This window comes from Aegilops tauschii, chromosome 6, assembly GCF_002575655.3.
Source record: "Aegilops tauschii subsp. strangulata cultivar AL8/78 chromosome 6, Aet v6.0, whole genome shotgun sequence".
Classification (NCBI taxonomy): Eukaryota; Viridiplantae; Streptophyta; class Magnoliopsida; order Poales; family Poaceae; genus Aegilops; species Aegilops tauschii.
The window spans coordinates 112434967-112507055 of record NC_053040.3 but is presented as its reverse complement, the minus strand read 5'-3'; the positions used below and the strand labels follow the sequence as shown (position 1 = coordinate 112507055).

At 45.1% G+C, this 72089-nt stretch overlaps 1 protein-coding gene and 1 pseudogene across 1 annotated transcript; both read right to left on the bottom strand.

Annotated features, from left to right (window-relative positions):
• Positions 1-28860: 28860 nt before the first annotated feature.
• LOC109754324 (F-box protein At5g03100) lies at positions 28861-30962 on the bottom strand. Its single transcript, XM_020313233.4, has 3 exons — positions 29757-30962; positions 29510-29671; positions 28861-29402 (listed from the first exon to the last, which is right to left on the bottom strand). The coding sequence occupies exons 1-3, from the start codon at positions 30675-30677 to the stop codon at positions 29040-29042; spliced, it is 1446 nt and encodes a 481-aa protein (XP_020168822.1). The 5' UTR covers positions 30678-30962; the 3' UTR covers positions 28861-29039.
• A 14697-nt stretch (positions 30963-45659) lies between these two features.
• LOC109754323 (uncharacterized) lies at positions 45660-46596 on the bottom strand (annotated as a pseudogene).
• Between the last annotated feature and the right edge of the window lie 25493 nt (positions 46597-72089).

Sequence of the window (72089 nt, the reverse complement as noted above, 5' to 3'; positions counted from 1 at the left end):
GCTGCCCGTTTCTGTTGTTCTGTCTCATCGCAAATAGTTCATACAGATCAACCATATGCCCCTCATCGCACACGCAACTATAATCTGAACCGTGTTTGATGTATCATTCGTCGCAAACGTTTTGCATCATTTCTGACGATTTTCATACAGCATCGTTTGTGATTATTGCATCGCACACAGTTTCTCGAAGGGTCTCTGATCGTAGTGTCGCGTTAGCAGCATCCTGCAGTAGTGCTAGTCACTGGCGACTTTAATCAAATATACCATGCCAGAGAAAAGAATAGATCAAATGTCGATCGGAGCCGACTTGTCCACTTCCGTAATGCACCAAATACTTGTGAACTCAAAGAGATTCATTTGCAAAACAGAAAATTCACTTGGAGAAATGAGCGGAGCGACCCAACCTTAAGCAAGCTCGACTCTTTCTTTTGTAATGAAGATTGGGACCTCGATTTTGGCACTCACCTTCTCCACGTGCTCTTGTCATCACTGTCTGATCACTGCCCCCTCCTCCTTGCAAATGATAATGGCCCGAAGAGATCAAAGTCCTTCCGTTTTGAAACTTTTGGATTAAAATGCCTGGGTTCAAAGAGGTTGTCCAGGAAGCTTGGAATAAGGATATTAATCACACTGATCTTACCACATCCTTTTTGACAAGTTAAAAGAAACTAGTCAAAAATTGAGGAGATGGAGCAAGACGATCTTCGCGCACTCTAAGGTGCAAATCCACATGGATTTGGAAGTCATTCTTCGTTTGGACGTGGCTTAAGAACTTCGGCCCCTCAACACTGACGGGGGAGATCTACAGAAATGCCTCAAACAGAAGGTGGTGGTCCTGGCCATTATGGAGCATGCACGGAAGCGACAAAGCTCACGAATTACCAACCTAAAAGATGGAGACGCCAACACTCATTTTTTCACCTTTGGGTCAATTACAAAAGAAGGAAGAACTTCATCCACCGCCTCAAGCACAACAATGGATGGATTACTGACCATGGCCATAAGAAATCCATCATTTAAGATCATTTCACGAAGGTCACGAAACACAGTCTGCCGTGTCACACCGATTTCAACTAGGGCAATATCCCAGTCCCTGAGTGCGACCTCAGGGACCTTGGAGCGGCTTTCATGGAGGAAGAGGTGAAAAAGGCAATTTTTTATCTCCCCGACGATAAAGCTCCTGGGCCCGATGGCTCTTCTGGCCTTCTTCAAGGAATGTTGCGAAATCATAAAAGGTGACATCATGCTCGTGGTCAACCACTTCTCCAACTTACACTCTGAGAATTTACACTGGCTCAACTCGGCGAGCATTGCTCTCATTCCAAAGAAGGATGGGGCTGAATCCATCTCGGACTTTCGCCCCATTAGCCTCATCCAAACTATTGCGAAGATAATTGCAAGATGATGGCTACCCGGATGGCACCCCATATGCACGATCTTGTCTCAAATGCCAAAAGCACCTTCATAAAAAAGAGAAGTATCCACGACAACTTCATGTATGCCAGAAACTTGGTGAGAAAATTGCATCGAAAAAATAGCCCGACTCCTCTATTCAAGCTTGATATCAAGAAGGCCTTTGACTCTATGTGTTGGGACTTTCTCATGGATCTTCTCCAACATCTTTGCTTCCCGGTCAGATTCCGAGATTGGGTTGCGGCTCTGCTGTCCACCACCACCTCGAGAGTGTTGATTGATACGTCTCCAACGTATCTATAATTTTGATTGTTCCATGCTATTATATTATCAGTTTTGGATGTTTTATATGCATTAATATGATATTTTATATTATTTTTGGGACTAACCTATTAACATAGAGCCCAGTGCCAGTTTTCTGTTTTTTCCTTGTTTTTGAGTTTTATAGAAAAGGAATATCAAACGGAGTCCAAACGGAATAAAACTTTTGCGATGATTTCTCTTGGACCAGAAGACATCCGGAGGACTTGGAGAGGGGGGCCAGAAGGTTCCCGAGGAGGCCACAAGCCTGCTAGGGCTTGTGGGCCCCTCGGGAGTCCTCCAACCCTAATATTTGCACTATAAATTCCCAAATATTCCCAAACCATCAGAGGCACCCACCAAAATACTTTTCCGCCGCCGCAAGCCTCTGTTCCCATGAGATCCCATCTTGGGGCCTTTTCCAGCTATCTGTCGGAGGGGGTTTCAGTCACGGAGGGCCTCTGCATCAACCTTGCTGCCCTTCCGATGAAGCGTGAGTAGTTTACCATAGACCTATGGGTCCATAGCTAGATGGTTTCTTCTCTCTCTTTGATCTTCAATACAATATTCTCCTCGATGTTCTTGGAGTTCTATCCGATGTGATATTCGTTTGCGGTGTGTTTGTCGAGACCTGATGAATTGTTGGTTTCTGATCAGATTATCTATGAATATTATTTGAGTCTTTTCTGAACTCTTTTATGCATGATTATATGTATTTGTATTTCTCTTTGAATTATCGGTTTGGTTTGGCCAACTAGATTGGTTGTTCTTGCAATGGGAGAGGTGCTTAGTTTTGGGTTCAATCTTGCGTTGTCCTCGCCCAGTGACAAAGTAGGGGTAGCGAGGCACGTATTGTATTGTTGCCATCAAGGTAAAAAGATGGGGTTTTTGTCACATTGCTTGAGTTTATCCCTCTACATCATGTCATCTTACTTAAGGCGTTACTCCGTTCTTATAAACTTAATACTCTAGATGCATGCTGAATAGCGGTCGATGTGTGGAGTAATAGTAGTAGATGCAGGCAGGAGCCGGTCTACTTGACACGGACATGATGCCTATATTCATAATCATTGCCTTGGATATCGTCATAACTTTGTGATTTTCTATCAATTGCTCGATAGTAATTTGTTTACCCATCGTATGTTTTCCTTCAAGAGAGAAGCCTCTAGTGAAACCTATGGCCCCCGAGTCTATTTTCCATCATATATTTCCAGATCTATAAACCCAAAAACCCAAAAAATACCTTGCTGCAATTTATTTATATTTACTTTAGTTTGCTCTTTTATTTATCTTTTATACCTATCTCTGTTAGATCTCACTCTTGTTTGAGACCGTGAAGGGATTGACAACCCCTTTTTCGCGTTGAGTGCAAGTGTTTGTTAGTTTGTGCAGGTGCATAGATTGGAGACTTGCTTGTGCCTCCTACTGGGTTGATACCTTGGTTCTTAACTGAGGGAAATACTTATCTCTACTTTGATGCATCACCCTTTTCTCTTCAAGGGAAAAATCAACGCAAGCTCAAGAAGTAGCATTGATCAATGGGGGGTTGGGAGACCCACTGAAGCATGGATGTGGCCTTTGACAAGGCGACCCGTTGTCCCCCCTTCTTTTCATCCTTGTCATTGATCCACTCCATCATCTCCTCAGCAAGGCCACTACCCAAGGGCATCTCCACCCTCTGTGTGGTACAACTCCAACCGTTCGAGCTTCGCTTTATGCCGATGATGCTGCCTTCTTTGTCAAACCAATTAAGGAGGATGTACAATTCCCGGCAGCCATTCTGGATTCATTTGAAGATGTGACTGGTGTCGGTGTCAAAACCGGCGGATCTCGGGTAGGGGTCCCGAACTGTGCGTGTAGGATCGATGGTTACAGGAGACAGGGGACACGATGTTTACCCAGGTTCGGGCCCTCTCTATGGAGGTAATACCCTACTTCCTGCTTGATTGATCTTGATGAATATGAGTGTTACAAGAGTAGATCTATGGTACGTCTCTGTCGTATCTACTTTTCCAAACACTTGTGCCCCTGTTTTGGACTCTAACTTGCATGATTTGAATGGAACTAACCCGGACTGACGCTATTTTCAGCAGACTTTCCATGGTGTTATTTATGTGCAGAAACAAAAGTTCTCGGAATGACCTGAAACTCCACGGAACATCTATTTGGAAAATAAGAAAAATACCGGAAGAAAAATCCACGTCAGGGGGCCCACACCCTGTCCACGAGGGTGGAGGGCGCGCCCCCCTACCTCGTGGGCCCCCTGATACTTCACCGACCTCAACTCCAACTCCATATATTCACTTTCGAGGAGAAAAAATCAGAGAGAAGGATGCATCGCGTTTTACAATACGGAGCCGCCGCCAAGCCCTAAAACCTCTCGGGAGGGCTGATCTGGAGTCCGTTCGGGGCTCCGGAGAGGGGAATCCGTCGCCGTCGTCATCATCAACCATCCTCCATCACCAATTTCATGATGCTCACCGCCGTGCGTGAATAATTCCATCGTAGGCTTGCTGGACGGTGATGGGTTGGATGAGATCTATCATGTAATCGAGTTAGTTTGTTAGGGTTTGATCCCTAGTATCCACTATGTTCTGAGATTGATGTTGCTATGACTTTGCTATGCTTAATGCTTGTAACTAGGGCCCGAGTGCCATGATTTCAGATCTGAACCTATTATGTTTTCATGAATATATGTGAGTTCTTGATCCTATCTTGCAAGTCTATAGTCACCTACTATGTGTTATGATCCGGAACCCCGAAGTGACAATAATCGGGACCACTCCCGGTGATGACCATAGTTTGAGGAGTTCATGTATTCACTATGTGCTAATGCTTTGTTCCGGTACTCTATTAAAAGGAGGCCTTAATATCCCTTAGTTTCCATTAGGACCCCGCTGCCACGGGAGGGTAGGACAAAAGATGTCATGCAAGTTCTTTTCCATAAGCACGTATGACTATATTCGAAATACATGCCTACATTACATTGATGAATTGGAGCTAGTTCTGTGTCACCCTATGTTATGACTGTTACATGATGAACCGCATCCGGCATAATTCTCCATCACCGATCCAATGCCTACGAGCTTTTCACATATTGTTCTTCGCTTATTTACTTTTCCGTTGCTACTGTTACCTTTGTTACCGTTACCACTACTATCATACTACTTTGCTACTAAATACTTTGCTGCAGATGCTAAGTTATCCAGGTGTGGTTGAATTGACAACTCAACTGCTAATACTTGATAATATTCTTTGGCTCCCCTTGTGTCGAATCAATAAATTTGGGTTGAATACTCTACCCTCGAAAACTGTTGCGATCCCCTATACTTGTGGGTTATCAATCTACCACGAGATCGTAATGGCTAAACCCTAGAAGTCTAGCCTGTATGACTATGGTAATGAATATATCCTTTCCGGACTACACCCTCCGGTTTATATAGACACCGGGGGGATCTAGGTTTACATAGAGTCGGTTAGATAGGAAGGAATCTTCATAGTTGATCGCCAAGCTTGCCTTCCACGCCAAGGAGAGTCCTATCCGGACACGGGTACAGTCTTCGGCCTTCATGTCTTCACAGCCCATCAGTCTAGCCCATGGATAACAGGTCGGACGCCCGAGGACCCCTTAGTCCAGGACTCCCTCAGTAGCCCCTGAACCTGGCTTCAATGACGAGCAGTCCGGCGTGCAGATTGTCTTCGGTGTTGCAAGGCGGGTTCCCTTCTTTCCGAACTCCAAGATAGTCTTCGGACGCAATGATAGTATCCGGACCTGTCACACACAACATACACAACCATAGAGAAAATATAGTTTTACACGAATCCAATCCGCTGACAAATTTTTGTAGCATGACATCACGTCCGATCGGTCATAATTCCGAACCATTTCTGTGTCCGCCGCCCCACGTCCCAAGACGCGGTTGCCATTGGCACGTCTTGTCAAAGCAAAGATCGTGTCCCCTTATCGTGGGATTTTCATCAATGCGGGTATGGGTAACCCAACCGTGCCATTTACACACGCCTTGGGAATAGGCGAGCTTTCAGGGCGAGTGGGGAGGCGCTTGATATTCATGGCCTTTATAAGGGGATAAGGATTCCCTTCCTTCACCCACACTCTTTCTCTCCTTCAGTCCTTCCGTCCTTGAGCTCTAGCGCCCAAGCTTTAGCTTTTACTCGTTCGAGAAAGCACTCCAAACATGTCCGGATCCGGAGCTGGGGGCAAGTGGATGGCCTCCTCCGTTAAGAAGAAGGACATCACGGAGCTCCAGGAGGCCGGATATTTGGCCAAGAAGATTGCTCACCGACTCCCGACCAAAGGGCAAATCATACTCACTCCCGAGCCCCATGAGAGGGTTGTGTTTCTCACACACTTTGTCCGCGGGCTGGGATTCCCTCTCAACCCGTTCGTCCGCGAGCTGATGTTTTACTACGGGCTAGACTTTCATGACCTAGCCCCCAATTTCATTCTCAACATCACGGCATTCATTGTCGTGTGCGAGGCCTTCCTTCGCATCCCACCTCATTTCGGCCTTTGGCTGAAGACCTTTAATGTGAAGCCGAAAGTGGTGAGCGGCCAACAAGCAGAGTGCGGAGGCGCCATGGTGGGTAAGATGCCCAATGTTACCTGGCTCGAAGGCTCCTTTGCGGAAACGGTGAAGGGGTGGCAATCGGGGTGGTTCTACATCACCGAGCCGCGCGACACTGACTGGGCGGCGGCCCCCGAATTCCGATCTGGAATCCCGATGCGGCTCACCTCCTGGCAAGAGAGGGGCCTAACCTGGGGTCCCTCGAGCGAGCTGACCGGGCTCCAGACGTGCGTCCAGAACATGATAGACAGGAAAATCAAGCTCGTCAACGTGATCCAGGTCATGCTCATTCGTCGGGTTCTTCTGTGCCAACGCTGGACTTGCTATCTGTGGGAGTATGATCCGGCCAAGCACCAGACGCTACTAGAGCTCTTCGGCACGACGCACGAAGACATCTGGAAAGTGCTCTTCAAGGCCGGCGAGACACCACCGCCCATGACCGAGGATCGTGGGCTCAGCTTAAAACGTCAGGCTAATTCGGTAAGTTGTTTCATGTTTTCAAGGCATACCCTTTACCAGCATATTTTGAGGAAAAAGCCTAAGCCTTCCTATCCATGTTTTCAGGCCTGGATCGAGGTAGCAAGGGGATTAACTGTCCAGCTCCGCTGCCCGAAGACCCCGAATTTCCATTACTGACGAAAATGTTGTTTCCAGCACCTTATGAGGTGCCGCAGAAGACGGCCAAGAAAGCGGCCAAAGGGGCCCGGAGGGGCCCTCGCCGAAAAGGCGCTCCGGACATGATGTCCGAAGACGAAACTCGCTCTTCGTCCACCGAGGACGATGACGAGGAGGAGGAAAAGGAAGATGACTCCCCACTCGAGGTGGGGAGGATGAAGAGAACGGCCTCCACGAATCTGGAGGCGAAGGCACCCAAGAGGGGGAAAGGCTTCCCCGCGGATAACTCCGCGTGGATGTCGATAGCAGTCCGGAAAGGCCTTCCCGGGCCAAGCCTCGGGCCGCATCGTAAGTATCAAAAATCTTTATTCACGCCTGAACGTCCGTCCTTTCCGCCTTGCAATATTAATATGTTTGAATCGTGTTATTGCAGTCCGGCTCGAGACAGTTCTCCACGATCTTCATCAGAAGGTTTGCTGGACCCCAAGGAGAGGGCCAGCATGTCACCGCCGCCCGCTTGCTCCCCTTCGACCAAGGGTGATGACGAGGCAGCGTCCCAAAGGGCTTCCACGGACCGGGGGAAGGCTCCGGAGATCGTCAGGGTGGCGCCCCAGGATGACTCTCGGGCCGCCGGATATATGGGAGACAAAGCCCCTACGGAGACAGACGGTGCGGGCCGGGTTCTACTCGACCCTCAGCCGGATTCTATTCCGGACACCTATATAGCTCCGGAATCCAGCAAACGGCTTTTCCCAAAAAGAGGGGGTGTGCAACCGGCAACCTCTGTCCAACCGGAGGGGCCGGATCGTCTACTGGAAGCACTACAAGGCGCCTCCATTGTGGATGAGCACCGTGCTCATATGGGTACGGTGATTGAAAGGGTTCAGTCCGCCAAAAACGGACTGAACGAAGCCTACACTAGCCTTCTATCAAGCTTTGAGGTGAGTAATGTAATTGTAAAAAGAATATCACAGCGTAGACAGTAGCCCCTGATGTTCTGTTCGGTGTCCGGAAAGAAAAAGCCGAACAGAGGATCAAAAATAGTTGTCGCAGGAGTCTAACATAAGGTGTCTATGTGAATAAGCAGGCCTCGTTGCGGGCTGCTACCGCTCAAACCGCGGAGGTCTCTGGACTGAAGCAGAAACTGGGGCGGGCTGAGGAAGAGCTCGGCCTCGTGAAGAAGCAGCTGGAGGATAGCCAAGGTATGCAGTAACCTGCGTGTATATTGAAGAATAAATGGTTCAAGCTGACTAAAGTGTCATGAGCTTTAGTAGGGGCCACGACCGAGGTGGCGGCCCTCAAAAAGGCGTTGGCCGAGGCCGAGGAGAAAGCGGCCAAGGAACATGCCGCACGCGAGAAGCACGAGGCCAGGGTCAGCAAGAGCTCCAGGACGCCGTCAAAAAGTACGAGTCCTTGGAGCGTGACTCTAAGGCACAAGAATCCGAACTTGCTAAGGCCCGCAAGAGCACGCAAGATGCCCGAGATGAAGCCAGAGCGCCCTCCAGGAAATCCAGGCGGCCAAGAAGATTGCGGCGGGTAAGGTTGTCGCTATGTGATACGTCTCCAACGTATCCATAATTTTTGATTGCTCCATGCTATATTATCTACTATTTTGGACAATATTGGGCTTTATTATTCACTTTTATATTATTTTTGGGACTAACCTATTAACCGAAGGCCCAACCCAGAATTGTTGTTTTTTGCCTATTTCAGAGTTTCGCAGAAAAAGAATATCAAACGGAGTCCAAACGGAATGAAACCTTCGGGAGCGTGATTTTTGGAACGAACATGATCCGGGAGACTTGGACCCTACGTAAGAGAATCTTCCAGGAGGCCACGAGGTAGGGGGGCGCGCCCACCCCCCCAGGGCGCTCCCTCCACCCTCGTGGGCCCCCTGTTGCTCCACCGACGTACTTCTTCCTCCTATATATACCTACGTACCCCCGAACGATCAGATACGGAGCCAAAAACCTAATTCCACCGCCGCAACCTTTTGTACCCACGAGATCCCATCTTGGGGCCTGTTCCGGAGCTCCGCCGAAGGGGGCATCCATCACGGAGGGCTTCTACATCAACACCATAGCCTCTCCGATGAAGTGTGAGTAGTTTACCTCAGACCTTCGGGTCCAGTAGCTAAATGGCTTCTTCTCTCTTTTTGGATCTCAATACAATGTTCTCCCCCTCTCTCGTGGAGATCTATTCGATGTAATCTTCTTTTTGCGGTGTGTTTGTTGAGACCGATGAATTGTGGGTTTATGATCAAGATTATCTATGAACAATATTTGAATCTTCTCTGAATTCTTTTATGTATGATTGGTTATCTTTGCAAGTCTCTTCGAATTATCAGTTTGGTTTGGCCTACTAGATTGATCTTTCTTGCAATGGGAGAAGTGCTTAGCTTTGGGTTCAATCTTGCGGTGTCCTTTCCCAGTGATAGTAGGGGCAGCGAGGCACGTATTGTATTGTTGCCATCGAGGATAACAAGATGGGGTTTTTATCATATTGCATGAATTTATCCCTCTACATCATGTCATCTTGCTTAAGGCGTTACTCTATTTCCATGAACTTAATACTCTAGATGCATGCTGGATAGCGGTCGATGAGTGGAGTAATAGTAGTAGATGCAGGCAGGAGTCGGTCTACTTGTCTCGGACGTGATGCCTGTATACATGATCATACCTAGATACTCTCATAACTATGCTCAATTCTGTCAATTGCTCAACAGTAATTCGTTCACCCACTGTAAAATACTTATGCTCTTGAGAGAAGCCACTAGTGAAACCTATGGCCCCCGGGTCTATCTTCATCATATTAATCTTCCAACACTTAGTTATTTCCTTTGCTTTTTACTTTGCTTTTATTTTACTTTGCATCTTTATCATAAAAATACCAAAAATATTATCCTATCATATCTATCAGATCTCACTCTCGTAAGTGACCGTGAAGGGATTGACAACCCCTTATCGCGTTGGTTGCGAGGATTTATTTGTTTTGTGTAGGTACGAGGGACTCGCGCGTAGCCTCCTACTGGATTGATACCTTGGTTCTCAAAAACTAAGGGAAATACCTATGCTACTTTGCTGCATCACCCTTTCCTCTTCAAGGGAAAACCAACGCAGTGCTCAAGAGGTAGCAAGAAGGATTTCTGGCGCCGTTGCCGGGGAGGTCTACGCAAAAGTCAACATACCAAGTACCCATCACAATCCCTTATCTCCCGCATTACATTATTTGCCATTTGCCTCTCGTTTTCCTCTCCCCCACTTCACCCTTGCCGTTTTATTCGCCCTCTCTTCTTCGTTCGCCTCTTTTTCGCTTGCTTTTTGTTTGCTCGTGTGTTGGATTGCTTGTTTGTCACGATGGCTCAAGATAATACCAAATTATGTGACTTTACCAATACCAACAATAATGATTTCCTTAGCACTCCGATTGCTCCTCGTACCGATACTGAATCTTGTGAAATCAATGCTACTTTGTTGAATCTTGTCATGAAAGATCAATTCGCCAGCCTTCCTAGTGAAGATGCCGCTACTCATCTAAATAGCTTCGTTGATTTGTGTGATATGCAAAAGAAGAAAGATGTTGATAATGATATTGTTAAACTGAAGCTATTTCCTTTTTCGCTTAGAGATCGTGCTAAAGCTTGGTTTTCGTCTTTGCCTAAAAATAGTATTGATTCTTGGAACAAGTGCAAAGATGCTTTTATCTCTAAGTATTTTCCTCCCGCTAAGATCATCTCTCTAAGAAACGATATTATGAATTTTAAGCAACTTGATCATGAACATGTTGCACAAGCTTGGGAGAGGATGAAATTAATGATACGTAATTGCCCTACTCATGGTGTGAATTTGTGGATGATTATACAAAAATTTTATGCCGGATTGAATTTTGCTTCTAGAAATCTTTTAGATTCGGCCGCGGGAGGCACTTTTATGGAAATCACCTTAGGAGAAGCTACTAAACTCCTAGATAATATTATGGTTAATTATTCTCAATGGCACACTGAAAGATCTACTAATAAAAAAGTGCATGCGATAGAAGAAATTAATGTTTTGAGTGGGAAGATGGATGAACTTATGAAACTATTTTCTAGTAAGAGTGTTCCTTCCGATCCTAATGATATGCCTTTGTCCACTTTGATTGAGAATCATAATGAATCTATGGATGTGAATTTTGTTGGTAGGGATAATTTTGGTAACAACGCGAATAGAGGAAACTTTAATCCTAGGCCTTATCCTAGTAATTCCTCTAATAATTATGGTAATTCCTACAACAACTCTTATGGAAATTTTAATAAGATGCCCTATGAATTTGAGACTAGTGTTAACGATTTTATGAATTCGCAAAAGAATTTCAATGCTTTGCTTGAAGAGAAATTGCTTAAAGTTGATGAATTGGCTAGGAACGTTGATAGAATTTCTCTTGATGTTGATTCTTTAAAACTTAGATCTATTCCTCCTAAGCATGATATCAATGAGTCTCTCAAAGCCATGAGAATTTCCATTGATGAGTGCAAAGAAAGAACCGCTAGGATGCGTGCTAAGAAAGATTGCTTTATGAAAGCGTGTTCTTCGAATTTCTATGAAAATAAAGATGAAGATCTAAAAGTTATTGACGTGTCCTCTATTAAATCTTTGTTTTGCAATATGAATCTTGATAATGGTGGGACTGAATATGATCTACCTTTACCTAGAAGGCGTTCCAAAAATTCGGAGTTTTTAGATCTTGATGCTAAAATTGATAAGAGTGGGATTGAAGAAATCAAAACGTTAGATGTTGCTAAACCCACTATTTTGGATTTCAAGGAATTTAATTATGATAATTGCTCTTTGATTGATTGTATTTCCTTGTTGCAATCCGTGTAAATTCTCCTCATGCTTATAGTCAAAATAAAGTGTTTACTAAACATATCGTTGATGCCTTGATGCAATCTTATGAAGGAAAGCTCGAGTTGGAAGTTTCTATTCCTAGAAAACTTTATGCTGAGTGGGAACCAACTATTAAAATTAAGATTAAGGATCATGAGTTCTATGATTTATGTGATTTGGGTGCTAGTGTCTCCACTATTCCCAAAACTTTGTGCGATTTGCTAGATTTCCGTGATTTTGATGATTGCTCTCTAAACTTGCACCTTGCGGATTCCACTATTAAGAAACCTATGGGAAGAATTAATGATGTTCTTATTGTTGCAAATAGGAACTATGTGCCCGTAGATTTTATCGTCCTTGATATAGATTGCAATCCTTCATGTCCTATTATTCTTGGTAGACCTTTCCTTAGAATGATTGGTGCAATTATTGATATGAAGGAAGGGAATATTAGATTCCAATTTCCATTAAAGAAAGGCATGGAACACTTCCCTAGGAAGAAAATAAAATTACCATATGAATCTATCATGAGAGCCACTTATGGATTGCCTACCAAAGATGGCAATACCTAGATCTATCCTTGCTTTTATGCCTAGCTAGGGGCGTTAAACGATAGCGCTTGTTGGGAGGCAACCCAATTTTATTTTTAGTTTTTTTGCTTTTGCTTCTGTTTAGGAATAAATATTTGATCTAGCCTCTGGTTAGATGTGTTTTTATGTTTTAATTAGTGTTTGTGCCAAGTTAAACCTATAGGATCTTCTTGGATGATAGTTATTTGATCTTGCAGAAATTTCCAGAAACATTCTGTTCACGAAAACAATTGTTAAAAATCACAAGAACGTGATAAAATATTGATTCCAATTTCTTCTGATCAATAAACAAATTGCCTAGGTCTTCCTATTTTGGCTGATTTTTTGGAGTTCCAGAAGTTTGCGTTAGTTACAGATTACTACAGACTGTTCTGTTTTTGACAGATTCTGTTTTTCGTGTGTTGTTTGCTTATTTTGATGAATCTATGGCTAGTAAAATAGTTTATAAACCATAGATAAGTTGGAATACAGTAGGTTTAACACCATTATAAATAAAGAATGAGTTCATTACAGTACCTTGAAGTGGTCTTTTGTTTTCTTTCGCTAACGGAGCTCACGAGATTTCTGTTGAGTTTTGTGTTGTGAAGTTTTCAAGTTTTGGGTGAAAGATTTTGATGGATTATGGAACAAGGAGTGGCAAGAGCCTAAGCTTGGGGATGCCCATGGCACCCCCAAGATAATCTAAGGACACCAAAAAGCTAAAGCTTGGGGATGCCCCGGAAGGCATCCCCTCTTTCGTCTACTTCCATCGGTAACTTTACTTGGAGCTATATTTTTATTCACCACATGATATGTGTTTTTCTTGGAGCGTCTTGTATGATTTGAGTCTTTGCTTTTTTTTTACCACAATCATCCTTGCTGTACACACCTTTTGAGAGAGCCATACATGATTTGGAAATTATTAGAATACTCTATATGCTTCACTTATATCTTTTGAGTAATATAGTTTTGCTCTAGTACTTCACTTATATCTTTTAGAGCACGGTGGTGGATTTGTTTTATAGAAACTATTGATCTCTCATGCTTCACTTAGAATATTTTGAGAGTCTTAAATAGCACGGTAATTTGCTTAAATAATCCTAGTATGCTAGGTATTCAAGATTAGTAAAAACTTTCTTATGAGTGTGTTGAATACTAAGAGAAGTTTGATGCTTGATGATTGTTTTGAGATATGGAGGTAATAATATCAAAGTCGTGCTAGTTGAGTAGTTGTGAATTTGAGAAATGCTTGTGTTGAAGTTTGCAAGTCCCGTAGCATGCACGTATGGTAAACGTTATGTGACAAATTTGAAACATGAGGTGTTCTTTGATTGTCCTCCTTATGAGTGACGGTCGGGGACGAGCGATAGTCTTTTCCTACCAATCTATCCCCCTAGGAGCATGCGCGTAGTGCTTAGTTTTTGATGACTTGTAGATTTTTGCAATAAGTATGTGAGTTCTTTATGACTAATGTTGAGTCCATGGATTATACGCACTCTCACCCTTCCATCATTGCTAGCCTCTTCGGTACCGTGCATTGCCCTTTCTCACATTGAGAGTTGGTGCAAACTTCACCGGTGCATCCAAACCCCGTGATATGATACGCTCTTTCACACATAAACCTCCTTATATCTTCCTCAAAACAACCACCATACCTACCTATTATGGCATTTCCATAGCCATTCCGAGATATATTGCTGTGCAACTTTCCACCATCCAGTTTATCATGACACGTTCATCATTGTCATATTGCTTAGCATGATCATGTAGTTGACATAGTATTTGTGGCAAAGCCACCGTTCATAATTCTTTTATACATGTCACTCTTGATTCATTGCATATCCCGGTACACCTCCGGAGGCATTCCTATAGAGTCATACTTTGTTCTAGTATCAAGTTGTAATCATTGAGTTGTAAAAAATAGAAGTGTGATGATCATCATTTAATAGAGCATTGTCCCAAAAAAAGGCCAAATAAAAAAAAGGCCCAAAAAAGAAATAAAAAGGGGCAATGCTACTATCCTTTTTTTTCCACACTTGTGCTTCAAAGTAGCACCATAATCTTCATGATGGAGAGTCTCTTGTTTTGTCACTTTCATATACTAGTGGGAATTTTTCATTATAAAACTTGGCTTGTATATTCCAACAATGGGCCTCCTCAAGTGCCCTAGGTCTTCGTGAGCAAGCAAGTTGGATGCACACCCACTTAGTTTCTTTTGTTGAGCTTTCATACATTTATAGCTCTAGTGCATCCGTTGCATGGCAATCCCTACTCCTTGCATTAACATCAATCGATGGGCATCTCCATAGCTCATTGATTAGCCTCGTTGATGTGAGACTTTCTCCTTTTTTGTCTTCTCCACATAACCCCCATCATCATATTCTATTCCACCCATAGTGCTATGTCCATGGCTCGCGCTCATGTATTGCGTGAAGGTTTATAAAGTTTGAGATTACTAAAGTATGAAACAATTGCTTGGCTTGTCATTGGGGTTGTGCATGATGAGAGCATTCTTGTGTGACGAAAATGGAGCATGACTAAACTATATAATTTTGTAGGGATGAACTTTCTTTGGCCATGTTATTTTGAGAGGACATAATTGCTTAGTTAGTATACTTGAAGTATTATTATTTTTTATGTCAATATGAACTTTTATCTTGAATCTTTCGGATCTGAATATTCATACCATAATTAAGAAGAATTACATTGAAATTATGCCAAGTAGCACTCCGCATCAAAAATTATCTTTTTTATCATTTACCTACTCGAGGACGAGCAGGAATTAAGCTTGGGTATGCTTGATACGTCTCCAACGTATCTATAATTTTTGATTGATCCATGCTATATTATCTACTGTTTTGGATAATATTGGGCTTTATTATTCACTTTTATATTATTTTTGGGACTAACCTATTAACCGGAGGCCCAGCCCAGAATTGTTGTTTTTTGCCTATTTCAGAGTTTCGCAGAAAAAGAATATCAAACGGAGTCCAAACAGAATGAAACCTTCGGGAGCGTGATTTTTGGAACAAGCATGATCCAGGAGACTTGGACCCTACGTAAGAGAAGCTTCCAGGAGGCCACGAGGTAGGGAGGCGCGCCCACCCCCCAGGGCACGCCCTCCACCCTCGTGGGCCCCCTGTTGCTCCACCGACATACTTCTTCCTCCTATATATACCTACGTACCCCCAAACGATCAGATACGGAGCCAAAAACCTAATTCCACCACCGCAACCTTCTGTACCCACGAGATCCCATCTTGGGGCCTGTTCCGGAGCTCCGCCGGAGGGGGCATCCATCACGGAGGGCTTCTACATCAACACCATAGCCTCTCCGATGAAGTGTGAGTAGTTTACCTCAGACCTTCGGGTCCAGTAGCTAGATGGCTTCTTCTCTCTTTTTGGATCTCAATACAATGTTCTCCCCCTCTCTCGTGGAGATCTATTCGATGTAATCTTCTTTTTGCGGTGTGTTTGTTGAGACCGATGAATTGTGGGTTTATGATCAAGATTATCTATGAACAATATTTGAATCTTCTCTGAATTCTTTTATGTATGATTGGTTATCTTTGCAAGTCTCTTCGAATTATCAGTTTGGTTTGGCCTACTAGATTGATCTTTCTTGCAATGGGAGAAGTGCTTAGCTTTGGGTTCAATCTTGCGGTGTCCTTTCCCAGTGACAGTAGGGGCAGCAAGGCACGTATTGTATTGTTGCCATCGAGGATAACAAGATGGGGTTTTTATCATATTGCATGAATTTATCCCTCTACATCATGTCATCTTGCTTAAGGCATTACTCTGTTTCCATGAACTTAATACTCTAGATGCATGCTGGATAGCGGTCAATGAGTGGAGTAATAGTAGTAGATGCAGGCAGGAGTCGGTCTACTTGTCTCGGACATGATGCCTATATACATGATCATACCTAGATACTCTCATAACTATGCTCAATTCTTTCAATTGCTCAACAGTAATTCGTTCACCCACCGTAAAATACTTATGCTCTTGAGAGAAGCCACTAGTGAAACCTATGGCCCCCAGGTCTATCTTCATCATATTAATCTTCCAACACTTAGTTATTTCCTTTGCTTTTTACTTTGCTTTTATTTTACTTTGCATCTTTATCATAAAAATACCAAAAATATTATCCTATCATATCTATCAGATCTCACTCTCGTAAGTGACCGTGAAGGGATTGACAACCCCTTATCGCGTTGGTTGCGAGGATTTATTTGGTTTGTGTAGGTACGAGGGACTCGCGTGTAGCCTCCTACTGGATTGATACCTTGGTTCTCAAAAACTGAGGGAAATACTTACGCTACTTTGCTGCATCACCCTTTCCTCTTCAATGGAAAACCAACGCAGTGCTCAAGAGGTAGCACTATGCAAGGCAAGTATGCAAAGGAAACGATCCTTGAACTTACCCGAACTTGTGTTTTCCTGGGGCATTTACAGATCTGTCGCGCAGCGTATCGGTTGCCGCCGAGTTCTACCGGGCCGAAGAAGGGATGTCTACGGAGAAGCTGTTCTGGTCCCAATATCTTGGACCAGAACATCCGGTGCCCTTTAGCGACCAGTTGAAACAGTTGGTCGAGCTCCACAAGTTGGCCGAGTTAGCCATGAAGGACCTGATAGTCCGGCTGTGGCCTGCCGAGCCCGTGCCCGGCAGCTACTTTGGACTTGTAAATCGGCTTGTGAGTGCCTGTCCACGGCTTGAAGTCGTGAAGCGGTCGGTCTGCATTGAGGGTGCGCGGATGGCATTCGCGCGTGTCAAGACGCACTGGGCGAAGATGGATGCCAAGAAGTTGATGACCGAAGGGCCACCTGAGGGCAAGGAGCATCGGCGACCCGAGCTATATTTCGACGGTGTCCCGAAGGGATCCCGCCTTGTGGCAGAGCAATGTGCGAAGGACGTGATATTCTCATGAAAACATTCGGGTTGTCCTGTAATATGAAACAAGATTGGTATGTAATATGATGCTTGTGATTAAATTTTACCTCCTGTGCGGCCGTTTATTAACATCTGAGGGTTGACCAGTCCTCGGCTTCTGCCCCCACGTAGATTACGGGGGTGTTCGGGATAAATCTAAACACTCTTTACTCCACATTCTGGTCCTTAAAGGAGGTGTTTAGCGCAACGAACAAGGCAATCAGACTATACGGCCTTTATTACCCTCACTTAGCCATAGCAGTTTGACCATGAAAATTTCAGCAAAGCCCCTGGTGTTCAGAAGGCCGAACTGGGGGCGTTATATACGCCTAATCGGAAAAAACCGATTCCTCGCATAAAGCGGAAAAAATCTCTAGGGATTTGAGACCTCTTGAACAGCTGACCAGCTCTCGCCTCATCATGACAGTCAGTTTTTGACTTTCTCTACTGAGGTGCTCGTCCGGACGAACCGGGACACAATCGCAGTAGTTCTCCCTTTACTACCCTAGCCAATATAGCGGAACGTAAGGTAGCAAACACAGGAGCCAGGCAACCCAACTATTGACCAAAGACATGCTTCGGAGCCGATGCATATAATGCTATAAGTTCGGGGCGCCGAACAGTACTGTAAAAGTGTTCGGACTTTTGTTGCCACAATGCGGGGCGTGATGAAGCCCCTGGCGCAGTGATACGTACCAGAATATACGCGTGCAACGAGTAATAAATACAAAGGAAGAAAGGGGAAGATTGAGTAAAAACTGACGCCGCCCTTTATTTTTATAATGTGATTAATACGTCGAGGCGTATTTGTACGTGCAATATGATAAGCAAAAAAGTCTATTTAACATGCCAAGACCAAGTGCGAGCTGCGTGTGGGTATGTAAAACAGGTATAGCAATCGTTAACGGAGGCCACCTGGGGGTTCCCTTGTGCGTCAAAGCTCCTTGCCTCCTTGGTGTGTCCGACAGACGGGTTGTCAGAAGAAATCTCGAAAAGAGAGAATTGACCTGAAATGGAAAAGAAAAGGTACGCGAATCCTGGGGTCGGTCGAGCCGCACTGTGGATCGCGAGCTAGCTATGCCTCCGTCCATATTTTTTGGGCTCGTAGTTATGTACGCGTGGGACGGAGGCCGAATTGTTAATCAAGCTCTTTACGAGCCGAGCTGTCCTGTTGCAGTGTAGTCCGGACCCTCTTAACGATGTCCGGGGGCTCAACAGCCAGATTATAGTTCTGCTTGAGAAGGCCGTTTTGTACCTCTGCTGCTAGGGCGGCTGTGTGCTCCTCAGTACGGAGGGAGCGTTCCGTGTTTCCATTGACTGTTATGACGCCGCGTGGACCGGGCATCTTGAGCTTGAGATAAGCGTAGTGTGGCACTACGTTGAATCTAGCAAACGCGGTTCGTCCGAGCAGTGTGTGGTAGCCGCTGCGGAAGGGGACGCTGTCGAAGATTAACTCTTCGCTTCGGAAGTTGTCCGGAGAACCGAAGACCGCCTCCAGCGTGATTGAGCCCGTACAATGGGCCTCTACGCCTGGTATGACTCCTTTAAAGGTAGTCCTTGTGGGTTTGATTCGTGAGGGATTAATGCCCATCTTCCGCACTGTATCTTGATAGAGCAGGTTGAGGCTGCTACCACCGTCCATTAGGACTCGCGTTAGGTGAAATCCGTCGATGATTGGGTCAAGGACCAGTGCGGCCGATCCGCCATGACGGATACTAGTTGGATGATCTCGACGATCAAAGGTGATCGGAAACGACGACCACGGGTTGAATTTTGGGGCGACTGGCTCTGTCGCGTAGATGTCCCTGAGTGCGCGCTTGCGCTCCCTTTTGGGTATGTGTGTAGCATATATCATGTTCACCGTTTTGACTTGAGGGGGAAATTTCTTCTGCCGCCCAGTGTTCGGCTGCCGGGGCTCTTCGTCGTCGTCCTGGCTTTGCGATCCCGTTTCCTTGCTCTCGGTATTTAACTTGATGGCTTGCTTGAAAACCCGACAATCTCTGTTGGTATGATTGGCTTGTTTGCCTGGGGTGCCATGTATCTGGCACGGACGATCGAGTATGCGGTCCAAGCTGGATGGTCCCTCGCTGTTCCTTTTATAAGGTTTCTTTCGCTGGCCAGGCTTGGAGCCACTGAATCCGGCGTGAACTGCAGTGTCATCGGTGTTATCGCCATTACATCGCCGTTTGTGTCTATTGCGCCGGGTCTTGCCGGTGCTGTTTTTGGCCTCGGAGGGGCCTGCCTCGTTGGCTGTGTTTTTACTACGAGCCAGCCAATTATCTTCACCCACGCAAAAGCGGGTCATGAGTGCCGTGAGGGCTGCCATAGACTTCGGCTTTTCTTGGCCGAGGTGGCGGGCGAGCCATTCGTCACAGATGCTGTGTTTGAAGGCCACTAGGGCTTTGGCATCCGGACAGTCAACGATTTGGTTCTTTTTGGTTAGGAACCTAGTCCAGAAATTTCTGGCCGATTCTCCAGGTTGTTGAACTATATGATTTAAGTCATCGGCATCTGGTGGCCGGACATAAGTACCTTGGAAGTTGTCAAGAAAAGCTTCTTCCAAGTCCTCCCAGCTGCCGATGGAATTTTTAGGCAGGCTATTTAGCCAGTGTCTAGCTGGCCCTTTTAATTTTAATGGGAGGTATTTGATGGCGTGGAGGTCGTCTCCTCGGGCCATATGGATGTGGAGAATAAAATCTTCGATCCACACTGCGGGATCGGTTGTTCCATCGTATGACTCAATATTGACGGGCTTGAACCCCTCGGGGAATTTGTGATCTAGTACTTCATCTGTGAAGCAGAGAGGGTGTGCGGCGCCTCTGTATTGGGCCGCGTCGCGACGCACCTCCGATGGAGTCCGTCTGCGGTTATCGGCCCGGGCGTGACTAGGTTTGTCACGTCCGAATAGGTAGCCGTCATCCCGAGTCGAGAAGCGTCCTCGCGATCCGTAGATTGATCTGGTGTGTCCTGCTCGACTGTCCAGGTCCTGCCGAAGGTCGTATGTATGGTCCCGAGCTGTTTTGTCTCTGTTTTTATGAGGCGGTGGGGCGGGCTGTTGTTCGGCCTGAATTGCCGTTTTATCCCGACCGCATGGTGGTCGGTCCGCCGCACTATCCCGACCACGTGGTGGTCGTTCCGCATTGCGCGAGGGAGGTATGGGCTCCGGTGCCTCCTCATCGAACTGAGGTAGCAGTCTGCGCTTCGGGTAACTCTTGGCTGGGCGCTTGAGGCCGTATTCTTCGGCTGCCAGGACATCGGTCCATCTGTCAATGAGTAGGTCTTGATCGGCTTGAAGCTGCTGCTGCTTTTTCTTCAGGCTTCTTGCGGTAGCTATTAGCTGGCGCTTGAAGCGCTCCTGCTCGAGGGGTGCCTCAGGCACGATGAAATCCTTGTTGCCGAGGCTCTCCTCATCCTCGGGGAGTGGACGATAACTATCGTCATCCGGGTCACTAGGCATGGCCTGTTTATCAGGGTTAACTTGCCCGTTGCCTTGTTCCTCCTGTTCGGGTGCTACTCCAACAGGGTCTTCATTGTTTTCGGCGTCGTTCGGAGTACTATTTTCTCCAGTGCCAGTGTTGCCATCTTTTGAGCGACGTGGCTTAGAGCGGCGTTTAGGGCGCCGGCGCTTGGACTGTGTCTCACAAGGTGTATTTGCGACTGGATCTTCTTTGTCATCGTCGCTAGCTTTTTTAGGTGTGTCAACCATGTACACATCGTATGAAGAGGTGGCCGTCCAACGTCCAGTGAATGGAGGGTCTTGGCCTTGCTCCTTATCGGCATCGTCGTCCATACCGTCGATGTCTTCGGAGCCATAATCAACCACGTCGGTTAAGTCCTCGACAGTGGCTATGAAGTGGGTGGTGGGTGGGAAGCGAAATTCCCCATCATTAGCCTCTAGTTCGAACCAGACATAGTTCGGCTGTGAGTCCCCCGCCAAGGACAGGTTTTTTAATGAATTTAGCAAATCGCCCAAGGGCGAGTGTTGGAAGACGTCTGCGGCGCTGAACTCGAAGATCGAGGACCGATCCAGCTCGGTGTCTGCAGGCGTATGCGCTTCGGAATTTATAGCCGGAAACGAGTCCAGAATTCCGTTGATGCGGATATTCCCTGGTGTTGAGTCTGTGTGCGGCTCCAACGCCGCGGACTCTGTGGCTTCAGATGGTGCAATCTGCCCCAGATCTAAGGCCGTAGTAGGTACAGGAACCATCTCCTGAATCTGGTCCGATGACAGATTTAAGTCATGTTCATCGGAGTGAGGGGGAACGATCGCCGCGGTCTCAAATCCATTGAAGATCAAGTCTCCACGGCTATCCGCGACATAGTTCAAGCTTCCAAATCTGACCTGGTGGCCAGGGGCGTAGCTATCGATCTGCTCCAGATGGCCAAGCGAGTTGGCCCGCAGTATGAAGCCGCCGAATACGAAAATCTGTCCGGGGAGGAAGGTTCCTCCTTGGACAGCGTCGTTATAGACGATCGAAGGGACCATCGAACCTTTCGTCGACGGCATAGTGGAACTCTCAACGAAAGCACCAATGTCGGTGTCAAAACCGGCGGATCTCGGGTAGGGGGTCCCGAACTATGCGTCTAGGATCGATGGTTACAGGAGACAGGGGACACGATGTTTACCCAGGTTCGGGCCCTCTCTATGGAGGTAATACCCTACTTCCTGCTTGATTGATCTTGATGAATATGAGTGTTACAAGAGTTGATCTACCACGAGATCGTAATGGCTAAACCCTAGAAGTCTAGCATGTATGACTATTGTAATGAATATATCCTTTCCGGACTACACCCTCCGGTTTATATAGACACCGGGGGATCTAGGGTTACATAGAGTCGGTTACATAGGAAGGAATCTTCATAGTTGATCGCCAAGCTTGCCTTCCACGCCAAGGAGAGTCCTATCCGGACACGGGTACAGTCTTCGGCCTTCATGTCTTCACAGCCCATCAGTCCGGCCCATGGATAACAGGCCGGACGCCCGAGGACCCCTTAGTCCAGGACTCCCTCAACTAGTCTTGTCAATAACTATGCTAAAAGTCTTGTTGCTCCTATTCGATGTGATGGTATCAATCTGGACAACGTTCTTCATGCTTTTCCGGCGGTCCGTTCATCGTTTCCGACGCGTTATCTTGGCCTTCCTCTGTCTATTAAGCGTCTCAAGAGAATCCATTTCCAGCATCTTGAAGATAAGATCGCGGGCAAGCTACCCCCTTGGCAAGGAAGGCATGTGGCTGCTACAGGCCGAACGATCCTTGTCAAGGCTGTCCTAACGGCCATCACAATATATCATCTCACCCCTCTTGGCATCCCGGTGGAGGTCCTTCAAAAAATTGATAGCATCCACCGTGCATATCTTTGGGCGGGCACGAACAAGGTTTCTGGAGGGAAATGCAAGGTAAACTGGGACATCGTTTGCAAACCAAAGAACAAGGGTGGCTTGGGGGTGCTCAATCTGAACAAATTTGCGAAGGCCCTGAGACTTCGATGGTTATGGTTTGAGTGGAAAGATAAGAGCAAGCCATGGATTGGCATGGGAGTGCCATGCACGGAAGACGGCCGCCATTTCTTTGCGGCAGCCACCACGGTCACCGTGGGAAATGGAAGGACAGCGAGGTTCTGGACTTCATCTTGGCTAGGAGGATTGTGCCCTCGTGACATCGCTCCATGTCTCTACGATCTCTCTCGCAAGAAAAACTCCTCAGTTCAGCAAGCTATGGCCAACAACTAGTGAATTGCGAATATTGACAGTTCAAATGACCTCTCCCTTGAACACATCCAACAGTTTGCTAACCTTTGGGACAAACTAATAACATGGCTCTTGGTGACGACGTTGAAGACTCTATTATATGGAAGTTCACCAAAGATGGGGTATATTCTGCATCCTCGGTCTACGAGGCTCAGTTTGAAGGCCTCGCCATCTCGGACCTTGTCCATTCTGTGTGGACGGTGTGGGCGCCCCCTCGATGCAAGTTTTTTGCTTGGCTTGTTCTTCAAGATAGGATTTGGACTTCAGACCGCTTGACCCGCCACGGTTGGCCTAATTGCGGTCTATGCCCTCTTTGGAAGCAAACCCAAGAAACGACAACTCATCTTCTCTTCCAGTGCCCACTACACCATACACATTTGGAATGACGTCCCCCCCCCCCCCCCCGGCTCGGTATGCATCACATCACCACGTCTACTTGGGTGACAAGGGCTTCGGTCAGAGAATGGTGAAATGGTAACCTTTAGATCTGTCTTGGCTTGCCCTAGGCGCTTGCCTCCTTTACGATGCTCATCTCTTGGGAGGTTTGGTTGGAGCGCAATGCTAGAGTCTTCCGCAACTCGGTGACCCCTTGCATGGTCATCATCAACAAAATCAAATAGGAGGTGTTGCTTTGGGCTTTGGCCGGAGCGAAACATTTGGGTGTTGTAATGTCGCGGGAGTAGTCCTTTTATTCGCCGCTTTGCGGTTTCTGTCTAAACTTTCTCCTTAATCAATGAAATGTCTTTTGCCTTGTTTAAAAAAAAAGGTAAGAACTGCGAAATGCAAACGGTGAATGATGAGAGCAGCTATCAACCACGTTTTTCACATCAGTTGAGAAGTTAGTTAGAGGAGAAGAGATGGCGTCCATGCGAAGGTTAATAGGAAGCACGCACGTGATGGAAAAAGGGCCGTCCATTCGGTTGGTGCGAGAGCAGAAATGGACCATATGCTGATATGCAAGTGGGGACTGCGGTACCACCTATTAAAATTTGTTTAGTACTCTAGCAGTATCGGTAGCCCGGTGGCGCACCGCACACCACCACCCCATGTGATGTGATGATGTACCCTGCTCCTTGCTCCTGAACGGATAAGCTCGACAAGATGACATTCAATCCTGCAGAACGATAAGGGAATTCAGAGCTCAAGACAATACAGCTCCAGAATGGATAAGTTCTGACATAATGACATTTTAATCCTGCAGAACGATAAGAGAATTCAGAGCTTACAGCGTTTTTACTACCATCCTTCGACCCCAAGGAACCTCTGCACCAAGAACATGGAAAGAGAAGCAAGTAATGGTAACCATAGGTGACTGACTGCTAGCTAGACGGTTTGTAACCACGAATGAAGGAATGCGGAATCTCCTCTATTGTCCACAAAAAGAATTGGAAACAATGCAGCAGCTCCACCAAATGTAGAACTATGTTTTCTAGCTAAAAGAAACCCCAAGCACTGAAATTTGGGGCTAGAACTATGATTTAGTGAACAGACAGAAACTTCGTGCATTGCTATTCGGATATAATTCTTCGATGACTAATCTCTTTGAATGAGCAAATCAAATTGCGGCGTCCAGCGTACCTGCTACAGATTCATTTTGCTGCCCAAAGGAATAATAAGTACAGTATGCAAAACAAATGATGGATATGACCTATTTCAAAGATTTCATCAGTATGCCCCAGAGTTCATCGCAAATCACCCACTGAAGGAGACTGTAATAACAAGAATGTTCTTCACAAATCACCCATTTTGTTTTGGGACCAGGTTTGCTTTGAAGAGCAAGGAAAATAAATATGCCTAAAAGGTAAAGGGGCAACTGCGGGAGAATAGTTTAAAGAAATGGGTCACCAAGCGAGTAAAGAGAACATCAATATGATTAAAGACTGCAGGCAATTAGGTAGTCTTGTTTAATTTACAAGCTCACCCACAACTTTCTAGCCTACCTTTTCGAAGGAGGTTTTGCAACGCTACCTTACCTAGACACATCTTGTACACTCGACTTCGAGGAGACGAGGACTGATTGCTACTCTAAATCACCACTAACGATTTTTTGTTTGTCTATGTCCATACTGTTCTGATGCGTACGGAGAAAGCAGTCTGCAATCTGCACTCAGGCAACACACTGGACTCAGACACAGTCTGCAATCTGCTGTTCTGATGCAATGAACAAATATAATGCAATTAAACGACTAAGGAATAGCAAGTAGAACAGCGAACTGAAAAGGACAGAAACGTTTAAAAAATGGAAAATGAGCACTCCTACATTTAAAACTTGACATATAATTGGTTGCCCATAACTTTAGTACAGAAAAATAGAAGTGAAAAGATGCACTATGCATGGAAGGTTGGAAATAGAGAACTAGAGATGACCTGGGAAGTTGATGCGACCCAATGCATGCCCGTATCGGAACTCCAACAATGTACCTACTTGTCACGATGAAATCCAAAAATCAGAGAGTCCCAATACCAGCAGCCCAAAAGAAAAATAAAACCTTGGTAAAGATGTTTCACCAGCTATATCTGGTGAGTTCTTTTCACAGTTATTACATGCTAGTACTACAGCTTTATCACAATATTGCTTGCTCCTCAGGCTTACTTGAGTACACATAAGTACATTCAGCGAAATGTGAATCATCCATTCTTCAAGCATTTATGACTGCACCACAGGAAAATGAACACATTCAACTCATCCTGTAAATGGCAAAAGGACATAGGAGAGTTTTGCACAAGTACACCAGATAGTGCATATCCAGAAATGTATGTGTATGAGCGTATGCTCTTATATCTCAACTAGTTATCTGTAAACAGAATAACTAATATATGATGACTAACTACAACAAAATCACCGCCAAGAAAATGTCCAAAGTTTTAGTTTAGTGTAGCCTCAACTTATGTGCAAAGATATCTTATTAGCCAGGTGGGGTAAATTATACATCTTCGCAACACAGATTTCTTCATCAAGTCATACAGAAGTTAGCAAGCACAATGCACAAGAACTATTATCTAGTATTGCAAACAAGAGTGTCCATGTGTAAAGAGTCATGTGTAAATTCATGAAGAAAGGATCTACCTCGTGAATGATATCATTGCCAGAAAGGTTAACTTCCAGTCCTGCCTTTGTGAACAACTTTATAGTGATTGAAACGATCAGATGAATACAGATGCTTTTGGCTAAGCTGTGAACTCGTTATCTGTTAGTTTACCATTTTGCTACATGTTGGATAAGAATTAAGTTAAACTTGGTTTCATGAGCCAGTTGCCCACAAAAGGATACATGGTGCATAATGCTAGATAGCAGACCAACAAGTATGCTGCACTCAGACATCGACACAAACCAATGTAGTAATGTTTTAACACAAGAGTTGAAGAAGGTTATACCATAGATCCCAGACAGCTATATGAGCATGACAAGGTAACCATATAGCGACATCTTTGAACTGCCACAAAACAAAGACAGTTATTTCTAAGAACAAATTCAAATGTCTGATAGTTCATCAAAAATTTCTCCCCACAAGGTCACAACTAAATAACATACCCAAGTAATTCCTGTTCCAACATGTTGCAGCAATTTAACTGCTGCTCTTTTTAGGAGAACGCGGATACAATTATTTATTTCATCAACCTTGAAAACAATCAGTTTCTTAGAATGAAAAATAGCATCTAAAAAAGAGCAAGTATTATTCGACACCCACATGAGAGCAAGTATGATCAGCTGATTCCAGATAGCTGGGCGTCAGTACAAAGCCCAAGCAAAGCTCTATATCAACATTTGCCAAATTCAAGAGACATGATCCCATCCTAGAGAGTATTAAATATAGCAGAATCAAACAAATGTACAAGTATCACTGCTTTTAAGCATGCAAGTGCAGAAGATAGGTGTAAGATAGTGGATACCTTCACATCATTATCCACATCCTTTCACAAATCCCAATGTTGTGTGGCTCTACAGTTCCGCGTGGCATGCTTGCAGGATAAGGTGCAAAACCAAAGCACTGAGATGTGGTACGACTTTTCCACTTTCATATAAGAGCACCTTAGAATTTTCATAAAGATGTCCCACCCAGGTCTCCCAGGTTAGCCCCATAAACTACACCAACTTCTTGGGTGCACTATTAGATTATTTCAGGAAATCATCATTCGCTGAATATCTGAACACCGCCATGCCCGCAGCTCCCACCACTTTCAAGCCAAAAATAAGCTAGCTGAAAAAGTTGCACAATCAATCTCATTCCTCGGAGCCACTTACGATTTTGAATGACCTAAACATTAAAAGACAGACCTTGATACCACCAATAATCAATTATAACCCAGTCACACTTTTAACATTTTTTAGCATTCCTGCTAGATAGCCATTTCCTAGATATCGACTTGTTGCACAGATATCATCAGTGCACCGTCTCAAATCTACCATTATCAGGAAAGTAACTGTTGCCACTATAGAGCTAGCTCCCACCATCTGCAATTCTTCTTCCATGAAAAGACAACATCATTGTTTTATCTGTACAGACACACAGTATCTGTCTCACAAAAAACAGGATAACACGGGATCATGCAACTAAATATATTGGTTAGAAAAGCAAGAAGTAGGAGAATTAGCTAATTACCTCTACAGGCTCCACATTAGATAGAAAATTAGAAATGCATAAACATTGTACAAAATTTCCATGATCTCGAAGCCCAATAGGAGCAAGCATACATGAAATCAGCACCCAAGCTTCTATATGTCGGCATGAAGGGAAGATCTGCCACATTGCTGCCCTTAGCACCAGCTCAACTGAACAAAGAATCGGCATACTGATACAGTGAAAGCAAGGGTGTTCACAAAGTTCCATGTTGAAATACTTTCTATACCACTACTCCAGCCAAACTGCATACTGAAATATGTTCACCTATTACTACCATCAATCAAGACGGAACATACACACAGAATCTGACCATGAAGATAGTGGTTTCTGTAAAAATTAGTACCACTTACTTAAAAAAGCTCTTTCATAATCTAACATGCTATGCTGAGGAAAACAAGATAGCATTGCAAAGGGAGAACACATACTTGAAGGAAGATTCGCCAAACAAGAAAACATCATCTTCGAAAGATTGCACATACATCATTGCAACAGTCTGAAAGAGTGGCTATATTGTAATGAAGTTCGCATGACCACATGATTCATATCTTCATGATAGGAAAGTACATTTCGATGCTGCATGTAGTACTATCTAAGCCCAAAACATAAGTTTACTTATATGACCAATGCAAAAAACAGATAAGGTCCATGACAGCTGTAGTTTATACGACTTTATCTGCCATAACATAACTTTAATGGTAGGGCAATAGTAGATTATAGAGAACCTTGCTCCATCAGAATGCTCCTGTACAAACTATACCTATATAGTACTCCCTCCGTCCGGAATTACTTGTCGCAGAAATGGATGTATCTAGACGTATTTTTAGTTCTAGATACATTCATTTCTATCCATTTTTGCGAGTAATTTGGGGCGGAGGGAGTAGAAATCAAGAAACCTAGACGAGATAAGGCAATAGTGATTTTGAGACTAACCAAGGGAGCTCACCTCAAGCGGACAACACCAAGGTATCTTATATCAGGCAACAACTTACCAATCTATGCACGGTCCAGGATCTGAAATCAGTTGTCCAGTTTGTCCCTCAAAGAATGAAGTCATTCGTTTTCCTATGGTGTAAGCATATTTGTTTCGTATACATGATTTCCCAGCAGCAACTTATACATAAGCTAACTACAAAGAGATGGCTGATCAGGCTAATCGCAAAGCTATTTAGAGAGAAAAGCGGTAGTAGTAGTAGTAGAAGAGGCAAAGACGCAGATCTTAACACCTCACATTTTAACCATCTTGCCAGAATATCTGAAGTACAAATTTGCGAAAATGTTCTACCATACTCTGTATGTGTCCCAGATTTGTATTTCATGCTTGTTGCCTAACAGCTATAAATGTAATGATTTAGAAGAAATAATCGGACTACAGCACTGTTGCTAATTTCAAGCTAAAATCTGATGAAGACTTCCGAGTGCAATGGCTGAGCGTGAGAACTATCAGGCCCACTGAAAACTATCTGGGTGCCTGCTGAAGCTCTTTCAAGAATTTCTGCCTTTCGAGAAAGGGGCAGCACATCTGGCTGAATCTTTCTTAGCCCTTGTGGGTGATCCTCTTTAGGAGCAACCAGGAACAATTTCTTAAGGCAACTGGCCTTTGTCAGCAGAAAGTCCAGCAGACGCATCTCATTGTGATGCCCCTTGAAGTTTGTCATCTTGGCCAACCGAAGGTTTTCTAATCCGTCTTCAGGCTGTTCTTCCTCTGCCACGTCCAAGTAATTCCTCGTGAACGAATCATGGGTGTTTGTTGGTAGCTGTCACATCAAGTGCCATATATTGAGAATCAAAACGTCCAGACATCATGCATAGTACATATAATGAATGGACTATGACCAAATACATTGCGCGTAAAGATAACAACCTGCACGAAGAGCCTCTCCAACTGAGGACAGGAACAGGTCTTGAGGAAGCTAAAAATGTCTGCGAGATTGGAGTTGGCCATCCCGAACATGAGCAATTGAAGCTCCTTCAACCTGCGGAGATTGGTCTCCTTGAGGATGGTGGCCAGTGACGCAGACACGTACTAGAGGTAGAGGTAGAACAAAGTATAAGCGCATAGCCAATGGAAAGTGTTTCACAAGGAAATGGAATGGATGCCAAAGACGAACCTGGAGGGCAATGCTGCATATGGTGAGGGTGGTGATGTTGGCAAGGTGAGGAACCGCCGAGGGCAAATTGGTGGGCGGCAAGCCGGCCTCTGGCCCGCCCGAGCAGAGGTAGAGATCCTGGAAAGAGTCACCGACGCCAGAGAAAAGGTTGCTGCAGAGGAAGGGGCCGCTGAACCGGAACGAGCGGAGGCGGGGCGCCGCCGGGACCCGCAGCTCGGTGGTGCGGGAGCAGTCCACGACGGTGAGGCTCCTGAGGTTGGCGGCCCCGACGGTGGTGAAGTCGATGCGGCGTAGGTGGCGGCAGTAGCGGAGCTCGAGGTCGCGGAGGCAGGGGCAGGCGGCGACGACCCGGCGCAGCGCGGCGTCGGTGATGGAGACGGAGTGGAGGTGGATGACCTCGAGCGTGGCGACCATGGCGTTGGCGGAGGCCGTGAGGTGGAGCCCGCGCACCGAGAGGCGCGCCAGGAGCGGGCTCCCGACGGGGAAGTGCACGGCGAGCGCGCCGGCGCGGCGCTGGCCCCCGCGCGCGCCGCGGGCGCCGCCGCCATCGAGGCGGAGCTGCAGGTCCTCGACGCCGCAGGCCGCGGCGTAGTCGACGCAGCGCTTGAGGTCGGCCTGCGTGAGCTGGCCCGCGTGGAAGGCGAGGGAGAAGACGTCGACCCGGCGCCGCCCGCGCCGGTCGACGGCCGCGAGCTGCGCCTGGGCCCCCGCCGCGCCCGAGGGGCCCGGCGGGACGCGGAGGCGCAGCGAGGAGGGCACCGGCCAGCGCTGCTCCCAGAGGTCCCGCCACCGCGAGGAGAGCGCGCCGGTGCGGATGGCGCACTTGAGCGGCAGCAGGCTGAGAATCTGCAGGCGCAGCGCGTCCGGGAGCTCCGAGATGCGGTCCTCCCACCCCGCCGCGCGCCGCCGCTCCCGCTCCATCCTCGGCCTCCTCCTCCTCCTCTTCCCTACCCCGTCCGCATCGACCGGGATTCGCTCGCAGGGGGGTGGTGATGGGCCGGCCGCGTGCGTGCGTGCCGCTGGGGTCACTGGACTAGGACGGCGAGGGCGAAGGCGAAGGGGGAGGGAGAGACGTGTGGAGGCGTCTCGCCGGGCCGGTGCGGTGCGGTGCGCGTTGCGTCTCCCCTTCCAATCCCTCTCCTCCTCTCCCCTCCTGGCCCGTCCCTCCCTCCTCCTCTACCACTCTTCTACCTTTGTTTGGTGCGCCGGTCAGCAGCCCGTCCCTCCCTCCCTCCCTCCCCGGCCCGCGTCGCGTCCGCACCGTTGCGTCGCGTTGCCGTTGCGTTTGGTTCGCATCGATCGCGTCGCGTCGGGCCTTTTGGTTCTGGCCTCGTGCCCGGTCACCGGCCGCGCGGGATCGCCCCGTTTCACACGGCGCGTTCGCCCTGCCGTTTTTTTTTTTCCTTCTCCTTCTCTCGCTTCGCCAGCTAGCTGCTTTCCGGGGCCTTGTAGCTTCTTTTCCAAAAGGAAAATTTGGGAGTAATGAATCATTTCTCTCCGCCTCCGCCGTTTTGCTCTCTGCGTTCGTTTCACACCCTTTCGGAGGCCACCTCCATTTCTACTATGTTTTTCTTGCCCTTTTTGAAAAGGGGAGATCCTTTGGTGTTCGTGTGACCCGTTGTTTAGTCAGGGCTAATTGTGTTTAGTCCGGGCTAATTGAGCTGACCCACCTGGTGACCCCAAGTATCTTTTTTTTTTCAAGTTGTGACCCCAAGTATCTTGGAGACGTGACGAAGCCACGACGAGCCATACCGTGACACTCAAGAAGCGTTATTTCCTACTCCCTCTGTCCGAAAAAACTTATGCCAAACTTGTTTCTCAAATAAATGTATTTAACACTAACTTGATGCTAGATACATCCATTTGAGGAACAAACTTTTTCAGACGAAGATAGTATTTGATTAGGTTGTGGTACATCATTTTTTCTTGAACAATCACAGAGGATCGTGGTACATCATGAGACGGGCATATCAAACGCAAAACTAATGATGATCTCCTACTTCCTATCGTGTGGAGAGAAGGTAGAAAACATGAACATTACCTGCCGTGCTCATCAGCTAGCGTGATGTACTCACTCTATTTCTTTTTTACTCTGCATACTCAAAACCACTGTACTGTTAACTAGTGGGTCTTGGCACTCAAGACCTCTTGAACCCCTCAAAAAAAATAACTTAGACCTTTTGACTTAGAGCTATGTAGAGTTGCACAACTTTAGTAGAAGAGTGGGATGGATCGCCTCGTCGACTACCGAGGTACCACGTACTCCCTTCGTTTCTTTTTTACTTCGCATATAAGTCAAACATAATAAAGTTTGACCATGTTTATGTGAAAAATATCAACACTCACAATACCATATCAGTATCATTAGATGCGTTATGAAATTAATTTTAGTATTGTAGATGTTAATGTTTTAAAATATAAATTTGGTCAAATTTTACGAAGTTTAACTTTATTCTTCTACTTATGCTTTTACTCTTATGTTTAAAAATCAAAGAAAATGAATAAAATATGTTACTATAAAATAGAATAGAACTTACCTCGTGACAAGTGTGTTCATCAATCATCTTTCCAATATAGAATAGACATAGCTTTAAAATTCATAGGTCAAGTAGGAGTAATAAAAATAGAGGAATTATTAAAGAATACTATCCTTATCAAAATAGCCAAGGATCTATTCTATATGTGCATTTGTGCAAATCATTGAATGCTCTTTCTAGGTACATATATTATGCGTAAATATGAACCATAATTCTTTTTTTTTCTTTGATCGTTATTAACACGAGTCTGCGGGCATCACCGTCACGATGGGTGTACGCCTTCCTCGTCATCGCCTCGTACAAATGAGGAAGGAAATAATTTGCAATCAATGCACACAATTAAATAAGAAAATCATAATCGCAATTAATGATATTGATTATGTCTGAGCTTCACCTCACAAAAAATAAAATAATACTCCCTCCGTTTTTATTTACTTCGCATATTAGTTTTGGTCAAAGTCAACCTTTATAAACTTTGACCAAATTTATAGACAAAAATATTGGCATATACAATAACAAATCAATACCATTATATTCATTGTTGAATGTACTACCACATCATATAGATTTGTTATGGTTAAAAAAAATTCTATAAACTTGGTCTTTGACTTCAGTCAACTTTAATATGCAGAGTAAATAAAAATGGAGGGAGTACGTAATCAATGCATGATGATAAATAAAAAATAGCAAAGGTAATTAATCACATTGATTATATAATCTTCACTTTGTACATACACAAATAAGGGTAGTCCCAATACTCCACCCTTGACTGTATTTTAATTATGACATCCGAGCAAAAATCTGTTGTGTCACCATTTTTAACGAGGAAAGGGAAAGTTGTCATGTCTTAATCCAAATATAGCACTTAGCATCAATACCAACACAACTTGTATTTTTCTCTCTCATAAAACACATTACATTATAGCTCTTTTAGACACAACAATAAGATACAATTCATTGGAGGAGCTATATCTAAATACATGTTTAATGCATATGATATAACCAAAGATATAATGCACTCGAAGTGCCTCGAGGAAGGAAATACTAATACATAATTAATCCATGATGATAACTAAAGAAAACTAGTAAGGTACACTTAGGAGTTTTGCTAACAAAGATATGAATGAATATCGACATATCACATTATAACATGTAGACATGTAAGCTTGGAGTCATATATGCATATGACGTAGATGTTGAATTAATTCACGTAGTGCATCCTATTCAAAATCAAACTATAGCTACAAAATATTCGAAGACTACATGGTATAATACTACACTAAACTCGTGTGAATATATCCAACACATTTGTCTTTAGGTATCTCATATTGCAGTTTGAATAGCTAGTTGCATCTTCAAAACAAATGGGTTTTATGAATGTCATGTCATAGCCTTGAATAAAAAAGTTATAAATTCAAGTGTGAATGGAAATTCTTTTAGAAGAATTTCCAGGGAGGGGTGGATTCAAAGTATAGAAGAGTCTACAACAAATGAGAAATGTTCGTGATGTGAGGTTTGCGCATATTGTTCATTGTAAATCGTAAATGAAAAAAAGAAATGGTTGTTCATTTAGAAGAAACAAGTTTGCATAATTAAAGTACGAACATTCTAGAACAAAGCAGAAGTGTTTGTGTAGATGTTTGCTCATATTGTGAAGTGTAAATCATAGAGTAAAAAGAGGATGATAATTGATTTAGAACTAAGAAAAAGGATAATTAATGTATGAAAGATTCTAAAAAAAGTTCTTGGCTTTTGAGTTTCATGTAATTATTGTGCATTGCAAAACTTAAAGAAAAATAAAAATAAAGAATGGGAATTCATTTAGAAGAATTCTTTTTTAATAATTAAAACTTGGAAGATTCTAGAACAGAGGAGGACTGTTTGTGTTTTGAGGTTTGTGTATTTTGCTTAAGCTCAACCATGGAATTTTGGCATGATCCGATGGAGTGAAGATGATATCCAATGGCCAGTAGTGCTCGGGTTTGCCACCTCTGTACTGTCGAATTGTTCATTCAATGACCAATATTCAAAGTTTTTTGCACACTATATAGGGGTATAACAAATAGATAACAAGAGTATGTAATGATATTGATTATATAGTCCCTCCAAAAGGTATATAGTATGTGTGTGAGCCTCTAGGTCGGTAATTTGATTAATCAAATATGTGGTGTATGTGACGAAAAATATATGTTTTGAACCTTCATCCATATATGAATTCAATTATATGCTTTTGGTGTGATATACACATATTTGGCCAAATAAATTGATGATTTAAAAGCACAAGCACACCCTAAGTGTTGGGGAACGCGGTATTTCAAAAAATTTACCTACGATCACGCAAGATCTATCTAGGAGATGCATAGCAACGAGACGGGAGAGTGTGTCCACGTACCCTCGTAGACCGAAAGCGGAAGCGTTTAGTAACGCAGTTGATGTAGTGGAACGTCTTCACGATCCAACCGATCCAAGTACCGAACGTACGGCACCTCCATGTTCAGTACACGTTCAGCACGATGACGTCCCTCGAGCTCTTGATCCAGTTGAGGACGAGGGAGAGTTCCGTCAGCATGACGGCGTGGCGACGATGATGATGAAGTTACCGGCGTAGGGCTTCGCCTAAGCACTACGACGATATGACCGAGGTGTTAAACTGTGGAGGGGGGCACCGCACATGGCTAAGAGATTGTCTGTTGTGTGTTCTAAGGTGCCCCCTGCCCCCGTATATAAAGTAGGAGAGGGGGAGGCCGGCCGGCCCCTGTAGGGCGCGCCAAGAGAGAGGAGTCCTACTAGGACTCCAAGTCCTAGTAGGATTCCACTTGGTGGAAGGGGGGAGAAGGAAGGGAGAGGGAAAGGGAAAGGGGGGCGTCGCCCCCTTCCCCTAGTCCAATTCGGACTACAAGGAGGGCGTGGCCAGCCCCTTGTGGCCCTTCTCTCTCTCCACTAAGGCCCATGAAGGCCCATTAGTTCCCCCGGGGGGTTCCGATAACCCTCCGGCACTCCGATAGTTATCCGGTACCTCTCGGAACTCATCCGGTGTCCGAATAACATCGTCCAATATATCATTCTTTATGTCTCGGCCATTTCGAGACTCCTCGTCAGGTCCGTTATCTCATCCGGGACTCCGAACAAAATTTGGTCATCAAATCACATAACTCATAATACAAATCGTCATCGAACGTTAAGCATGCGGACCCTACGGGTTCGAGAACTATGTAGACATGACCGAGACATATCTCCGGTCAATATCCAATAGCGGAACCTGGATACTCATATTGGCTCCTACATATTCTACCAAGATCTTTATCGGTCAAACCGCATAACAACATACGTCATTCCCTTTGTCATCGGTATGTTACTTGCCCGAGATTCGATCGTCGGTATCATCATACCTAGTTCAATCTCGTTACCGGCAAGTCTCTTTACTCGTTCCGTAATGCATCATCCCGCAACTAACTAATTAGTCACATTGCTTGCAAGGCTTATAGTGATGTGCATTACCGAGAGGGCCCAGAGATACCTCTTCAATACACGGAGTGACAAATCCTAATCTCGATCTATGCCAACTCAACAAACACCATCGGAGACACCTGTAGAGTATCTTTATAATCACCCAGTTACGTTGTGACGTTTGATAGCACACAAAGTGTTCCTCCGGTATTCGGGAGTTGCATAATCTCATAGTCAGAGGAATATGTATAAGTCATGAAGAAAGCAATAGCAATAAAACTAAACGATCATTATGCTAAGCTAACGGATGGGTCTTGTCCATCACATCATTCTCTAATGATGTGATCCCGTTCATCAAATGGCAACACATGTCAAACTTAACCATCTTTGATTAACGAGCTAGTCTAGTAGAGGCATACTAGGGACACTCTATTTTGTCTATGTATTCACACATGTACTAAGTTTCCGGTTAATACAATTCTAGCATGAATAATAAACATTTATCATGATACAAGGAAATATAAACAACAACTTTATTATTGCCTCTAGGGCATATTTCCTTCAGTCTCCTACTTGCACTAGAGTCAATAATCTAGTTCACATCGTCATGTGATTTAACACCAATAGTTCACATCACCATGTGATTAACATCTAAAGGGTTTACTAGAGTCAGTAATCTAGTTCACATCGCCATGTGATTAACACCCAAAGAGTACATAGGTGTGATCATGTTTTGCTTGTGAGCGAGGTTTAGTCAACGGGTCTGCTATGTTCAGATCCGTATGTATTTTGCAAATTTTATATGTCTACAATGCTCTGCATGGAGCTACTCTAGCTAATTGCACCCACTTTCAATATGTATCCAGATTGAGACTTAGATTCATCTGGATTGATGTAAAGCTTGCATCGACGTAACTTTTTATGACGAACTCTTTATCACCTCCATAACCGAGAAATATTTCCTTAGTCCTCTTAGGTAACTAAGGATAACTTTGACCGCTGTCTAGTGATCCACTCCTGGATTACTATCGTACCCCCTTGCCAAACTCATGGCAAGGTACACAATAGGTCTGGTACACAGCATAGCATACTTCATAGAACCTATGACTGAGGCATAGGGAATGATTTTCATTCTCTTTCTATTTTCTGTCGTGGTCGGGTTTTGAGTCTTACTCAACTTCACACCTTACCAATCAGGCAAGAACTCCTTCTTTGACTGATCCATTTTGAACTCCTTCAAAAACTTATTAAGGTATGTGCTCATTGAAAGTTTTATCAAGCGTCTTGATATATCTTTATAGATCTTGATGCCCAATATGTAAGTAGTTTCACTAAGGTCTTTCTTTGAAAAAATCCTTTCAAACACTCCTTTATGCTTTCGAGAAAATTCTACATCATTTCTGATCAACAATATGTCATTCACATATACTTATCAGGAAGGCTGTAATGCTCCCACTCACTTTCTTGTAAATACAGGCTTCTCCAAAAGTCTGTATAAAACTATATGCTTTGATCAACTCATCAAAACGTATATTCCAACTCCAAGATGCTTGCACCAGTCCATAGATGGATCACTGGAGCTTGCACACTTTGTTAGCACCTTTAGGGTCGACAAAACCTTCTGGTTGCATCATATACAACTCTTCTTTAATAAATCCATTAAGGAATGCATTTTTAACATCCATTTGCCAGATTTCATAAAATGCGGCAATTGCTAACAAGATTCGGACAGACTTAAGCATCGATACGAGTGAGAAAATCTCATCGTATTCAACACCTTGAACTTGTCGAAAACCTTTTTCGACAATTCGAGCTTTGTAGATAATAACACTACCATCAGCGTCTGTCTTCCTCTAGAAGATCCATTTATTCTCTATGGCTCGCCGATCATCGGGCAAGTCCACCAAAGTCCACAATTTGTTCTTATACATGGATCCCATCTCAGATTTCATGGCCTCAAGCCATTTCGCGGAATCTGGGCTCATCATCGCTTCCTCATAATTCGTAGGTTCGTCATGGTCTAGTAACATGACTTCCAGAACAGGATTACTGTACCACTCTGGTGCGTAACGTATTATGGTTGACCTACGAGGTTCGGTAATAACTTGATCTGAAGTTTCATGATCATCATCATTAACTTCCTCACTAATTGGTGTAGGCATCACTGGAACTGATTTTTGTGATGAATCATTTTCCAATTCGGGAGAAGGTACAACTACCTCATCAAGTTCTACTTTCCTCCCACTCACTTCTTTCGAGAGAAACTCCTTCTCTAGAAAGTATCCATTCTTAGCAACGAATATCTTGCCTTCGGATCTGTGATATAAGGTGTACCCAACAGTTTCTTTTGGGTATCCTATGAAGATGCATTTCTCCGATTTGGGTTCGAGCTTATTAGGTTGAAGCTTTTTCACATAAGCATCGCAACCCCAAACTTTAAGAAACGACAGCTTAGGTTTCTTGCCAAACCACGGTTCATACGGTGTCGTCTCAACGGATTTAGATGGTGCCCTATTTAACGTGAATGCAGCTGTCTCTAATGCATAACCCCAAAATGATAGTGGAAAATCGGTAAGAGACATCATAGACCGCACCATATCCAATATAGTACGGTTACGACGTTCGGACACACCATTACGCTATGGTTTTCCAGGTGCGTGAGTTGTGGAACTATTCCACATTGTTTTAAATGAAGGCCAAACTCATAAATCAAATATTTGTCTCCGCGATCAGATCGCAGAAACTTTATTTTCTTGTTACGATGATTCTCCACTTCACTCTGAAATTCTTTGAACTTTTCAAATGTTTCATACATGTGTTTCATTAAGTAGATATACCCATATCTGCTCAAATCATCTGTGAAGGTCAGAAAATAACGATACCCGCCACGAGCCTCAACACTCATTGGACCGCATACATCGGTATGTATTATTTCCAATAAGTCAGTGGTTCGCTCCATTGTTCCGGAGAACGGAGTTTCAGTCATCTTGCCCATGAGGCATGGTTCGCAAGTATCAAATGATTCATGATCAAGTGATTCCAAAAGCCCATCTGCATGGAGTTTCTTCATGCGCTTTACACCAATATGATCAAAACGGCAGTGCCACAAATATGTTGCACTATCATTATCAATTTTGCATCTTTTGGCATCAATATTATGTGTATCACTGCGATCGAGATTCAGTAAACTATTTACATTGGATGTAAGACCATAGAAGGTTTTATTCATGTAAACAGAACACCAATTATTCTCTGACTTAAATGAATAACCGTATCGCAATAAACATGATCCAATCATATTCATGCTCAACGCAAACACCAAATAACATTTATTTAGTTCCAATACTAATCCCGAAGGTAGAGGGAGTATGTGATGGTGATCTTATCAACCTTGGAATCATTTCCAACACACATCGTCACCTTTCCCTCAACTAGTCTCTGGTCATTTTGTAACTCCTATTTCGAGTTACTAATCATAGCAACTGAACCGATATCAAATACCCAGCGCTACTATGAACACTAGTAAAAAGTACACATCAATAACATGTATATCATATATACTTTTGTTCACTTTGTCATCCTTCTTATCTGCCAAGTATTTGGGGCAGTTCCGCTTCCAGTGACCATTTACTTTGCAGTAGAAGCACTCAGTTTCAGGCTTGGGTCTAGCTTTGGGCTTCTTCATGGGAGTGGCAACTTGCTTGCCATTCTTCTTGAAGTTCCATTTCCTTGCCCTTTTACTTGAAACTAGTGGTCTTGTCAACCATCAACATTTGATGCTTTTCTTGATTTCTACCTTCGCCGATTTCAGCATCACGAAGAGCTTGGGAATCATTTTTGTCATCCCTTGCATATTATAGTTCATCACGAAGTTCCAGTAACTTGGTGATAGTGACTAGAGAACTCTTGTCAATCACTATCTTATCTAGAAGATTAACTCCCACTTGATTCAAGCGATTGTAGTACTCAGACATTCTGAGCACATGCTCACTGGTTGAGCTATTCTCCTCTATCTTGTAGGAAAAATACTTTTGAGAGGTCTCATACCTCTCGACTCGGGCATGAGTCTGAAATACCAATTTCAACTCTTGGAACATCTTATATGCTCCATGGCATTCAAAATGTTTTTGAAGTCCCGGTTCTAAGCCGTAAAGCATGGTGCACTAAACTATCAAGTAGTCATCATACCGAGCTTGTCAAACATTCATAACGTCTGTATCTGCTCCTGCAATAGGTCTGTCACCTAGTGGTGCATCAAGGACATAATTATTCCGTGCAGCAATGAGGATAGTCCTCAAATCACGGACCCAGTCTGCATCATTGCTACTATCATCTTTCAACTTATTTTTCTCTAGGAACATATCAAAAAAATAAACGGGGAACTACATCGCAAGCTATTGATCTACAACATAGATATGCAAATACTATCAGGACTAAGTTCATGATAAATTAAAGTTCAATTAATCATATTACTTAAGGACTCCCACTTAGATAGACATCTCTCTAGTCATCTAAATGATCACGTGATCCATATCAACTAAACCATGTCCGATCATCACGTGAGATGGAGTAGTTTTCAGTGGTGAACATCACTATGTTGATCATATCTACTATATGATTCACATTCGACCTTTCGGTCTCAGTGTTCCGAGGCCATATCTGCATATGCTAGGCTCGTCAAGTTTAACCCGAGTATTCTGCATGTGCAAAACTAGCTTGCACCCATTGTATGTGAACGTAGAGCTTATCACACCCGATCATCACGTGGTGTCTCGGCACGATGAACTATAGCAACGGTCATACTCAGGGAGAACACCTATACCTTGAAATTTAGTGAGGGATCATCTTATAATGCTACCGCCGTACTAAGCAAAATAAGATGCATAAAGGATAAACACCACATGCAACCAAAATATGTGACATGATATGGCCATCATCATCTTGTGCCTTTGATCTCCATCTCCAAAGCATCGTCATGATCTCCATCGTCACCGGCATGACACCATGATCTCCATCATCTTGATCTCTATCAATGTGTCGTCACATGGTCGTCTCACCAACTATTGCTTTTGCAACTATTGCTATCGCATAGCAATAAAGTAAAGAAATTATATGGCGCTTGCATCTTATGCAATAAAGAGACAACCATAAGGCTCCTGCCAGTTGCCGATAACTTCAACAAAACATGATCATCTCATACAACAAATTATATCACATCATGTCTTGACCATATCATATCACAACATGCCATGCAAAAACAAGTTAGACGTCCTCTACTTTGTTGTTGCAAGTTTTGGGTGCCTGCTACGGGCTTCTAGCAAGAACCGTTCTTACCTACGTATCAAAACCACAACGATTTTTCGTCAAGTGTGCTGTTGTAACCTTTAACAAGGACCGGCCGTAGTCAAACTCGATTCAACTAAAGTTGGAGAAACAGACACCCGCTAGCCACCTGTGTGCGAAGCACGTCGGTAGAACCAGTCTCATGAATGCGGTCATGTAATGTCGGTCCGGGCCGCTTCATCCAACAATACCGCCGAATCAAAGTAAGATGTTGGTGGTAAGCAGTATGACTATTATCGCCGACAACTTTTTGTGTTCTACTCGTGCATATCATCTACACATAGACCTGGCTCGGATGCCACTGTTGGGGAACGCAGTATTTCAAAAAATTTACCTACGATCACGCAAGATCTATCTAGGAGATGCATAGCAACGAGACGGGAGAGTGTGTCCACGTACCCTCGTAGACCGAAAGCGGAAGCATTTAGTAACGCGGTTGATGTAGTGGAACGTCTTCACGATCCAACTGATCCAAGTACCGAACGTACGACACCTCCGTGTTCAGCACACGTTCAGCACGATGACGTCCCTCGAGCTCTAGATCCAGTTGAGGACGAGAGAGAGTTCCGTCAGCACGACGGTGTTGCGACGGTGATGATGAAGTTACCGGCGCAGGGCTTCGCCTAAGCACTACGATGATATGACCGAGGTGTTAAACTGTGGAGGGGGCACCGCACACGGCTAAGAGATTGTCTGTTGTGTGTTCTAGGGTGCCCCCTGCCCCCGTATATAAAGGAGGAGAGGGGGAGGCCGGCCGGCCCCTGTAGGGCGCGCCAAGAGAGAGGAGTCCTACTAGGACTCCAAGTCCTAGTAGGATTCCACTTGGTGGAAGGGGGAAGAAGGAAGGGAGAGGGAGAGGGAAAGGGAAAGGGGGTGTCGCCCCCTTCCCCTAGTCCAATTCGGACTGCAAGGGGGGTGCGTGGCCAGCCCCTTGTGGCCCTTCTTTCTCTCTCCACTAAGGCCCATGAAGGCCCATTAGTTCCCCCGGGGGGTTCCGATAACCCTCCGGCACTCCGATAGTTATCCGGTACCTCTTGGAACTCATCCGGTGTCCGAATAACATTGTCCAATATATCATTCTTATGTCTCGACCATTTCGAGACTCCTCGTCATGTCCGTGATCTCAACTGGGACTCCGAACAAAGTTCGGTCATCAAATCACATAACTCATAATATAAATCGTCATCGAACGTTAAGCATGCGGACCCTACGGGTTCGAGAACTATGTAGACATGACCGAGACATATCTCCGGTCAATAACCAATAGCGGAACCTGGATGCTCATATTGGCTCCTACATATTCTACGAAGATCTTTATCGGTCAAACGGCATAACAACATACGTCATTCCCTTTGTCATCGGTATGTTACTTGCCCGAGATTCCGATCGTCGGTATCATCATACCTACTTCAATCTCGTTACCGGCAAGTCTCTTTACTCGTTCCCTAATGCATCATCCCGCAACTAAATAATTAGTCACATTGCTTGCAAGGCTTATAGTAATGTGCATTACCGAGAGGGCCCAGAGATGCCTCTCCGATACACGGAGTGACAAATCCTAATATCGATCTATGCCAACTCAACAAACACCATCGGAGACACCTGTAGAGCATCTTTATAATCGCCCAGTTACGTTGTGACGTTTGATAGCACACAAAGTGTTCCTCCGGTATTCGGGAGTTGCATAATCTCATAGTCAGAGGAATATGTATAAGTCATGAAGAAAGCAATAGCAATAAAACTAAACGATCATTATGCTAAGCTAACGGATGGGTCTTGTCCATCACATCATTCTCTAATGATGTGATCCCGTTCATCAAATGACAACACATGTCTATGGTTAGGAAACTTAACCATCTTTGATTAACGAGCTAGTCTAGTAGAGGCATACTAGGGACACTCTGTTTTGTCTATGTATTCACACATGTACTAAGTTTCCGGTTAATACAATTCTAGCATGAATAATAAACATTTATCATGATATAAGAAAATATAAATAACAGCTTTATTATTGCCTCTAGGGCATTTTTCTTTCACTAAGTACCTGTCAGAAGGGAGTAATATTGATTTCCTTTGTAGCAAACTCGGGTGCATGCTTTTTACAAACTACAAAATTGTACAAACTCTGGCATGTTGCACTTCTAGTAGGATTTTTTTTTTGTTTATTGCATATAATTTTTTACATGATGTCCTTCTAGTTAGTGTCTTCTTATTTTCTTGCCCCTTTTCAAATAGAGGAGAGGTAATGCTCATGTTTTCAACCTCCTCCTCACATGATGAGAACTTGGAGATCATCATTAGTTTTGTGTTTTGATCGTCAAAAAACGCTTCACAACTTAATTTAAACTTAATCTTTGTCGTGGCTTCTTCATGGCTTCGAGATACTTGGGGTCACTAAAAAAGGCTCAACGAGCCCTAACAACGGATCATGCGAACATGAAAGGATCTCATCCTTTTCAAAAAGTGGGATTTTTTTTAATGAAGCCAAAAAATTAGTCCATGGCCTTATTCATGGAATTGGGGATGGCAAAACCACGGATGCTTGTGCACATAATTGGCTCCTGAGGGACTTAACATGAGTACGATCACGTGTCGAACGGTACATGAGCTAATCCTCCCTAACTCGACATCATGCGCCCGGTAAAAGATCATGCAACATTTTATCACTATTGGCATCGAGGTAATTTTATCTATCAGTTAATTTACACGCCAAATGGAGGATTACAGGTCATGGAATTTTGCGAAGAAGGGAAGCTTTTTTGTCTGCGCAGCATAGTGGATGTTGATTGTAACAAAGAACCAACGCGAGCCCTGGCTTGAGGACGGTTGCATCCACTCCCACATGTAGATCATTCATTTAAACATGGCAAAGAATAAACTAATACTTAGATCTAAGTGTATAGTGATGAAGTGACAATTCATGACACTGCAACAAGCATGCTGGAAAGTTCATCAGATTGACCACCACCATACTAGGCAACGTAATGGCGCCTCATCCCACTTCTACTCCGAGCCTTCATAATTGGTACTTTGAGCCGTGACTGGATTTGTGCCTCCATTATTTGAATGTGCGGTCGAAAGTAAAATAACAACAAAGGATCAAAGCAATCATCAAAACCTAAAGATCGATCCAAAACCGCTCACTCATCGTGTTCGTCGACGTATATCTGAGCACGCATGGCGCAGCAAGGGCACACGCCATCACCCCGTTGTGGCCACCGGAGTTCCTTACTGATCCTGCTCTCGCACCTCTCCACGAGCCTCTTGCCGATCAGCTCAAGGGCCACACAGTCGCCAGCGTCGAGCAGCTCGAGGCGCGGGCAATGCTCGAGGAGGGCCACCGGCCATTCCTTTTTCACGATGCCGCGCGACAGCACCAGCTGCTCCAGCAGCGGGAGCTTCTTGATCGCCGCCGTGACTAGGTCTCCCTCACCCCTGTAGAGCGCGCTCGTCACATGGAGGCTCCTCAGCGAAGGCGCGCTGCATCCATGGATGTACGCAGGCATGGCGATCAGTTAGCTCGATCGATCGGAGGTTTGATACTCCCTCCATCACAGTATATAGGGCGCAGTTTCAAAACCAGAATTTTTTCACAATCCCTTTGAAATAGGGCGCACCTCCTTAATTAGGCTATTAATTACTTAGCATCAGTACTCCCGCATGCATGGTTTGGCTAGTGGGAACATGAATTCTTTTGCCTCCCGTATGCAGGTGTGAACATGAGTGCATGTGAGGCATGCAAGTGTGAACATGAGCCTACTCCCGCATGCAGTTTCTCCCTCCCTCTCTCCTTCGGCTCCCGCATGCAACATGTATAAAACCGCTGCCATGGAGGTGCAAGGCGTGGTGGAGTTTGCTCTCTTTCAGTTTCTCCCTCTCTCTCTCCTTCGGCTCCCTAGGCTGCTGCCATGAAGGAGGTGCAAGGCGTGGTGGAGGTTGCTGCCATGAAGGAGGTGCAAGGCGTGGTGGAGGTTGCTTCCATGAAGGAGGTGCAAGGCGTGGTGGAGGTTGCTGCCATGGAGGAGGTGCAAGGCATGGTGGAGGTTGCTGCTATGGAGGAGGTGCAAGGCGTGGTGGAAGTTCATGCCATGAAGGAGATGGTGCAAGAGCAAGAGATGGTACGCAAAACCTACTCCAACCCGACCTCAACTTGTGAGGTGTGCATTCATCCGGCTTTGTGCCTCAAGTGTGGCATCCGTGGTGAGGCTTCTATATTCCTTTGCTCGGGGTGTAGGCTCCCGGTTCCAAAAGATTTACGTTCTTGCTCCTCGTGTGGAAATCCTTGCCTGTGTGACAATTATTGGTGCAAGGATTGTGCGATTACGACGGCGATAAACAAAGATGGGATATGCATAAGGTGTCGTCGCAACCCATCTATCTATCTCGAGGAGGAAAAGAAAGCGCATAATGTGCCGAATAGTCAAGTTTAGATTTGCCAGATGATGAAAAAAAGTGAGTTGTAATGGTTATATATGTTTCAAGTTTATAACATTACATGATCTTATGTAAGAAAATGAGTATGAATATGGTTTTATATGATCTTATATGAAGAGCTGTTTTATATGATCTTGTCATGTAACGTTATATGAAAATGGTTCCATGATAAACCCTACGGTGTAAATTTTCAGTTCAAAACAGTCCACAATTTTTTTGATAAGATTAATGAAACTAATACTCGAATAGTAGCACCATCACATGAGGCAGTACAAATCATGTTGAGTTCAAGAACTCAATTGCTTGCTCAACATATTCTAGATCAATCGTCAAACGAACCGAGAGAAGTCCTTGTCTCTCTAATGCTTTTTTCTTCAAGTGAGGAACTGCGTAGTGGATAGACCCTTTGTGCTTGATGATCTCTCTCATGCACGCTTGATGACTCAACCAGATCCTGTTGAGCTTTTGATGGGGGTACTCAGCTAGGGATTGATTAACCTATGACACATAACAGCAAGAAAACTCAAATCATTACATAAGCAAATAGCTATGTATCACAAATAACATATAAATACTCAAATGGAACATTGCAAGACCTTTTGGACAATCTCGGCTAGGGTCTTGGGCATCTTTCTATGGAACATGGCTTGAATTGAGGCAAACCAACCAAGATCTAATATGTTTGTGTCGGGAGAATTAGGTGGTTGGTATATCATCCTAATATCCCAACCACCCCTAGCAGCTTCCTGCAAAAAAAGTGGATCATCTGGTTTTATATGAGTCCTAGCATTGTCTTGCTGTACGTAGATAGTGTTCCATCTATCGCTCTCAGGCCACTTTTCCTTTATAGCCGGCAGTACGTATTTCACTAAGTATTCCCGACTTTTCTCCCTGTCCACTGTATGGCAAGGCTTGAGCTCCCATGTCCCTCTCAACCTTATGGATATAGAAACAAAGTAAATAATGTGCACATAAAATTTTAGCACAAAGTAGGAGTAGTAACAAAAACAAGTGCGGAGCTGTTTTGACTCTTTTTTTGAGCTTGCACCATTTCTGTGTAAGCCCAAACCCCAATCTTGCCATCAAAAACACAATTGCCTTGAGCAGCATACCTCGGTCTAGCCATTGCGGACAAGAACATAATTTTTTGAATGTGGTTTTTATGTTTACATTCCCGGTGTGGTGCATTCTCTCTATGGCTCAAATACATGTTCTGGGTCTTCCGCGTGCGATAAAACCATTTCTCATCTATATGAACCAGATCCATATCAGCCCTAAATGTGGGTTTGATACCGCCTAGGGACGTTAGGCTACATGGCTCAAGATGCTTTAGAGCATACTCCACACGAGCCCTTTCATTTGCAGCAGTCAAGGCAGGCTTCAATTCACTCGTTATTCGTCTAATTTCCCGCTGCCGCCGCCGCCAAACGATATCCCGCTGCCACCGCCACCGCCACCGCCAAACGAGATCCCGCCGCTGCCATTGATGAGGTGAAACCCCACGAACCCTCCGCTGCCTGTACCGGCCTCGCCGACGGAGGCACTCCAGTTCGAGGAACCGGCCTCATTAGGTGCCGGAGCGCGAGATGGGCGTGTGAGGCCGACGCGCCGTCGAGGCAAAGTTGTAGGAGGAGGAAGACGCTCGAAACCTGCCGTGCCGATGGAGAAGGAAGGAGCACCAGAGCGTCCGGTGAGACCAAGAGGAGGAAGACCTCCGGGCGGCGGCGATCTCGGCTGGAAAGCAACCCTAGAAAGCCCACGGAGGCCAAGAGGAGGAGGCCGGCGATCTGCACATTGCTGCGGCGGCGCCATTGGAGAGAGGAGGGAGGAGAGAAGATGCCGTCTGTACGTGTCCCTCCATCGCCGCAGCTAATTATAGAGCGGATCGGCGGGAGCTTTGAACTCCGAAATTTTCGTTTTGTATTTGGCAGCAGATCGGCGGGAGATGGAAACCGAGCGGGGGAGAAAGGAATGGCGCGGGAGGAGGAAGAAACCCGCTAAAATTTCGCTCAGAAACGGCTCCACCAATGCATGCACTCTGTTTCAGTTTTTATTGAACGGGGAGGTTACCAAGCGTCATTTTAGCGATTCATTAGGCACCTTGCCATCAATTTCGCAGCACAACCGACTCCTTAATCCCTGCCTATCAGAAGGCACCTTGGTCCCAGAGCGACGCCATCGGCGCCCTATATACTGTGATGGAGGGAGTAATAATCATACTGACGCTTAATTACGTACGTAAAGGAAGGGATTTATATATTGGTACCTGTCGCCGAGAATGACGAGGAAATCAGCGTCGGCGCGGCCGCGCTAGGACTCGCACCGGCCGGCGCTGCGGTCCACGGCGGCGCGGGCCATGGCCTTCCATCCCGCCGGGGCGTCCCGGTCAGCGTCCTCGGGGGCGGCCAGATCGATGCGCCGCCACAGCAGGTCCTCCTCGACGGCTGCCCGCCGCCACGGTTTGCACGCGAGTCCAACTCCCGCCTCGCGGAGGACGTCGGCTTGTGGGAGCCGGCTGAGGTTACTGGGCAGCCCCGCCCAGTCCCTCCACTCCGCCGGCGAAGGGAGAGGAGCGTCCATAGCGGCACACTTGGAGGCGGCGATGGTTACATGACGAGACGAGTGGTCTGGCCTGTATGTTTAGATCGATCGAGTCCAACGACTCCCGTAAAAAACTCATGTGAAACTTATGTGATCGAGTCCAACGATTCGCTTGCTTGCTTTCTTTCCAGCTGGCGGAGCTTGACCTGTTCCTTTGTCCTGCGCGCTTTCTATGATGCACAAGGAGAGAGAGCATGCAAGATATTTGGCGGGCATGCATGACAGGCAGCTCCCCTCGTCCCTACGCGCTTTTTATGATGCACAAGGATAGAGAGCATGCAAGATGTTTGGCGGGCATGCATGCCAGGCAGCTCCCCTCGTCCCTACGCGCTTTCTATGATGCACAAGGACAAAGAGCATACAAGATGTTTGGCGGGCATGCACGCCAGACAACTCCCCTCGTCCCTATGCGCTTTCTATGATGCACAAGGACAGAGAGCATGCAAGATGTTTGGCGGGCACACATGCCAGGCAGCTCCCATCGTCTCTATACGCTTTCTATGATGCACAAGGACAGAGAGCATGCAAGATGTTTGGCGGGCATGCATGCCAGGCAGCCCTCCTCGTCCCTATGCGCTTTCTATGATGCACAAGGACAGAGAGCATGCAAGATGTTTGGCGGGCATGCATGCCAGGCAGCCCTCCTCGTCCCTATGTGCTTTCTATGATGCACAAGGACAGAGAGCATGCAAGATGTTTGGCGGGCATGCATGCCACGCAGCTCCTGTTCCCTCGTCCTACACGCTTTCTATGATGCACAAGGACAAAAAGCAGTCATTTTTAATTAAACGAAAATAGATAATGACTTAGAACCCGCCACACAGTGACATGCGTGATGGCCGTCGGCGAGGGACGGTGCGAGGCGGCGTGGCGGTGGGCGGCAGCGCGGGTGCGGGACAGCCGCAGGAGAGGGGCGGTGCGGGCGGTGACGCGGGTGGCGGCGGTGTTCCGGCGGGGCGCCGGTGAAGCTTTTGGCGGTTTCTAGCCCGCCAAAATTATACGAGAAGATCATATCCCGGTAAACCTAGGGTAGAAAGGGCCTAATTTACATGATCCCCTAAAATTATGAATGGTTTATGGGAACTGTTGGAGAGGTTTTTTTGCCCCAACTTTTCATGAACGACGGTTTTTTATGGAGAGGAACTTGTTGGAGTTGTTATATATCTCTACTATTAAAGGAAGATTGTACGCTTCGATTCCTCCCTAATCACCAATCGCACAACATCCTCATTAGCCATGGATTTCCCCCCAAACTAAGCCCCGACTACCAGTACACCAATGCTTCTTATCAAACTACTAGTGGAGAAAAATTGCGAAAAATCAAGGGTTCCTTTACCTCTGGTAACAACCCACCCGTTGAGAGTTTCTCGACTCCCGATCCACATCTTCCCAGCCTTGCCTGCGCTGGATTCCCCCGGCCCGACAGAGGCAACGTCAGGGTTTGTTGCAGATAGATCGGTTTTGTCCGCGGCCATGGGAGAACGAGGCAAGTCAAGCAGTGTTACAAATGATCAAGTTGATGATTTGTTGGGACGGCTAACGCTGCATGAGGAAGATGATGACAATTTCGGTTTGCGAAGATGAAATTTTTGAGTCGCGAGAGAAGGCCAAGTGGTTAGCAATCGTAAATGCCCATATGAGGATTTAGCCCTAGTTCACTCTTTGCGGACATGCGGTCAGCATGGAACCCTACGAAGGATGTGATATCAAGAAGAATTGGTGAAAATCTTGTCACTGTTCAACTCGGTTGCTCTAGGTGATTGGAACAAACCAATGAACATGGGGCCATGGTTGTTTAGAAATCAGGCTTTGTTGATTGAAGAGTATGTTGGTTTTGCAAACCCTATATCAGTTGTATTGGATAAACTGACTGTATGGGCTCTGGTGCATAAATTACCTGATAATTTATTGTTTGATCATGCACCCCGAGCTATGTCCTGGTCGATGGGAGAGATTCTAGAGGTGCAATTCAAGATGCAAGCACGGTTTATAGGTGAATTCGTCTGGATTAGGTTGAAACTTAAGGTGCATACGGAACTGATAAGATTTGTCTTGGTAACAAAGGATGGACAGAAGAGTGGTACTAGGTCAAATATGAGAAGCTCCCTATTTTATGGGGCAACTGCGGTTTAATGGGGCACTGGCATCAGGAATACAGGGACAACGTGCATGATGAGGCTAATCTGGAAAGGGGTGACTTTATTCTAGCATATGGTGGACGACGTAGGGATCATGGCCGCAGTGGCGGTCGTAGACCAGGACGCGGTGTGGCCGTGGTTCAAGCAATACAAAATGTGGGGATGACTTTGATGGAACAGATTGAGGTCCCTTTGGCAGAGTAAGAGGTGCATGCCTTGCTGGACCGGTCTATGGGCATGGTTGTGGAAGAGATGGTACTTTTCCAGGTGGAAACTGGTGTTGGAATGGTGTACCAGGAAGATGGCAATGGTGGATCTTACGGAACTCATGCAGTAAATACAAGAGAAGACGTCTGCACGGAAGATTTTTTGTTCTAGGGAAGAGAACTGCACATGACTCTAATACCCTACCAGCAAATAACGAGGCCGCTACACCACCTATCAATAGTGGGCTATCGTATCATACCGGTGGAAAATACTGCTCATATGGTGGATGTTGGAAATATGCCCTAGAGGCAATAATAAAATGGTTATTATTGTATTTCCTTGTTCATGATAATTGTGTGTTGTTCATGCTATAATTGTATTAACTGGAAACCGTAATACATGTGTGAATACATAGACCACAACATGTCCCTAGTAAGCCTCTAGTTGACTAGCTCGTTGATCAATAGATGGTTATGGTTTCCTGACCATGGACATTGGATGTCATTGATAACGGGATCACATCATTAGGAGAATGATGTGATGGACAAGACCCAATCCTAAGCATAGCACAAGATCGTGTAGTTCGTTTGCTAGAGCTTTTCTAATGTCAAGTATCATTTCCTTAGACCATGAGATTGTGCAACTCCCGGATACCGTAGGAATGCTTTGGGTGTACCAAACGTCACAACGTAACTGGGTGGCTATAAAGGTGCACTACAGGTATCTCCGAAAGTGTCTGTTGGGTTGGCACGAATCGAGACTGGGATTTGTCACTCCGTATGACGGAGAGGTATCTCTGGGCCCACTCGGTAATGCATCATCATAATGAGCTCAATGTGACTAAGGATTTAGCCACGGGATCATGCGTTACGGTACGAGTAAAGTGACTTGCCGGTAACGAGATTGAACAAGGTATTGGGATACTCACGATCGAATCTCGGGCAAGTAACGTACCGATTGACAAAGGGAATTGTATACGAGATTGATTGAATCCTCGACATCGTGGTTCATCCGATGAGATCATCGTGGAACATGTGGGAGCCAACATGGGTATCCAGATCCCGCTGTTGGTTATTGACCGGAGAGTCGTCTCGGTCATGTCTGCATGTCTCCCGAACCCGTAGGGTCTACACACTTAAGGTTCGGTGACACTAGAGTTGTAGAGATATTAGTATGCGGTTAACCGAAAGTTGTTCGGAGTCCCGGATGAGATCCCGGACGTCACGAGGAGTTCCGGAGGTAAAGATTTATATATGGGAAGTCCTATTTTGGCCACCGGAAAATGTTCGGGATTTTTCGGTATTGTACCGGGAAGGTTCTAGAAGGTTCCGAAGTGGGGCCCACCTGCATGGGGGGACCCACATGAACATGGGTAGTGGGGGCAAGGCCCCACACCCCTGGTCAAGGCGCACCAAGATCCCACCTTAGAAGGAATAAGATCATATCCCGAAGGGATAAGATCAAGATCCCTAAAAAAGGGGGATAACAATCGGTGGGGAAGGGAAATGATGGGATTTCTTCCCCCCACCTTTGCCAACGCCCCAATGGACTTGGAGGGCAAGAAACCAGCCCCCTCCACCCCTATATATAGTGGGGAGGCGCATGGGAGCAGCACCCCAAGCCCTGGCGCCTCCCTCCCTCCCGTGACACCTCTTCCTCCCCGCTTGCGCTTGGCGAAGCCCTGCCGGGATCCCGCTACTTCCACCAGCACGCCGTCGTGCTGCTGGATCTCCATCAACTTCTCCTTCCCCCTTGCTGGATCAAGAAGGAGGAGACGTCCCCGCTCCGTATGTGTGTTGAACGCGGAGGTGCCGTCCGTTTGGCGCTAGGATCATCGGTGATTTGGATCACGACGAGTACGACTCCATCAACCCCGTTCTCTTGAACGCTTCCGCTCGCGATCTACAAGGGTATGTAGATGCACTCCCCTCTCTCTCGTTGCTAGATGACTCCATAGATTGATCTTGGTGATACGTAGAAAATTTTAAATTTCTGCTACGTTCCCCAACAGTGGCATCATGAGCCAGGTCTATGCGTAGATTCTATGCACGAGTAGAACACAAAGTAGTTGTGGGCGATGATTTGTTCAATTTGCTTACCGTTACTAGTCTTATCTTGATTCGGCGGCATTGTGGGATGAAGCGGCCCGGACCGACCTTACACGTACTCTTACGTGAGACAGGTTCCACCGACTGACATGCACTTGATGCATAAGGTGGCTAGCGGGTGTCTGTCTCTCCCACTTTAGTCGGATCGGATTCGATGAAAAGGGTCATTATGAAGGGTAAATAGCAATTGGCATATCACCGTTGTGGCTTTTGCGTAGGTAAGAAGCGTTCTTGCTAGAAACCCATAGCAGCCACGTAAAACATGCAACAACAATTAGAGGACGTCTAACTTGTTTTTGCAGGGTATGCTATGTGATGTGATATGGCCAAAAGGATGTGATGAATGATATATGTGATGTATGAGATTGATCATGTTCTTGTAATAGGAATCACGACTTGCATGTCGATGAGTATGACAACCGGCAGGAGCCATAGGAGTTATCTTAATTTATTGTATGACCTGCGTGTCAATGAAAAACGCCATGTAATTACTTTACTTTATTGCTAACCGTTAGCCATAGTAGTAGAAGTAATAGTTGGCGAGACAACTTCATGAAGACATGATGATGGAGATCATGATGATGGAGATCATGGTGTCATGCCGGTGACGAAGGTGATCATGCCGCGCCTCGAAGATGGAGATCAAAAGGCGCAAGATGATATTGGCCATATCATGTCACTTTATGATTTGCATGTGATGTTTGTCATGTTTACATCTTATTTGCTTAGAACGACGGTAGCATAAATAAGATGATCCCTCACTAAAATTTCAAGAGATGTGTTCCCCCTAACTGTGCACCGTTGCGAAGGTTCGTTGTTTCGAAGCACCACGTGATGATCGGGTGTGATAGATTCTAACGTTCGCATACAACGGGTGTTGACGAGCCTAGCATGTACAGACATGGCCTCGGAACACAAGCAAAACACTTAGGTTGACTTGACGAGCCTAGCATGTACAGACATGGCCTCGGAACACAAGAGACCGAAAGGTCGAACATGAGTCGTATAGTAGATACGATCAACATGGAGATGTTCACCGATGATGACTAGTCCGTCTCACGTGATGATCGGACACGGCCTAGTCGATTCGGATCATGTATCACTTAGATGACTAGAGGGATGTCTATCTAAGTGGGAGTTCATTAAATAATCAGATGAACTTAATTATCGTGAACATAGTCAAAAGGTCTTTGCAAATAATGTCGTAGCTTACGCTTTAGTTCTACTAAGATATGTTCCTAGAGAAAATTTAGTTGAAAGTTGATAGTAGCAATTATGCGGACTGGGTCCGTAAACTGAGGATTGTCCTCATTGCTGCACAGAAGGCTAATGTCCTTAATGCACCGCTCGGTGTGCTGAACCTCGAGCGTCGTCTGTAGATGTTACGAAACATCTGACATACACGTTTTGATGACTAGGTGATAGTTCAGTGTGTGATGCTAACGGTTTAAAATTGTGGCACCAAAGACGGTTTTGAAACGTCGCAGAACATATGAGATGTTCCAAAGACTGAAATTGGGATTTTAGACTAATGCCCACGTCAAGAGGTATGAGACCTCTGACAAGTTTCTTAAGCCTGCAAACTAAGGGAGAAAAGCTCAATCGTTGAGCATGTGCTCAGATTGTCTGAGTACTACAATCACTTGAATCGAGTGGGAGTTAATCTTCCAGATGAGACAGTGATGGTTCTCCATAGTCACTGCCACCAAGCTATTAGAGCTTCGTGATGAACTATAACATATCAGGGATAGACATGATGATCCTTGAGCAACTCGCGATGTTTGACACCGCGAAAGTAGAAATCAAGAAGGAGCGTCAATTGTTGATGGTTAGTAAAACCACTAGTTTCTAGAAGGGCAAGGGCAAGAAGGGATACTTCATGAAACGGCAAATCAGTTGCTGCTCTAGTGAAGAAACCCAAGGTTGAACCAAATCCGAGACTAAGTGCTTCTGAAATGAGGGGAACGGTCACTGAAGCAGAACTACCCTAGATACTTCGTAGATGAGAAGGCTGGCAAGGTCGACAGAAGTATATTGGATATACATTATATTAATGTGTACTTTACTAGTACTCCTAGTAGCACCAGGGTATTAGATACCGGTTCGGTTGCTAACTGTTAGTAACTCGAAATAAAAGCTGCGGAATAAACGGAGACTAGCTAAAGGTGAGATGACGATATTGTTGGGGAACGTAGTAATTTCAAAAAAATTCCTACGCACACGCAAGATTATGGTGATGCATAGCAACGAGGGGGGAGAGTGTTGTCCACGTACCCTCGTAGACCGACAGCGGAAGCGTTATCACAACGCGGTTGATGTAGTCGAACGTCTTCACGATCCGACCGATCAAGTACCGAACGCACGGCACCTCCGAGTTCTACACATGTTCAGCTCGATGACGTCCCTCGAACTCCGATCCAGCCGAGTGTTGAGGGAGAGTTTCGTCAGCACGACGGTGTGGTGACGATGATGATGTTCCACCGACGCAGGGCTTCGCCTAAGCTCCGCAACGGTATTATCAAGGTGTAATTTGGTGGAGGGGGGCACCGCACACGGCTAAGAGATCTCAAGGATCAATTGTTGTGTCCATGGGGTGCCCCCTGCCCCCGTATATAAAGGAGCAAGGGAGGAGGAGGCCGGCCCTAGGAGGGGGCGCACCAAGTGTGGAGTCCTACTAGGACTCCCTAGTCCTAGTAGGATTCCACCTCCCATATGGAATAGGAAAAGAGGAAGGGAAAAAGAGAAGGAAGGAAGGGGGCGCCCCCTTTCCCTAGTACAATTCGGACCAGACCAAGGGAGGGGTGCGGCCACCCTTGAGGCCCTTTTCCTTCTTTCCCGTATGGCCCAATAAGGCCCAATACGTATTCCCGTAACTCTCCGGTACTCCGGAAAATACCCGAATCACTCGGAACCTTTCCGAAGTCCGAATATAGTCGTCCAATATATCGATCTTTACGTCTCGACCATTTCGAGACTCCTCGTCATATCCCCGATCTCATCCGGGACTCCGAACTCCTTCGGTACATCAAAACTCAATAAAACTGTCATCGTAACGTTAAGCGTGCGGACCCTACGGGTTCGAGAACTATGTAGACATGACCGAGACACGTCTCCGGTCAATAACCAATAGCGGGACCTGGATACCCATATTGGCTCCCACATATTCTACGAAGATCCTTATCGGTCAGACCGCATAACAACATACGTTGTTCCCTTTGTCATCGGTATGTTACTTGCCCGAGATTCGATCATCGGTATCTCGATACCTAGTTCAATCTCGTTACCGGCAAGTCTCTTTACTCGTTCCGTAATACATCATCCTGCAACTAACTCATTAGTCACAATGCTTGCAAGGCTTATAGTGATGTGCATTACCGAGTGGGCCCAGAGATACCTCTCCGACAATTGGAGTGACAAATCCTAATCTCGAAATACGCCAACCCAACAAGTACCTTTGGAGACACCTGTAGAGCACCTTTATAATCACCCATTTACGTTGTGACGTTTGGTAGCACACAAAGTGTTCCTCCGGTAAACGGGAGTTGCATAATCTCATAGTCATAGGAACATGTATAAGTCATGAAGAAAGCAATAGAAACATACTAAACGATCGAGTGCTAAGCTAACGGAATGGGTCAAGTCAATCACGTCATTCTCCTAATGAGGTGATCTCGTTAATCAAATGACAACTTATGTCTATGGCTAGGAAACATAACCATCTTTGATTAACGAGCTAGTCAAGTAGAGGCATACTAGTGACACTCTGTTTGTCTATATATTCACACATGTATTATGTTTCCGGTTAATACAATTCTAGCATGAATAATAAACATTTATCATGATACAAGGAAATAAATAATACTTTATTATTGCCTCTAGGGCATATTTCCTTCAGATATGTGTTGGAAGTGTTTCCAAGGTTGATGTGATCAAGCATTGCATGCTCCCTCTACCATCGAGATTGGGGTTAAATCTGAATAATTATTATTTGGTGTTTGCGTTGAGCATAGACATGATTGGATTATGTTTATCGCAATACGGTTATTTATTAAAGGAGAATAATGGTTACTCTGTCTATTTGAATAATACCTTCAATGGTCTTGCACCTAAAATGAATGGTTTATTGAATCTCGATCGTAGTGATACACATGTTCATGCCAAAAGATATAAGATAGTAATGATATTACCACATACTTGTGGCACTGCCACTTGAGTCATATTGGTATAAAACGCATGAAGAAGCTCCATGTTGATGGATCTTTGGACTCACTCGTTTTTGAAAAGATTGAGACATGCGAACCATGTCTATTAGTATATATGCATGAAGAAAGTCCATACAGATGGATCATTTGGACTCACTTGATTTTGAATCACTTGAGACATGCAAATCATACCACATGGGCAAGATGACTGAAAGGCCTCGTTTTCAGTAAGATGGAACAAGAGAGCAACTTGTTGGAAGTAATACATTTGATGTGTGCAGTCCAATGAGTGCTGATGCACGCAGTGGATATCGTTATGTTCTTACTTCACAGATGATTTGAGTAGATGCTGAGAATATTTACTTGATGAAACACAAGTCTGAATTATTGAAAGGTTCAAGTAATTTCAGAGTGAAGTTGAAGATCGTCGTGACAAGAGGATAAAATGTCTGTGATATGATCATAGAGATGAATATCTGAGTTACGAGTTTGGCACACAATTAAGAAATTGTGGAAATTGTTTCACGACTAATACCGCCTGGAACACCATATTGTGATGGTGTGTCCGAACATCATAAGCACCCTATTGGATATGGTGCATACCATGATGTCTCTTATCGAATTACAACTATTGTTTATGGGTTAGGCATTGGAGACAACCGCATTCACTTTAAATAGGGCACCACGCAATTCCGTTGAGACGACACCGTATGAACTATGGTTTAGAGAAACCTAAGCTGTCGTTTCTTAAAAGTTTGGGGCTGCGACGCTTATGTGAAAAAGTTTCAGGCTGATAAGCTCGAACCCAAAGCGGATAAATGCATCTTCATAGAAGACCCAAAACAGTTGGGTATACCTCCTATTTCAGATCTGGAAGCAAAAGTGATTGTTTCTAGAAACGGGTCCTTTCTCGAGGAAAAGTTTCTCTCGAAAGAATTGAGTGGGAGGATGGTGGAGACTTGATGAGGTCATTGAACCGTCACTTCAACTAATGTGTAGCAGGGCACAGGAAGTTGTTCATGTGGCACCTACACCAATTGAAGTGGAAGCTTATGATAGTGATCATGAAACTTCAGATCAAGTCACTACCAAACCTCATAGGACGACAAGGATGCGTACTACTTCAGAGTGGTACGTAATCCTGTCTTGGAAGTCATGTTGCTAGACAACAATGAACCTACGAGCTATGGAGAAGCGATGGTGGGCCCGGATTCCGACGAATGGCTCGAGGCCATAAAATCCGAGAGGATCCATGTATGAAAACAAAGTATAGACTTTGAAAGAACTACTTGATGGTCGTAAGGCTGTTGGGTACAGATGGATTTTAAAGGGAAGACAGACAATGATGGTAAGTGTCACCATTAAGAAAGCTCGACTTGTCGTTAAGATGTTTTCCGGCAAGTTCAAGGAGTTGACTGCGATGAGACTTTCTCACTCATAGCGATGCTAAGAGTCTGTTAGAATTATATTAGTCGTTACTGCATTATTTATGAAATCTTGCAGATAGGATGTCAAAACATTGTTTCCTCGACGATTTTCTTGAGGAAAGGTTGTATGTGATACAACCAGAAGGTTTTGTCAATCCTGAAAGATGCTAACAAGTATGCAAAGCTCCAGCAATCCTTCTAAGGATTGGAGTAAGCATCTCGGAGTTGGAATGAACGCTTTGATGAGATGATCAAAGATTTTGGGTTTATACAAAGTTCATGAGAAACTTGTATTTCCAAAGAAGTGAGTGGGAGCACTATAGAATTTTTGATGAGTATATGTTGTTAACATATTGTTGATCAGAAATGATGTAGAATTTCTGGAAATCATCCAGGGTTATTTGAAAAGTGTTTTTAATGGAAAACCTGGATTAAGCTACTTGAACATTGAGCATCAAGATCTATAAGGATAGATCAAAAACGCTTAATAGTACTTTGAAATGAATACATATCGTGACAAGATTTTGAAGGAGTTCAAAATAGATCAGCAAAGAAGGAGTTCTTGGCTGTATTACAAGGTGTGAGTATTGAGTAAGACTCAAGACCTGACCACGGCAGAAGAAAGAGAAAGGACGAAGGTCGTCGACGTAGCCTCTACAATATGCTATGTTGTGTACCGCACCTGAAGTGTGCCTTGCCATGAGTTAGTCAAGGGGTACAATAGTGATCCAGGAAGGGATCACATGACAGCGGTCGAACTTATCCTTAGTATCTAGTGGACTAAGGAATTTTCTCGATTATGGAGGTGGAAAGGGGGTTCGTCGTAAAGGGTTACGTAGATGCAAACTTTGACACTAATCCGGATGACTCTGAGTAGTGAACCGGATTCGTATAGTAGAGCAGTTATTTGGAATAGCTCCAAGTAGCGCGTGGTAGCTGCATCTACAAGATGACATAGAGATTTGTAAATCACACACAGATCTGAATGTTGCAGATCCGTTGACTAAAACCTCTCTCGTAAGCATAACATGATCAAACCCTAGAACTCATTGAGTGTTAATAACATGGTGATGTGAACTAGATTATTGACTCTAGTAAACTCTTGGGTATTAATCACATGGCGATGTGAACTTTGAGTGTTAATCACATGGTGATGTGAACTAGATTATTGACTCTAGTGCAAGTGGGATACTGTTGGAAATATGCCCTAGAGGCAATAATAAAATGGTTATTATTGTATTTCCTTGTTCATGATAATTGTGTGTTGTTCATGCTATAATTGTATTAACTGGAAACCGTAATACATGTGTGAATACATAGACCACAACATGTCCCTAGTAAGCCTCTAGTTGACTAGCTCGTTGATCAATAGATGGTTATGGTTTCCTGACCATGGACATTGGATGTCATTGATAACGGGATCACATCATTAGGAGAATGATGTGATGGACAAGACCCAATCCTAAGCATAGCACAAGATCGTGTAGTTCGTTTGCTAGAGCTTTTCTAATGTCAAGTATCATTTCCTTAGACCATGAGATTGTGCAACTCCCGGATACTGTAGGAATGCTTTGGGTGTACCAAACGTCACAACGTAACTGGGTGGCTATAAAGGTGCACTACAGGTATCTCCGAAAGTGTCTGTTGGGTTGGCACGAATCGAGACTGGGATTTGTCACTCCGTATGACGGAGAGGTATCTCTGGGCCCACTCGGTAATGCATCATCATAATGAGCTCAATGTGACTAAGGAGTTAGCCACGGGATCATGCGTTACGGTACGAGTAAAGTGACTTGCCGGTAACGAGATTGAACAAGGTATTGGGATACCGACGATCGAATCTCGGGCAAGTAACGTACCGATTGACAAAGGGAATTGTATACGGGATTGATTGAATCCTCGACATCGTGGTTCATCCGATGAGATCATCGTGGAACATGTGGGAGCCAACATGGGTATCCAGATCCCGCTGTTGGTTATTGACCGGAGAGTCGTCTCGGTCATGTCTGCATGTCTCCCGAACCCGTAGGGTCTACACACTTCAGGTTCGGTGACGCTAGAGTTGTAGAGATATTAGTATGTGGTTAACCGAAAGTTGTTCGGAGTCCCGGATGAGATCCTGGACGTCACGAGGAGTTCCGGAATGGTCCGGAGATAAAGATTTATATATGGGAAGTCCTATTTTGGCCACCGGAAAATGTTCGGGATTTTTCGGTATTGTACCGGGAAGGTTCTAGAAGGTTCCGAAGTGGGGCCCACCTGCATGGGGGGACCCACATGAACGTGGGTAGTGGGGACAAGGCCCCACACCCCTGGTCAAGGCGCACCAAGATCCCACCTTAGAAGGAATAAGATCATATCCCGAAGGGATAAGATCAAGATCCCTAAAAAAGGGGGATAACAATCGGTGGGGAAGGGAAATGATGGGATTTCTTCCCCCCACCTTTGCCAACGCCCCAATGGACTTGGAGGGCAAGAAACCAGCCCCCTCCACCCCTATATATAGTGGGGAGGCGCATGGGAGCAGCACCCCAAGCCCTGGCGCCTCCCTCCCTCCCGTGACACCTCTTCCTCCCCGCTTGCGCTTGGCGAAGCCCTGCCGGGATCCCGCTACTTCCACCACCACGCCGTCGTGCTGCTGGATCTCCGTCAACTTCTCCTTCCCCCTTGCTGGATCAAGAAGGAGGAGACGTCCCCGCTCCGTACGTGTGTTGAACGCGGAGGTGTCGTCCGTTCGGCGCTAGGATCATCGGTGATTTGGATCACGACGAGTACGACTCCATCAACCCCGTTCTCTTGAACGCTTCCACTCGCGATCTACATGGGTATGTAGATGCACTCCCCTCTCTCTCGTTGCTAGATGACTCCATAGATTGATCTTGGTGATACGTAGAAAATTTTAAATTTCTGCTACGGAGAATGTTCATGTGGAATAGGATCTGACGGGAACACCGTAGAAAAATGCAAATAAGAATAAATGAAAAGGAAGTGAAGATTCAACAACCGACAAGAGTTCTAACGATGGATCAGCGGCCGCCATGGCGTACGACCACTAGGAGCAATGATAACACTAGTTTGAAACTGTCATGGCATGCTCTCGAGCATGGTTTTCAGGAGCTCTTGGAGTTACAAGGGCGTGCGAGAGTGGAGGTGGTGTTCTTCTCGGACTCCCACCTGGATGGTAATTAAGCAGCTTAGGCGCATTTTGGGTTCTGATTTTGCTCATGTGGTTAGGAGCGAATAGGTTGCCCTTGTAGACAATGTACAATGTCTTGTGTACTTAATTTTGACTAGTGTTCTTCTATTGTATGCTGATAAAACAAAGAAAGAAACATTATTCTAAAATTTAGGAGTGAAGCCTTATGGCACAAATTGCTGGTGCACATTAGGAGGACGAAGGAGAGTGGGCTAGGGCGGAGAGGGGGAAGGGATTGGCATCGATGAACTTCGAGTCGTCAATGACGAGGGTGGTGTCCTATTGATGAAGGCCATAGAAAATCGGAGACCATGGACTGTTTGGTAGAATGATGGTGGGAGACGAGGACACGAGCATGAGAAAGGAGGAAGAACATGGAAAGCAACCACATTCGTGCTCTAACCTAAGTACCTAACTGTTGGATTATGGATGGGCTTAGGCCCATATAAGACAATAATCCCTGGTTAATCTCTAAGGCCCATGCATGTGCACGGCAAGTGGTGGGAAGTGTGGGAAGTTTAGTACCATACTGCTACAGTAAGAAGAGTGAGACCTCTTTATAAGAGTTGCTCCATCACTTGCTATTGGGAGCTTGGGAATAGGAGTTGTACACGTGCGCTCCTCCTCCTCCGCCGCCCGCCTCGCCACGCCACGCCTCGCCTCGTCGGGAATGAGCCGAGCCGAAGCTTATTTTTGCCGGTCAGGAATGGTTAATTAATCTCAGATTAATTAATGAGTCGCTTACGGAAGTGCCACTATCCGAGACATTGGACCGTGGGCTGTTCGCGGACTCGGTCGTGGGTCTGAGCCCAGGCCCATTGAGGGAGTCCTGGACTAAGGGGTCCTCGGACGTCCGGCCTGTTAGCCATGGGCCGGACTGATGGGCTGTGATAACACGAAGACCAAAGACTGCACCCGTGTCCGGATGGGACTCTCCTTGGCGTGGAAGGCAAGCTTGGAGACCGGATATGTAGATTCCTTTCTTTGTAACCGACCTTGTGTAACCCTAGATCCTCCCGGTGTCTATATAAACCGGAGGACTTAGTCCGGAAAAATAGATACTCATTACCATAGTCATACAGGCTAGACTTCTAGGGTTTAGCCATTACGATCTCGTGGTAGATCAACTCTTGTAATACTCATATCCATCAAGATTAATCAAGCAGGAAGTAGGGTATTACCACCATAGAGAGGGCCCGAACTTGGGTAAACATCGTGTCCCCTGTCTCCTGTTACCATCGACCTTAGACGCACAGTTCGGGACCCCCTACCCGAGATCCACCGGTTTTGACACCGACATTGGTGCTTTCATTGAGAGTTCCACTGTGCCATCGACGAAAGGTTAGATGGCCCCTTCAATCGTCAACAATGACGCTGGCCAGGGAGAAACCTTCCTCCCCGGACAAATCTTCGTGTTCGGCGGCTTCGCACTGTGGGCCAACTCGTTTGGCCACCTGGAGCAGATCGATAGCTACGCCCCTGGCCATCAGGTCAGGTTTGGGAGCCTGAATTACGTTGCGGACATCCGTGGAGATTTGATCTTCGCCGGATTCGAGACCGCGGCGACCGCTCCTGGCCACCTTGACAAACATGACTTAAATCTGTCATCAGACCGCATCCAGGAGATAGCTCCAGTGAGCACTCTGGCCTTAGATCCAAAGCACACTGCGGCATCCATGGATCGGTGGCTCGACCCCACCACGGAGGCCACAGATCCCCCGGTGTTGGAGCCGCACATGGACTTAACCCCACACCATATCTGTGTCACCGGAACTCCGGACTCGTCTCTGGTTATAAGTTCCGAACCATGTGAGCCTGTGGACGCCGAACTCGATCACTCATCGATCTTCGAATTCAGCGCTGCAGACATCTTCCAGCACTCGCCTCTGGGCGATATACTAAACTCATTAAAAAGCCTGTCCTTGGCGGGGGACTCACAGCCGAACTCGGTCTAGTCTGGACTGGGGGCTGATGATCGAGAATTTTGCTTCCCACGCGCCACCCACTTTATTGCCACTGTCGAGGACCTAACCGACACGCTTGATTACGACTCCGAAGACATCGACGGTATGGACGACGATGCCGATGATGAGCAAGACCAAAATCCGCCATTTAACGGACGCTGGACGGCCACTTCTTCGTACGATGTGTACATGGTGGATACACCCAAAACAACCAACGACGACGACAAAGAAAATCCAGTCGAGAATAAACCTCCTGAGACACAGCAAAAACATCGGCGTCCTCGGCGCCGCTCTAAGTCACGTCGTTCAAAAGACAGCAATGCTGGCACCGGTGAAAATAATACTCCAGACGATACCGAAAACAATGAAGACCTTGCTGAGGTAACATCTGAGCAGGAGGAGCAAGAAAACAGGCAAGCCAGCCCCGATGAACAGGCCAGGCCCAACGACTCGGAGGACGGTAGTTACCGTCCGCTCTCCGAGGATGCGGAAAGCCTCGGCAACGAAGATTTCATCGTGCCTGAGGAACATCTCGAGCAGGAGCGCTTCAAGCGCCAGCTAATAGCAATGGCGAGGAGCCTGAAAAAGAAACAACAACAGCTTCAAGCTGACCAAGATCTGCTCGTCGATAGATGGACCGATGTCCTGGCAGCCGAAGAATACGGCCTCAGACGCCCAACCAAGAGTTACCCAAAGCGAAGGTTGCTACCCCAGTTTGATGAAGAGGCACCGGAGCTCAAACCCCCCTCGCGTAACGCGGCCGATCGACCACCACGCGGTCGGGACAGTGCGGCGGACCGACCACCACGTGGTCGGGATAGAGCGGCAGCTCAGGCCGAACAGCAGCATGCCCCACCGCCTCGTAAAAACAGAGACGAAACAGCTCAGGGTCACACATACGACCTCCGGCAGACCCTGGATAGTAGAGCAGGACATACCCAATCGATTTATGGATCGCGAGGACGTCCCTCGATACACGATAATGGCTACCTACTCGGGCGTGACAAACCTAGTCACACCCGAGCCGATAACCGCAGACGAACTCCATGAAACTCCATGAACTCCATGAATTCGGAGCTACGGCGCAATGCAGCCAGATATAGAGGCGTCGCACACCCTCTTGATACGTCTCCGTCGTATCTACTTTTCCAAACACTTTTGCCCTTGTTTTGGACTCTAACTTGCATGATTTGAATGGAACTAACCCGGACTGACGCTATTTTCAGCAGACTTTCTATGGTGTTATTTATGTGCAAAAACAAAAGTTCTCGGAATGACCTGAAACTCCATGGAACATATTTTTGGAAAATATTAAAAATACTGGAAGAAGAATCCACGTCAGGGGGCCCACACCCTGTCCACGAGGGTGGGGGGCGCGCCCCCCTCCCTCGTGGGCCCCCTGACGCTCCACCGACCTCAACTCCAACTCCATATATTCACTTTCGGGAGAAAAAAATCAGAGAGAAGGATTCATCATGTTTTAGGATACGGAGCCGCCGCCAAGCCCTAAAACCTCTCGGGAGGGCTGATCTGGAGTCCGTTCAGGGCTCCGGAGAGGGGAATCCGTCGCCGTCGTCATCATCAACCATCCTCCATCACCAATTTCATGATGCTCACCGCCGTGCGTGAGTAATTCCATCGTAGGCTTGCTGGACGGTGATGGGTTGGATGAGATTTATCATGTAATCGAGTTAGTTTTGTTAGGGTTTGATCCCTAGTATCCACTATGTTCTGAGATTGATGTTGCTATGACTTTGCTATGCTTAATGCTTGTCACTAGGGCCCGAGTGCCATGATTTCAGATCTGAACCTATTATGTTTTCATGAATATATGTGAGTTCTTGATCCTATCTTGCAAGTCTATAGTCACCTACTATGTGTTATGATCCGGCAACCCCGAAGTGACAATAATCGGGACCACTCCCGGTGATGACCGTAGTTTGAGGAGTTCATGTATTCACTATGTGTTAATGCTTTGGTCCGGTACTCTATTAAAAGGAGGCCTTAATATCCCTTAGTTTCCATTAGGACCCCGCTACCACGGGAGGGTAGGACAAAAGTGCAAGTTCTTTTCCATAAGCACGTATGACTATATTCGGAATACATGCCTACATTACATTGATGAATTGGAGCTAGTTCTGTGTCACCCTATGTTATGACTGTTACATGATGAACCGCATCCGGCATAATTCTCCATCACCAATCCAATGCCTACGAGCTTTTCACATATTGTTCTTCGCTTATTTACTTTTCCGTTGCTACTGTTACAATCACTACAAAACCCAAAAATATTACTTTTGCTACCGTTACCGTTACTTCCATACTACTTTGCTACTAAATACTTTGCTGCAGATACTAAGTTATCCAGGTGTGGTTGAATTGACAACTCAGCTGCTAATACTTGAGAATATTCTTTGGCTCCCCTTGTGTCGAATCAATAAATTTGGGTTGAATACTCTACCCTCGAAAATTGTTGCGATCCCCTATACTTGTGGGTTATCAAGACTATTTTCTGGCGCCGTTGCCGGGGAGCATAGCTCTATTCTTTGAGTCACTTGGGATTTATATCTACTGGTCACTATGAAGAACTTGAAAGATGCTAAGACAAAAATGTATCCCTCAACTACGAGGGGAGGTAAGGAACTGCCATCTAGCTCTGCACTTGATTCACCTTCTGTTTTGAGTAAGCTTGCGATGCCTAAACCTGCTTCTGCTATTAATTCTAATATGTCGCATGTTATTGATGATGCCACTTCTGCTATGCATGATACTTATGATGAAACTACTTCTATGCTTGATACTACTGTGCCACTTGGTGAATTTCTTGATGAACAACTTGCTAGGGCTAGAGAGAATGAAATTATTGAAACTGATAATATTGAAGATAGTGATGATGAAGACTCTCCCCCTAATAAATATGAATTGCCTGTTGTGCCTGAGGGTTATGTTTTGGATGAAGAATCTGCTAGAGCCATTCTTGCTTGCAATGATAGATGTGATCTTAAGAAATTATTAGTTAAATGGAAGCAGCGGTCTCTTAATGCTAGAATGAAACCTGACCCTACTTTTGCTACTTCACCTATCGGTGTTACTGATAAGGATTATGAATTCTCTGTTGATCCTGATATAATTACTTTGGTTGAATCTGATCTTTTTTATGGCTATGAATCTGAAACTGTTGTGGCACATCTTACTAAATTAAATCATATAGCCACCCTGTTCACTAATGATGAAAAATCTCGCTACCTTTATATTCTTAAAATATTTCCGTTCTCATTAAAGGGTGATGCTAAGATATGGTTTAATTCTCTTGATCCTGGTTGTGTGCGTAGCCCCCAGGATATGATTTATTACTTCTCTGCTAAATATTTCCCTGCTCATAAGAAACAAGCTGCTTTAAGGGATATATACAATTTTGTGCAAATTGAAGAAGAGAGTCTCCCACAAGCTTGGGGGAGGCTTCTCCAATTACTTAATGCTTTGCCTGATCATCCTCTTAAGAAAAATGAAATACTTGATATATTTTATAATGGACTAACTGATGCTTCCAGAGATTACCTGGATAGTTGTGCTGGTTCTGTTTTCAGGGAAAGAACACCGGATGAAGCTGAAATTCTATTAAATAATATGTTGACAAATGAAAATAATTGGACACTTCCTGAGCCAATTCCTGAGCCTATTCCTAAACCAACTCCGAAGAAAAGAGGTGTTCTATTTCTCAGTCCTGAAGATATGCAAGAGGCAAAGAAATCTATGAAAGAAAATGTATTAAAGCTGAAGATGTTAAGAATTTACCTCCAATTGAAGAAATACATGGTCTTAATTTACCGCATGTTGAAGAAACATATGATCCTAATCCTTCACCTATCGAAGAAAAATATGGTCTTGATAACCCGACACGGGTAGTAAAGGTAAATTCTCTCTATGGATATGATAAAGCTGAAATCCCTCCTACTAAGTTTGCTAGCCAATGTTTGGATGAGTTTGATAACTTTATGGTTAAGCAAGAAGATTTTAATGCTTATTTTGGTAGACAATTAAAACAAAATGCTTATATGATTGAACACTTGGGTGATTATATGTCTAGAGTTAAAGGTGAACTTAAACTCATTAGTAAACATGCTTCTATGGTTACCACTCAAGTAGAACAAGTACTTAAAGATCAAAATGATTTGCTCAATGAATTAAATAGTAATAATAATGATTATGCTGTTAGAGTGGCTACTAGAACTGGTAAAATGACTCAGGAACCTTTGTATCCTGAAGGCCACCCTAAGAGAATTGAGCAAGATTCTCAGAGAAATAATATTGATGCACCTAGTCCTTCTAAAAAGAAGAAAAAGAAAAATGATAGGACTTTGCATGCTTCTAGTGAACCTATTGCTGAAACACCTGAGAATCCAAATGATATTTCTATTTCTGATGCTGAAACACAATCTGGTAATGAACATGAACCAAGTGAAAATATTAATGAAGATGTTCATGATGATGCTCAACCTAGTAATGATAATGATGTAGAAATTGAACCTGCTGTTGATCTTGATAACGCACAATCAAAGAATCAACGTTATGATAAGAGAGACTTTGTTGCTAGGAAACACGGTAAAGAAAGAGAACCATGGGTTCAGAAACCCATGCCTTTTCCTCCCAAACCATCCAAGAAAAAGGATGATGAGGATTTTGAGCGCTTTGCTGAAATAATTAGACCTATCTTTTTGCGTATGCGGTTGACTGATATGCTTAAAATGAATCCTTATGCTAAGTATATGAAAGAAATTGTTACTAATAAAAGGAAGATACCGGAAGCTGAAATTTCCACCATGCTTGCTAATTATACCTTTAAGGGTGGAATACCTAAGAAACTAGGAGATCCAGGAGTACCAACTATACCATGCTCCATTAAAAGAAACTATGTTAAAAACTGCTTTATGTGATCTTGGAGCCGGTGTTAGTGTTATGCCTCTCTCTTTATATCGTAGACTTGACTTGAATAAGTTGACACCTACTGAAATATCTTTGCAAATGGCTGATAAATCAACTGCTATACCTGTCGGTATTTGTGAGGACGTGCCTGTTGTAGTTGCAAATGTTACCATTTTAACGGACTTTGTTATTCTTGATATTCCCGAGGACGATAGTATGTCTATTATTCTTGGAAGACCTTTTTTGAATACTGCAGGGGCTGTTATTGATTGCAACAAAGGCAATGTCACTTTTCATGTTAATGGTAATGAGCATACGGTACACTTTCCGAGGAAACAACCCCAAGTCCACAGTATCAATTCTATTGGAAAAATTCCATCGATTATTTTTGGAGGTTTTGAATTTCCTCTTCCTACTGTCAAGAAGAAATATGATATTCTTATTATCGGGGATGTGCATATCCCCGTTGAGGTAACATAGTGTTATTCGAAATTTCTCCGGTTCCATGTTATTCGGAATGAGTCTGTTAACAAGACCTGATCAACCTTGTTAGTGGATTCCTTTTGATGAGCATGAGATGGATGAAACTAGAAAGCACAACCTTCTGTACCCTCTCTTTACTTTCTGTTATTTATTTGAAATAAAGTAAAAATAGTATTTTTCCTGTCTGTTTTCTGAATTATCCGTGCAATATAAAAATACCCCTAAAATAAAAGTTCTCCAAATGCCCTGAAAATGGAATATGATTTGTTCTAGAATATTTGAGAATATCTAGCACTGAGAACACAGCAGGGGGAGCAAGCACCTGGCCATGAGGGTCCAGGGCGCGCCCCCTGCCTCGTGGGCCCATGGTGGCTCCCCTCCACTTATTCCTGCACCCACACACTTCTTCTTCCTCCCAAAAAAATCACCATCCAGCTCAAGTACGAGTTCTAGCTCATTTTGCTGCGATTTTCGATCTCCTTGCTCAAAGCACCTCTCACAAAACTGCTTGGGGAGATTGTTCCTTGGTATGTGACTCCTCCATTGGTCCAACTAGTTTTTGTTCAAGTGCTTTATTCATTGCAAATTTGTGCTGCCTAGGTGACCATGTTCTTGAGCTTGCATGTCAAATTTATATGGTTCCAAGTAGTTCTAATGCTTGATATAGGCTCTAGGCACTTGTAGGAGTAGTTGCTATCAATTTTGTTGAGCTTGGTTTACTTTTATTTGAAGTTACTAAAAATTTCAGAATTTTTCAGAAAATAATGAAAAGATTTTTGAGGGGCTCATCGAGCCGAAGGTCGAAGGAAAAGCAAAGTGAAGAAGCACAGAGGCCCAAATATAATCTGCCTCGCACCGCGGAGGTTTGGCCGTGTGAATGGCCTTCCGATGATTTCTTGAGAGAAGCCGGGATTTATGATGATTTTTATGAATTGGCTGAGAATGCAGGCCTCACCGACTTCCTCCTCGACCAACGCAAACAGTATATCTTACTCACCAATACTTTTGTGCAAAACTTCTACTATTATCCTAAGGAAACACCTCCTTCAGTAGAGTTTCATTTATATGATGTGGCTAAGAAGATGCCACTAGATGAATTTTGCAAGATTTGCAAAATACCTTTCGAGGGTAGTTTAGAGGAACCTCATCGTAAAGATGTGGACGGGTTTATTGACACTATCACTGTAGGGGAAACTAGGAAGGTTTCTGATGCAAGAATCACTAGCATACATTTCCCTATTTTACGCTACTTTGCCATATTTGCTAGTCGTTGCTTAATTGGTCGCGGAAACTGTGGAAACCTTAGTGTTCCTGATATTATCATTCTGTTCCATGGTTTATTCTGCGATAACACTGTTAGTATGGGCGGTATTATTGCCAAACGGTTAAGTCTGAACCGTACAAAGGGCCCCATCTTTGGAGGTATTTATGCCTCACGCCTTGCTGCACACTATAACAGACTATTAGGCACTATGAAAAAGAAGAAAAATTGTTGCCCACTGCTTATTTAGATTATAAGAGTATGGTAGCGCATGACTTTATTGTTAAGAATAGGGAAGGGGCGCTTAAATACAAATTGTTCTTTGATAAACATCACCCTGAGACTATTACCTTGCCTGCTCCCTCCTTGTTTAATTTATCTGCAGGTCCGTATCTCGTTCCGTTAGCGGCCATTCACGCCTACCGGAACCCTACACCAGCCACGGAGCCGGAACCACAATTTGAACCTCCACGATAGTCTAATTACCAGTGGGATCCGGAGATGATTTCCAACCAGTGGCAATCAGAGTCTTCTTCATCTCAGTACGACCCCGGCTACAACTATGGATATCCGTCGGGCCATCCGTGGCAATAAACCAACTTAGGCTAAAAGCCTAAGCTTGGGGGAGTACGTATTTCTCACCGACATTACATTTATGTTCACACAATCATTGCTAGATGTCGGTGCTCATACTTTTTCACTGTAATATCCATGCTAGTTTATTCTCTTTTTCTTGCTTTCTTCTTGTGTGTTTAATAAACCTTAAGAAAAACAAAAAAAAATTAGTGTAGCTTTTAGTTAGTTTACTTTTCTTGCTGTAGTAGTAATAATTAAAAAGAAAACCCAAAAAGATTTCCCGTTCTTCTTTTGCTTGTTGGGAGCTTTCCCGTGTAAACAGTTTTATTTCTTTTCTTTTCTTTGGGAGTTGATAGGAGAAGACCATGATTAAATTATTGAAGTGGCTCTTATATGCATTATTGTTGATTTAACCAAGAGCCCATATTGCCTTGTCTTCTCCTGTTTATTGAATGCTCGCAGGTTCCAGCTTAGTCCAATGCACGTGCACTCTTATTATTTTCACATCGTTCGGTCGTGCAAGTGAAAGGCAATTATGATGATATATGATAGACTGACTGAGATGAGAGAAGCTGGTATGAACTCGACCTCTCTTGTTTTTGTAAATATGATTAGTTCATCGTTCCTGATTCAGCCTAGTATGAATAAACATGTTTGCAATGACAATTAGAAATTATAGTTGCTCGTGCCATGCTTGATTAGCTGTCGGGGTAAACGACCACGGGTAGCCTAACTGACTACCCCTGGCTCTTCAGAAAATTTATCAGGCCTTTGGGCCTTCAAGCACTCCAAGCGTTTGGGCCGCCTTCCCCGGCCGGCTAGCACTAAAGCCGACTCCCGGAAGGCGACCCAGCCTCACCGACTCCGAGAAGCCGGCCAAAAAAGATGCCGACTCCTAGAAGCCGGCCAAGGTCACAACCACTCCTACATAACGACGACTTGACGGGGCATGGCCACAGTGCGGCCCACGACCCCCTAAGCCCGAGGCAGGCATGGCCACAGGAGGCCGTACGGGGGGGATGTCCCTCGTGCGGCCGGGCACTGTAGCCACGCCCGCTACGACGTCATCCACGACCCACTCCTGTACGGCCCAAGGACTGCGGGCCCCTTCAGCCAGAGAGAGGCGTGAAGGCGGCCCGGCTTTTCCTAGTCGGCCAGGAGCATAGCCGGCCTCCAGAAGCCGGCGACTCCCTTCCTCGAAGCAGGAGCCCCATTAAGGAGACAAGACGAGGTGAGGCTACAGTGATAGCCCCCGATGCGGATCACTGTAGCCACGCTTACCTCGACAAAGCCCTCATCATCAGAGGCGCGGCTACAGTAAGCAGCCGCCGACAAGACCCTAGGCGGTGGGGCCGGCCTGTCGACCGAGTAGCCGGCAGCCGGCGGGACCCAGCAGCCGGCGGAGAAGCCGACAGGCGTAGACACTGGCGGCTGGGGCCAGGTCCCAGTCGGATTACCATTGTACCCCCGGGGGGTAGGCCTATAT

What these genes read in the sequence shown, in the direction of transcription:
- LOC109754324 (XM_020313233.4), bottom strand. Translation starts at nt 30,677, where the DNA reads ATGGAGCGGGAGCGGCGGCGCGCGGCGGGGTGGGAGGACCGCATCTCG. An exon ending in TATGCAGCATTGCCCTCCAG is followed by an intron (nt 29,672 to 29,756) that starts GTTCGTCTTTGG and finishes CTCTACCTCTAG; the next exon opens with TACGTGTCTGCGTCACTGGC. An exon ending in TGGAGAGGCTCTTCGTGCAG is followed by an intron (nt 29,403 to 29,509) that starts GTTGTTATCTTT and finishes TTGATGTGACAG; the next exon opens with CTACCAACAAACACCCATGA.